At 27.2% G+C, this 59,557-nt stretch overlaps 4 protein-coding genes and 2 pseudogenes across 6 annotated transcripts; 2 read left to right on the top strand and 4 right to left on the bottom strand.

Annotated features, from left to right (window-relative positions):
- Positions 1–7,582: 7,582 nt before the first annotated feature.
- On the bottom strand, positions 7,583–15,864 carry LOC149054400 (WW domain-containing adapter protein with coiled-coil-like). Its single transcript, XM_089230392.1, has 12 exons — positions 15,627–15,864; positions 15,502–15,535; positions 13,416–13,629; positions 11,708–11,781; positions 11,552–11,647; positions 11,217–11,424; positions 10,905–11,147; positions 8,970–9,094; positions 8,710–8,893; positions 7,949–8,109; positions 7,748–7,875; positions 7,583–7,686 (listed from the first exon to the last, which is right to left on the bottom strand). The coding sequence occupies exons 1-12, from the start codon at positions 15,665–15,667 to the stop codon at positions 7,593–7,595; spliced, it is 1,602 nt and encodes a 533-aa protein (XP_089086518.1). The 5' UTR covers positions 15,668–15,864; the 3' UTR covers positions 7,583–7,592.
- Positions 15,865–16,197: 333 nt separating this feature from the next.
- Positions 16,198–25,586, top strand: LOC149054399 (uncharacterized). 2 transcript variants are annotated; one of them, XM_089230393.1, is made up of 10 exons: positions 16,198–16,488; positions 16,558–16,645; positions 17,190–17,249; positions 18,420–18,640; positions 18,700–18,879; positions 22,429–22,754; positions 22,821–22,971; positions 23,574–23,669; positions 24,831–24,914; positions 24,982–25,586. In XM_089230393.1, exons 1-10 carry the CDS (start codon positions 16,409–16,411, stop codon positions 25,160–25,162), a joined length of 1,467 nt encoding a protein of 488 aa, XP_089086519.1. In that variant the 5' UTR covers positions 16,198–16,408; the 3' UTR covers positions 25,163–25,586. The 2 variants fall into 2 exon arrangements, with proteins under 2 accessions (XP_089086519.1, XP_089086520.1); XM_089230394.1 differs by lacking the exons at positions 16,198–16,488; positions 16,558–16,645; positions 17,190–17,249 and adding an exon at positions 18,044–18,222.
- A 1,127-nt stretch (positions 25,587–26,713) lies between these two features.
- LOC149054398 (uncharacterized) lies at positions 26,714–36,763 on the bottom strand. The gene is made up of 8 exons (XM_089230391.1): positions 36,425–36,763; positions 30,581–34,727; positions 30,164–30,361; positions 29,153–29,328; positions 27,625–27,779; positions 27,300–27,546; positions 27,087–27,241; positions 26,714–26,859 (listed from the first exon to the last, which is right to left on the bottom strand). The coding sequence occupies exons 2-8, from the start codon at positions 34,595–34,597 to the stop codon at positions 26,732–26,734; spliced, it is 5,076 nt and encodes a 1,691-aa protein (XP_089086517.1). The 5' UTR covers positions 34,598–34,727; positions 36,425–36,763; the 3' UTR covers positions 26,714–26,731.
- A 1,070-nt stretch (positions 36,764–37,833) lies between these two features.
- LOC149054397 (uncharacterized) lies at positions 37,834–40,486 on the bottom strand (annotated as a pseudogene).
- Positions 40,487–46,285: 5,799 nt separating this feature from the next.
- Positions 46,286–47,550, bottom strand: LOC107168124 (prefoldin 6). 2 transcript variants are annotated; one of them, XM_015517427.2, is made up of 2 exons: positions 47,396–47,550; positions 46,286–47,324 (listed from the first exon to the last, which is right to left on the bottom strand). In XM_015517427.2, exon 2 carries the CDS (start codon positions 47,298–47,300, stop codon positions 46,929–46,931), a length of 372 nt encoding a protein of 123 aa, XP_015372913.1. In that variant the 5' UTR covers positions 47,301–47,324; positions 47,396–47,550; the 3' UTR covers positions 46,286–46,928. The 2 variants fall into 2 exon arrangements, with proteins under 2 accessions (XP_015372913.1, XP_015372915.1); XM_015517429.2 differs by having other exon boundaries at positions 46,286–47,309.
- A 4,064-nt stretch (positions 47,551–51,614) lies between these two features.
- Positions 51,615–57,728, top strand: LOC149054396 (uncharacterized; annotated as a pseudogene).
- The last annotated feature ends 1,829 nt before the right edge of the window (positions 57,729–59,557 follow it).

The raw sequence follows: 59,557 nt of genomic DNA, 5'->3' as shown, positions 1-59,557 counted from the left end.
TATAAAAGAAATATATTGGCACAATTTTTTTTTACAAGCATTCAAAGTTTTAATTTTAACAACATATGTAAAAATCTCGAAAATTCGCAAATTATTTTAAACTAGAAATTATTATTATTATTTTTTTTTTTTAATGCCCTGGGGCTTTTTTTATTTAAACGACCCAAAGGTCTTTATAAATATGTTTGACAATTACACATATTTTACATACTTGACATAAAATATATATGTATATTACACGTTGATGGAGTCACTTCCTATAAAGTGTCTCCTGCCTTAATCTAAAATCTTAAACTAAGTCGTATGGTTTCAGACGCTTAAGACGTCGGATATCCTTGGAGTTATCTAATAATTGAATGGCCAATGGATTGACATGGTGATCTAGCCTCGTCTCGTGTTTGCAAGCAAACCTATGGATTTCGTCTGCTATTGTAGGCAGCATCATATCACGGTGAATTGCATTGTTTCTTTCGAACCGGTAGGCTGCAGTGATGGTCCTAAGTGCAATATTTTGACAGCGTTGTATTACATCGATGTTAGACTTACTGGCACAACCCCACAATTGAATGCCATATATCCAGATCGGTTTTATAATTGCTACATACAGTAGACGTTTGTTTTCTATGGTTAACTCGGAGTGAGGTCCGACTAACCAATAAAGTTTTCGCATTTGTTCTTTAATCTGAATTTTTTTCTGACGGACGTGGTGTTTCCAGTTTAGATGAGAGTCAAGGTGCATTCCAAGATATTTTGCTGAATTTTTTTGTGGGATTGGTGATTGATTCAATATTATTTGGATGGTTTCGGTTTTGCGTAACGTATAGTTAACGTGCACCGATTTATCGCCATTAATCTTAATTTTCCAACGTCTTGTCCAGGCAAAGATATTGTCGATTGACCTCTGTAAGTTATTGGTTGCAGTAAGCTATTACGTGTTGACAAAATTGCTGTATCATCGGCAAACATAGCTAATGTTGTGTTATCATCGTTTGGTATATCAGCCGTATAGAGTAAATACAAGATAGGTCCTAAAACACTACCTTGCGGTACTCCAGCTGATATATCTTTCATTCGGTTATCGCTTCTTCGTGTATGACTCGAAATTGACGGTCAGACAAGTATGATTCAAGAAGTGCACACCAGGTATGTGGCAGCTGATCACGCAGTTTGATGAGGAGTCCTTTGTGCCAGACTTTGTCAAAAGCCTGAGCTACGTCAAGGAATACTCCACAGCAGTACTTTTTTTCTTCAAGAGCTTTACTAATCACATTAGTAACTCGATGTACTTGATCGATTGTTGAATGTTTGTTGCGAAATCCAAACTGATGTTCTGGTATAAGATTTTTTTCCTCTATAATCGGTTTTAGGCGTTTGAACAGAAGTTTCTCTAAAAGTTTAGATAAACTTGGAAGGAGTGATATCGGTCGGTATGATGTGAAATTTTCAGGTGGTTTTCCTGGTTTGAGCAACATAATAACTTATGCCCGTTTCCATTGTTCTGGAATGTATTCCAAGCGCAAAATAGCGTTGTATATGTGTGTAAGATGAATGATAGCCTTCTTTGGAAGTTCTTTCAGTTATTCAAATTATTAAAAAATTTTCTTTTTAAATCTATAATATATCCTATACAGATAAACCGTCTCCGCTCAGAATCGTTTTTCGTATACAATGATATAATATCATTGGATTCAAATTTAATTCCATCCATTACAGTAACCCACTTGTAACCTACTGTACAGCAGAGCGACATCCAAGACTTACCCGCCTTTTTTTAACTTACTTATGCATATGAACATCATCCTTACCAATGTTTCTATAGCTTTTAATAGAACATATATTTACCATTTTACCACTGTTTTACAAAATATTAACAACCAAAACTAATAAACTAATAAAACTTGAATTATTTATTTTTTAATAATCAAAAGTAAAAAATTCTTAATACTTTTCTAAATAATTGAGAAAAACAAACTAAAAATTAAGGGAAAAACGGGAAATTTTACGCACACTCATTTTTCAACAAAATTGATTTTGATTATTGATGTGTAACTTTAAAACGAATGACCATAGATACATGAAATTTTCACCGAATGTTTATATAAGTATATTCTATCCACCATGCAATTTTCAAAAATTTTCGACTTAAGTTGAACTATTATTAGGCATTTGAAATTTTCGATCATTATTAGTTTTTTTAAATTAATATCCAAAAAAAAATGTGTTTGTTGGGCAGAAAAGCTTGAAAATTTAATACAAGGCTCTTAACATATTGTTACAATAGCAGTTGAAAAATAAAATAAATTCATAGTCACAATTTTTTTTTATAAGCATTCAAATTTTGACAAAATACGTACAAATTACGAAAATACACAAATTATTTTAAGCTAGAAATTCATAAAAAGTTTTCTATTTAAATCTAAGATTTTAAAATTTAATACAAGATTCCTTACAAGTTTTTCAATCTTTATGACAAATAAAAATTCCACCGGAAATTTAAATTAAATTTTTATGAGCATTTGAAATTTAAATTTTTACAACATTGGATTTTCACTTTTAGCGATTTCCTTATTTTGGTGTAACTCTAAAATAAATGACCGCAGATACTTGAAATGTTGACTGAATGTTGATATAGGCGTTTTATATATTTGATAAAATTTTCAAAATATTTTGATTTGTTTTGAGCTGTTTACTGACATTTTAATTTTTCAACTTTTTTAGTTTTTTTTTCTATAAATATCGATAAAAATTTATTTGTTCGGTAGAAAAGCTTGAAAATTTAATACCAGGCTCCTAACATATTGTAACAATAGCAGTTGAAAAATATTAAAAATTCGTTGGTACGATTTTTTTTTATAAGCATTTAAAGTTGAAATTTTGACTAAATACGTAAAAATTACGGCAATGTTCAAATTAACTTAGATAGAAATTCATAAAACTTTTTCTTTTTAATTCTAAGATTTGAAAATTTAATACAAGGCTCCTAACATATTTTTACAATAGCAGTTGCAAAATAAAAGGAATACAAAGTCACAATTTTTATTTATAAGCATTCAAAGTTTGAATTTTGACAACATATTATGTAAAAATCACGAAAATTCACAAATTATTTTAAGCTAGAAATTCATAAAAAATTTTCTTTTTAAATCTAAGTTTTGAAAATTTAATACAAGGCTCATAATATATTTTTACAATAGTAATTGAAAAATAAAAGAAATATATAGTCACAATTTTTATTTATAAGCATTTAAAGTTCAAATTTTGACTAAATACGTAAAAATTACGGCAATGTTCAAATAATTTTATGCTAGAAATTCATAAAAATTTTCCTTTTATATCTAAGAATTTTAAATTTTATAAAAGGCTCCTAATATATTTTTACAATAGCAGGTGAAATATAAAAGAAATATATTGGCACAAATTTTTTTAAAAGCATTCAAAGTTTGAGTTTTGACAACATATTATGTAAAAATCACGAAAATTCATAAATTATTTTATGATAGAATTTCATAAAAAATCTTCTTTTTAAATCTAAGATTTGAAAATTTTTAATAATCTATAATATATCCTAGACAGATAAACCGTCTTAGCTCAGAATCGTTTTTCGTATACAATGATATAATATCATTGGATTCAAATTTAATTCCATCCATTACAGTAACCCATTTGTAACCTATTGTACAGCAGAGCGACATCCACGACTTACCCTCCTTTTTTAAATTGACGATGCACCACTTTCAAAATTTGAATTGGTAATTTTTCGGTTTTTAAAATGTTATATTAAGGATATAATGTCCTTAAACATTGATTTATAAATATATAAAATAGATGTCATATTGAATATAGTATTTATTATACTTGGACCATTTTTCAAATTATCATAGTCACAATGACTTCCAAACAAAATTTATAGCAATATAGGAATACTTATTTAGCTTGTTAGAATTATTTGATCACTGATAAAATGTAATGTTGTGTTCTATCATTGATTATAAGACCTATGGATAAATTATACTAGTGTTGCAAAACGCATTTAAATATTAAATTATTACTATAGATAATCTTAATTCTATTTACATGAAAAATATTTTATATTATATGTACAGCCATAATTTTAAATTTATAAAATTTAATCATTATTATAATATTAGGTCTAAAAATAATTCTAATATTAGATCTGTTTTATGTGGTATTACATTTGATTAACATAGCCCCATTAATATTGGTATTAAATTATGTAAATAAGTTTAATTCATTTAAACAGTTTAAAATGCATGTAAATTATTTTCATTTAATATAATATTGTCTTCTGCAGAATATAGTGTTCACAACAACAAATTTGTTAATCTCCCTATATAAATTGTTTAATTTATTGATTTAATTTGTTTATTTTATATTTTTACTTTTGTTCTCTTATTACTGGATTTATATCTTAATTTAACTATTTTATCTGTCAGTTCTTCATTTTATTGTATTGAACTGTCTCTCTTTAGAACAAGCCTAGCTTTTAAAGAGAGAATCAAAAACAAGATTTTTTATATTAAATTGTATAATGTTATTACTATTATTATTGTTGTTTTTAATATTAATAAATATTATTATTTATTATTATTGTAAGTAGATAACAGTTTTGGGAAGTCTTTATAGGATGTTGATGCAACCTGTCCCATATATATTATAAACCACACACTCTTGAATACCATTTTTGTATCAATATTTTATTAGTGAGATAGGTATAAAACTAACATAATACTGACACTGTTTTATGATTAAAAAAATGTAAAATATAATTTCTTTTTTAATATGAAACAAGAATGATATTTTATTTTTAATGTTATATAAGCATTTTACTTTAGAATTGGTATATTGGTATCACAAAGTTAACCCTACTACCCACTCTCAGTTTTAAATTTGAAAAATATGAATAATAACAATTGTAAATTATTGTTAAATAAATAACAAACTAAATTATTATATTATTAAAAAAATATGTACAATAGGAAAAGTTTGAGAAATTAAATGTACAAAAGGAAAAATACATTTAATACATACATTTTAGGTAAGTATACATAATTATTATCATTCTGGACATGATTTATAAGTCAGAACTTTGAACATTATAGAGATAATTTTTGGATTAATCTGGTCCACAAATTACGTAAGAAATAAGCAGATCTTGTGCTCAAAAAAATAGTGTATAGATAGATTAACACAAATTAAGTTTTTAAATAAAAACTGTAAATGTTGATAAATTAGTTAGTTTAAAACAATATTGTAAGTGAGTAATTATTATAAATCAACTAAAACCATAAGTAGTTAATATCTATACACATATTTTTTCTACATAATTACTTTCCTTATTTAATTAAAATATATAATGTGACAAAATACTGGACCTGTCAGACGTTCATTATTTATCTTATATTATTTCAATGAAAGTTAATTTCAGCAGTGCCAAAGTTAAATACAAATTCCTTAATGTAATATCTGCAAATTTTAATTTTAAAGTTGATAAATGTTTGAATAATATAGTACCTTCTACATTGACACGACTACTTAACTTTCAAGTTTAACAATTAGGATGATAATTACTCAAATAATGTATTTTAGTATATCTTGCGTTTGTTGAGATAGTTATACAACTATAATTAAAATAAATAACAGATATATTTTTATATAACAGAAATAAATACTATTGCTTTATTTTAATAAGTTATGATAGCATACTACCTTTACTATCTTGTTTCAATTAAATAAGTCAGACTTTATTGTAATAAGAAAATACCTGTTATTTATTTGGTTTAAATTGGTGTCTATTATTGTACTTATTATTAAATATTAATCATAATATTTAGGATATTGAATGAATAGAGAGGATGCACCCTTACATTGTAAAAATATCCAAATAACTCTGAACGTCAAAAGGTCAAAATAAAAATGCAATACTTAATAAAAAATAATTTAAATCTATACTGGGTCTTAATAGTAGTTTTACATAACATTAGTATAATAATTGTATTATAACTCGATACAGAGAACAATGTTTAATTATTTCCAAAATTAAAGTTTGGTAAAATTGATCTATAATAATAAATATTTGTCTAATTGTTTTTAGTTAAGAATTGAAGGCAACAAATTTAATTTAATTTTCATTGTCAATATCTATCAGTCTTAAGTTCTAGATTAATTATTACAAAATTGCTCATCTTCATTTTTATTTTAATGTAGAATTAATAATAATAACGCTGAGATCTGATAGAAAACTGCATTAGTAGTTGGGTCCTAAAATCTAAAATAGGGAGTGGTTAGTAACAAAATTTATATTGAAAAAAATATATAATATATAATTACAATGCAATCATTTTTAAAACCACAAATAATTTAAGCAAATTTTTACAAATGGAATATAATTGACCAAGGAAAAATAGTTTGTGTAGTTCATTTAAATTAAGCCCGTTAATTCAAATTACTAAAAATAAATTAATAATAATAAAAACAAAGTTTAACTAAAATAATTTGCAGATTATTAAACCTTAAATAATTAGTTTTCTAAGCAACACAGACTTTAATTCACCAATTAAAAAAATTAAATATAATACTTAGAAGAAAAATAAATTTATGTATAGAAAATTATGGCATAATTAATAACTATATTACAAAAATATGATATAAGAAACTTTATGCAATACTTTACAAAAATGAACTAGATTGTTTCATCATGTTCCGATATTTAATCTTAATGAAACAAAAAATAATTTTTAATATTTTGCTTTAACTATTAAAAAAAAAAAAAAAAAAAAAAAAAAAACAATACATTGTTAATAGTTGAATTGAAAATGTTGAGGTAGATAATATTATATTTATAGAATACAAGCCTGAAAGATGAAGAATCAAACATCACTTCTAAAATAATTATCCCAGGGTTAAAATTGTAGTACTAATATTAATCGAAACGTAAACCGAAATGCTTGTAAAAAAATATTTTGTTATTAATATTTTTATGATTTAAATGATAGTATTATATATCAATAAATTTTAAAATTTTATTTGTTTATTTATCGAAACAAAATTTACTTTTTATATTATGCTAAAACTTTAATTTTAATATCATCACTAAAATACCAGATTTGACAGAGAAAATGAGGATGAATTATTCAAAATATTTTTTTAAAATTTATATCTGATTATGCGCATCAACAGATACATGAAGTGTTTGTATTGAGAAGTATAGGTAATTGTTTTAATAACATTAAGATTTTCATGGGGATATATTTATTTTAAAATACTTCAAGAAATTAGATATATGAAGGGTGTAGTACTTTATGAAAGAACAAATTAGACTACAATATTAGTACTTAGGAAGTACCTGTATTTAAATTAATATAAAAAGTCGACAGCTATGATTAAAAAAATAACTTCAAAACCATAAATAAAAATTACCAAATACCTAACAATTGGAACATAGTTTTGGTCTTGAGACCCAGAAACAAAGTTATAAAAAGTTTGTAAAAAATCAACATAACAAAAAAAGTTTGCGGTCACTTGTGGTAAAATTGACAACTATTTAAATAACAAAAACACTTGCCATAGTATATTTAAGTCGTCCTTCCTTCATCTCCTTCACCCATAAACGAATTTTCAGATTTTAATTTTTCTAAAGTTTTAATTTGTTGCTGTAAAAATAACACCCTGGAAACAAAATTGAATAACTATTAGTTAAATGTAGGGTTTTTTATATTTAAATACTTACTTGTGTTCTAATAAGGATGCTTGCACTTCAGTCAAACGGACAATAGATCTTGCATATTTGAGTTCTGCAGATACTCGTGAACAGTGTACACTTCCTAATATATGGGCCTCTTCATTCAATTTTTGTGCCTGAAATGAAATACTCATCTATTAAAGCAATGAATTAATTTTTAAAATAAATTTATGCTTTTAATATTGTTACCTGTTTTGCTAAAATATCAGCTGGCCAGGATTTAACGTGTGATGTTAAATCATCACGTACAAAATTAGACATGACGGGAGATGTTGTTGTTCCAAGTTGTCTGTAACTCATTACATTGTTGACTTGGACAACCGTTTCCGCATGGCTTGTTACAGGACTTCCTGTTATTATGAATTATATTAATTTAATTCTAATACAGGGGAACACTTTAGTTTCTTTGTTTTAAAAAAACTATTCTAAGAACATTATATTTTAACATTATACAAAATTTTTTAAAATTATTTGTAATATAATTAAATGTTAGAAAGAGTAACAATAAGAGTAATATTAACAATTAAATCTTTTAATTGTTTGGTCAAAAACAAACAATGTCAATAAATATAAGTGATAAAAATAAAATAAATAAGTAATAATATGGTAAAAAAATAACAAATAATTGGTGTTTTATATTCTGCTCTAGTATTGTATTTTGATCTCATAAATGAAGTGACTGGGGCCAGGAGTGATGGGTTTGTTTTGTTATTAGTATAGATATATAAAAGGGTTGAATCCAGAAATATTTTTGAAATTAGTAGTAATAAGAATAACAAATAATATATAGGTTAGAGGAAATTTATTTTGGGTTTTCTTTCAGCTTAAAAAATATTACATTTTTAAGACTAGAAAATATAAAATTGGATTATTTAGAATATGTTAATTTAATTAATATTACTATTAAAAATGAAATGAGAGATGGATAAGTTATCAAATTAAATGATTACCTTTAACTTCTTGGGTGTTATTAGTTTCTGTGTTTGCTGGAGTGGGTGGACTTCGCTCAGTAACATTATTGGTTGTCGATGAATCAACTAAGTTCTGAGTTACATTTGATAATGGTGGTGTTGTTGATCCAACATCAACATTTGTTCTTTCACATAGTTCACTGTTAACTTCAGTTCCCTTTATCTTAATTTTAATAAATTCAATTAGGATAAATTAATTTCAAATTATTTATTAAAAAATGTATACGGAGAACAAATACTTGTGATTGAGGAGTAGAAGAACTGTGCCTTTGTGCAGGTACATTTGATAGTTGAATGGATTTTTCTGAAGTAGGAGTGCTGTCGCCACTACATAATTCCATATCTTGGGTTTGAGAAGAATCGCCTAATTAATATCATAATGAATTTATTATACCTATTTATATGATGGAGATGTTATGTTTGACTGCTAATTTAGACTGATTTTAATTAATAGTTTAGAAAGTATATTTTTATAATTATTAACAGTATTTAAACATAGGTAAAAAAGTAAAAAGTAAATAAATACGTACAAATAAATATGTGAATAATATACCTAAACATTTATCTTTAAAGTAGATTATGGTTTGCAATCAACATAGCTTGAAAACGTGTGGTACCTAGAGTGATTTACCAACAATGCTCATACCCTTTTTCTTCAATAAAATTATTCAAAATCTTAGTTTTCGAATTTTTGAATATAATTAAAAACTATATTTCTTAATTGTTATATTACTTAAGAAGTATTCTATTGCATTACACTTAATTTTATTAATAGGTACCCTTTTTTATCTGAATAATTTATCGGAAAATTTTGACATATTGGAATCAAAATTTTAACAGGTAGTTATCAAGTTAATTTATGATTTTATAACATATAATTACTTTGAGAGATATAAGCTCTATGGTTATTTTAATAAAAATGTAGTAATAAGTAATTAATATTAATTCATTAGCATTAATAATTTTAGAAATTATCATAGTAAGAACTTGATCCGAAACAATATCTATATTATATATTATGTGTAAAATCATTTTTAAAGATAATCTTTAATAAAATCATTTTAAGAGGACGCTGCTACACACTTATTTGCTGTTTCTGTTTTACAAGTGTGTAACATAACACATTTATGCTTAGCAGATCACGTTTAGCTCCATTAGTTTACAAATTAAAGTAAATCGACATATTATGAAACTTAATGGTAAGAAAATTATCTGTGTTTGTATGTAGGTTTATTCCAACAACTTAGATTTAAGTGAATTATGAGCATTTTTAATTTATGCTTATTTATACACACATAATTTGCTACAAAATTGATCTAACTGATACTAAATTGAAACACAGATAATGTTTTTACCATCAAGTTTCATAATAGGTCAATTTACTCTAATTTGTTAACTAATAGAGATAGACGTGATCTGCTAAGCGTAAATTTGCTATGTAACACACTTGTAAGACAAAGACAACAAATATGTGTGTAACGTCTTCTTAATAAATGATGATAAGCTATTTGCTCAAATTTTAATAAAAGTACATCAACATTCAACATTATAAAATAAAAATACACTAAAAAATGTTAATTAAGGAAATTGTCAAAAAAAAAATCTCTAGAATTTAAAAATATGGGTTTGTAAGTAAATAAAAAATTCTAAAAACTTTAATTTTAATAAATCCATTATTTAAGAAAATATAGGATCAAGTATGGTTAGTTTACCGCCTTGATTTGTTATTCAATTAAAAATAATACAATATTTATTGCAATAAGTAACAGCCAGTAGCCACTAATGGCTAACGAGTTACACTTATAACAGCAGATTAAGTATCTTAGTTTATTCATTTTTAAAACAATTATTTACTAATTAATATAATAAAATACCATCATTTTAAAATTTAAATAAATATATGAAAAAACTAATTTTAAGCTAGTAATATAAAGTATTCAAACAGGATATATTCAATAAATTATATTGTAAAATTAACTAAGAATGCTTGATAAATAAATGTACATACTATCTATAGTAACAAGTTTTTAGTTTAAATACATTATAAAAAACAAAAAGAAAGGAAATTAGGTTTTGGTAGGAAACATTGTTCAATATTGTTATTATAATGTTGTCTAGTTCATTTAGGAAAATACTATTAGCATCAATAACTGTATTATTTATTTTTAACTTACAGGAATTGATTATCGTAGGTCCATCTAGTTCAAGTCTATCTACATTACACTCGGAGACATGATGAGATTGCGAGACATTTATTGGAAGATTATTACTTCGAATTTGATTCCAATAAGGATCTTTTTGATGATGAGTTGGTCTACTTGTAGAATTAACTTGTTGTTGAGAGGACTGTTGTGAAACTTTGTTCACATGATTGCTCATTGATGATGATCTCATAATTGAGTTATTGGAATGTTTTTCTGTACAAAATTACATTAAAATTAAATAGAATATTAATATAATTAGTTATGTTTTAAATGACTACAGACCATGGTGGTATTGTGTTCGAGAAGGTTGAGATGCTGGATAAGCTTCTAACCATTCTCGTGGCTGATCCCATTGGGATACTTCGGTTTTACAATTATAATAGTATTTTTTGCCTGAAGAACTTGTATGTTCAGACCAATCACCCACTTTAGTGACAGTTGAACTTCCGCCAGACCTGGATTCCCGGTTATTACTACTACTGCTGCTACTCTATACATAAATAAATATAAAACTAAATACACTATATACACAAATAAATTGATAAACAAATGAAATTTGTTAAATTTAATTAACAAATCTACATATAGTATTTACAGATTATGAAAATAATATTTACCTGACAAGAGCTATGAACAACTTTCCGTTGACCAGATTCTCTTGAATCTCTAGAATCCCTAGAACTTGACCACTTCACAGAATGAACAACCATTTTCTATAAAATTAAATATCATTGTTATTAAAAATGTTATATGTATTAAAAATAATAAATTACTTCCGGACTAATCCGATCGTGGTTTGTTCTATATTCATCTCTACTTCGTCTATCTTTTGGTGACCTACTATAATCTGAAAATAAATACATTTTTTAGTTTCATGCTATATATATATATAAATATATACATGGTGTCTCGTGAGATTTACCCATTGTGATATCTCTCAAAATAATGGTGATATCGAAATTCTGGTTTTGTAATAAGACTAACAGGGATAAGAACTACAATTATTTCATTTTTAAATTAATTTTAATGTTTTGTAAAAAATTTAAAAAATATATTTTGATATTTAATTATTTCCAAAAAAATTAAAGATGGCCATTTATAGTTTATTTTTCTGAAAATATTGACGTTTCATATTTTATTTTCATAAATTTTCTGATTCATAATATTTTATTAAGTTTCGAGAAAAATTGCGAATTATTTAACACCATAATAATATCAAACATTTGGCGCAACGCGACGCGTGCATTCTCATACGGCAGGCCGAATACATTTTGTGTTCCTAATAGTTATAAATTTATAATCATATTTTGTTTCTTCAAAACTAGAAAAAGTATTAGAAGTCGGGAAATTAATGAAAATAAAATTTTGAAACGTCAATATTTTCAGAAAAATAAACTCTATAAAATGGTTATCATTAATTTTTTTGGAAATAATTAAATAAAAAAATATATTTTTTAAATTGTTTACAAAATATTAAAATTAATTTAAAAATGAAATAATTGTAATTCTTATCCCTGTGAATCTCATAATAAAATCAGAATTTTGAAATCCCCATTATTTATTTCGTGAGATATCGCAATGGGTTAATCCTTGCGGGACACTCTGTATATTGATTTGAAGGAAATATGTATAGTGAATAACTTATTAAATTTTACTATACTAAGTATTTACTAAACTATTACATATTTTCTGAGGTATCTCAGCCCTAAAATTTGAATAAAATTTCTATAAAATATCAATAAAAGACATAGATGTTGAAAATTTAAACATTTATAATACCTTTTAAATAACACAGATTTTTATAAAATGTAAAAAGGTTAGATCCTACAGTTAAAGTAGACAGGGCACTATTTTCTCTCAAGGATATCTCGCATTAAGCCAAAAAAATGGCAAGCACAAAAAACAATTAAAATTAAATAATAGCATAATGTGATTGAATAGATACAAAAGATGCATAGGGTATTTACTATTTTATATAGTTTATAAACTAGGAAATTTCTAACTTCAAATGATTATAAATTTTAAAACTTAGTTTTGCAATAGATAAAATCGTAATTGTAGTTTTAAAACCTATTTTAATCCATGCTAATTTAAATAATCATAGATAAAATAAAAATAAAAGTTCATTAAAATAATTTAATGATCCAAAAATGTTACTTTTATAATATTAATAGTTAATTCCAAATGAGAAAAAAAAACAGGATAATAGTTAATTTGCAACTGTCCTGAACTATTTTAATTACATTTTAAAGTAAAAATTCACGCCAAACACCATGGATTCACAGAATATGAATTTTAATCCAGTCTATATCAGAAGCTTACATTAACAGCTGCAGGAAAACTACACCTAAAGTTTAACTGAAGTTACTGATCAAAAGGACGAATTAGTATAACTGAGTCTTGACGGTAATGGAATCCTAAATCATTCACCAAAAAATTATGTATAATATTGTCTATATCTCAAAAACTAAAAACACTTACCAGAATATTTATCACTATTCCTAGATTTATAGTCTCGAGAATCTCTCTCCTTATCTCTGTGACTTTTTTGAGAATGATATGAACTTTTGCTAGAGTATGATCGATCTCGCGATGGACTTCCTCGGCTAGGACTTGGATACGAGGTACCATTTCCCCTACCGCTGCCATACTTTTGATCACTGCTAGAATTTTTTGAAACTAAATATTTAGAATTCTGAAAAAATTAAGTGCATCTTAATAAAATAATGATATGTACAAATTTATATGGTTTATTAATGAAACTCTAATAACTAACACTAAGTATAGAACAGGAGGTAGAAGTTTATATGGAACGAGCAATAAATTGTGAAACTCACATTACTGTACTGCTGAGCACCAATATTGACCAAATCAGTATATATATATTAATTCTATTTAAAGGTCGAGTAACTACCTCTACCACTTAAATCCAGTATCTTAAAATTTAACGCAAAGTTTTAATGGTATTTATAATATATCTAATTATAGTGGGGAACTAAACCCATTTGGCCCCCTTTGCGATTTGCACTTATGTTTATATCATAAATTTGAAAATGAGACAAGTATTCTCAACTAAGTGTTCATTTTAATAGATTACTAACTAATAAGCAACTCTTAAAAATTAAGTGCTTAAAAGTTAAAATACTAGAGTGAATAATTTTCTTTTATATGTTAGACATATTTAATACATTGTTTAGTGAGTAATTTTTTAATATTTTACAATTTCATTTGATTTGGGTTATAATTTCAAATGCTTTTTTATTATTAAAAATAGTGAATTTACAATCTATACAATGGTACAATAGGTAAGTGTAATGACAAAATAACATTAAATACAGAAAATAAAGGCTTCCAGCAGTATCATCTGACAGGAAATTAGGGTTTTAATTTTTTAGAATTTTCTCCTTAGTTATTTTTTTTATTTTTTATTAGGCATTGAGCAGATCTCTAGGCCATTGCCTTTTTAGCCTTCTAAGAATAATTGAGGTAGAGGATATACTTTTAATTATGGGATTAGGATGAGCTCAAAGCTTTGAGTGAAATGTTAAGTAGTAGGATTTGGCTAAGACGTTGAGGGTTGGTATGTTCAGGTCTTTATTGGTAACGTACCAAGGGGCAGTGGTTATTAGGTGTAGCCATATGGATTGGAATGCTTGCAAGGTTTTAATGTTAGATAGTTTAGCTGGCCCCCATAGTTGGATGCCGTAAAGACAAGCCGGACAAATTATTGATTTGTATATTGTTAGTTTGTTGCTAGTTTTGATTTTAATAGAGGTCTTAGGAGATGCAGTCTAGAGTTCACTGATTTACGTTTTTGTTTAAGATACAAGCTAATTTCAAATGCTAAAAAGTAAAATTATTAGATAAAAACATGATAGTTAATAAATAGTTAAGGGTGACTATATAATTAATTTTTTGAAAACATTTTAAGTTACCAGATGAACAATTTTTTTTTAATTGTATGTGTTTACAATAAAGCATACACAACCTAAAATTTAAAACTTAAAACCAATAACATTATAATATTAACTTTGTAGACATTCTTGTAGAAAATAACTGGTATAGCAAGTTGAATCAGGAGAATAATTTTCTGTATAAGTATTTTTTTACTTGAACCTTAAATTTTTTTGTAATTTACATTATTCTTTCTCAATGTATTAATTAGGTACCTGAGAATTGAGATATGTATTGACATTATAAAGTTTTTAATACACTATATTTACTTTAGACTTATAGGTTTAGGGCCGTTCTTACAATGTCCGGTTAAGTGTCGGTTAAGACTAACCGGTAGAATTCTATCGGTTAACTCATGATAAATTCTTCCGGTTAGTGTTATCAGGCACTAACCGAGCATTGTAAGAATGGCCCTTAATATATCAGATAAAATCATTATATGAATTATACAACAATGAAAATAATAGTAAAATGTTATTAATTTGTTTTATAATTATGGTAGATTTTTACTTAAAAAAAATAATATATTTATATGGTAGGAACCAATATTTTGAAGGACATTGTTGTGTACCTATCAATGCTATAAATTATCACAAGACTCAATAATATTTACCTGATACTGATGGGACGGGTTCTTGTCATAATACCTGAAATCAAAATATCCAAACATTAATATTACTATCGATGTATAATAATTTGGAATTACGTTATTCCCGTAATTTGGTAAATAGGCCTTACCCATCACTAATCCTTTGAAGTTTCCTCGCATGCATTACCATCAATGCCGATTATCTGTGGAAATTCACCACCCGGCTATGGAATTATATCGTCAACACTAAATGTAGGCGGACGTGTCAGTGGTTCTAGTGCTTAATTAGACGTAAGAATCTTTAATCGTAACCAGACGCTATGAAATAACCCAACGTTAAAATGCAATAAAATGGAGTGAAAAGGAAAAAAACTTTATAGACGGGGTGAAGATGCTGTCGGGAGAGTAGAGGGGGCTTGTCATCCATCGGGAAGGTACGCATTGCCATTGGTCAGATCAAAAATCAGCTGGCATTAATAAACAGTGCAAACAATGAATGGTGAAATATTTATAAATTTAATTAAAATTAAATTGATTTTGGGTTTCTAGTTAACGAAGGTACTACTTGAATAATTCAGCTATTAATACATTATGTTATTCCAAAAATTTCCACAAGCTAAACCGAAATTTGACCGAAATAGTATTTTGTTTATTTTTGTTCAGTTTGCAGCCGTGTTGTATTCGTAAAAATTTTGTTTATGCAAAATTCGTCCTTGAAATAAAGACACTTATTTGATTAGAAAAGTAAATAAAAATTATCTGAATAGTGAATTGTAAATCTACTGTTGATGAATTTAGTAAATTATCCATATCATTAATTGCTTTAGTTGTTATGTATTGACCTACGACACTAAAGTAACGATCTGTAGTCTACTAGTCTTTTTAGATATACGAGTAACATTAATACGAGTATCCCTTAACTATTGAAGTTATGGTAGATGTACCCGTTCAAGATATGAACAAAAATACATTTACTTGGCACAACAAGAATGGCTACAAATCTGCGAAAACGTAATTTTTATTATACTAAGTACAATAAAATCGAAGTACTTGACTTATAAATAATTTTTATTTTCTCAGATATAATTTATTTAATTATTTTACAAGCATTGAAGATTCACATTCAAAATATCTTCATTATCAAATGACCAAACCTTTGTCTATTAAAGTAAGAATAATACTCGACTTTTTTGTTAATGCTTTTATTTAATTAGTGGGTATGTTATCTAAAAAAAAAAATTAATTAGCAAATTTTATAATTTCATAACTAAGAACGTAGGTAAAATTGTAAATTTATTATTTTTAATGAAACAAAAAAAAAGTATCCTTTTAAATGATTATAATGAGGATCTAAACTAACTATATTTGATTCCTTTATCTCCTAAATTCTGATTTAATAATGATATTTTTATAAGTTAGTTTCAATTTAAAAAAATTTTTTCCTCAGTTACACAAGACAATTGATTTGTATTTTATTCGAGAATACTTGCTACTTTAAGCATCAATAAGCATATAGGACCTAGACTTCAAGTATATAGAACATTTCCATCTATAAATACAAGATACATCCATATAGATCAATCAAGATACTGCTCCATAAAATTTCATAATTTACCCATGGTACCTCTTCATCACTGACTAAATTAAAGCTAACTATAACAACATTATTTTAAATACAATTTTTAACTATTATTTATCTTAAAATATTTCAGACTCAACATGATTCTCCATGTAAAAGTGATTCTCCTCAACCATTTTATCATATTCATCAGGTAATTCACTTATTTAATTATTATTAAATTTCTTTTATTGTGTCATATTTGTTTTTATTTGTACAATCTATATTATATGTATAAAAAAAAAAAAAAATACAATAAGTACAATAAATATATAATATAATATAGGTCATCATGGTTGGCTTGGTGAAGAAACTATTCATTAATAGCAATTCATGACGGGATGGTGGACTAGTTAACTAGTCGACTACTAGTAGGTCACGGCACCAGCTATGCTTTAAATGTCAGCCAGGGTCACCCGGGATTGTTCTAGAAGAGAGGTTTTGAATGAGAGGGTTTCAGTGATTTGAAAGTTTAAGGTGGAAACGTTTATATAGGGTTTTGGCAACGTTTTTTTACTGTCGGAATGAGGAGGTCCCTGTGGAGGGTATCATTTGATACATAAAAGGGAAACAGTTATCTGTCTGAGGCATTTAGATTGAAATGTTTGGATTCGGTTTATATTGGAGTCTTTGGCTAATCCCCAGAGTTGAATTCCATAGGACCAGATAGGTTTAAGGAGTACTTTATACATAAGGATTTTATTGTGTAGTGAGAGATGTTTGGATGACAGTAGGAGGCAAAGATGTCTTTGACGATTATTTAGTATGAGTCATTTGTTACGTATGTGGGTAGCCCAAGTGAGTCGGCGATCGAGGTATAGACCTAGGTAACGGACATTTTGAGCGGTCGGGAGAGGTTGGTTGTTAAGAGTGATGGAGGGGCAGCTTATTGATCTGAGAGTGAATGTGCAGTGGATGGATTTGGATTCATTGAGTTTGAACCCCCAATCTTTGTACCATGTCGAGGTGGGTTTGGATTCCGCTGGATGCCCCGAGAGGGTCACGGTGGATAGCCAGGATGCTTTATCATCGGCAAAGTCACCAGTGATGGTGAGGTTGGTTGTGGGTTGGTCTGACGTGTACAGGTAGAATAAGAGAGGTGCAGAAGATGGAGTTGGAGAAGAAAGGTGTGTCATATTTAAAATTAATATTCTTTATGGTTAAATAAGTTATAAACATAATACATTGTTGTGTTTGACTTCAATTGAGCATTTTTCATTATTAAATTTTTGTAGTTCATAATATACTAGCAACTATCATCACATGAAAAATTATGTGTTTTTTGTACATTATAACTGAATTATTGGGGTATATTTTATCATAGGATTCAATTATTACACAAAAGTCAAGTCCAACACCAATTAGATTTAGTCCCCGTATGGGTTCTAACGCAATCAATTATGCACGCTCGAGTGCTACAAATCGGGTATCAATCACTCCCAATATGTCACCATTCAGCAGTTCTAATATAGATCAATCAATATCAAAAATTAGTGCAATGTTTCCTACTGCATCGGAATCCCACATACAATCGTTATTAAATAAGTAAGATAATATTTTAATTATATATATTTTTTTTTTAAATATAATGACAATTGTTTTAGATATCATAATAGAGAAGCTGTTGTTATTAGTGCTTTGCAAGTAGAAAAGCATCCAATTGCTACACCTGGACCATATACACCACCATCAATTAATCGTCATTATATGTTACAAGCAAATCCTTCACCCATGGCAAGTCCATTACCTAAACCTGCCCATTATTCTCCAAAAATGAAACTCAGGTAATTTTTTCAAATGTATTTAATTTCAAGGGACTACAATAGTAAAGTGATAGACCCTCATTAAAAAAATCAAATTGGAAGTGTTCAACATTAAATTAATCTTATTAGCTTAATTATTATTTTTTATAAAAAAGTCCAAATATTTTAACACTGATTATCTAGATATTTAACTTCTCAAAATTCTTAGGAAATTTTAGTTGATTTCAAATAAAATGTAATTAAGTATTTACCTCAGTTTGTAAGTATTTAACATTGTTTGATTTAAAAATAAAATATTTGGTCAGACTTATCCAAATAATTATTATGGGTAAAAACCAGATTTATATATTTTTTTACATATCCCTAATAAGTATATTATGTTGTCTTATGAAAGAAAAGATGTAGACAAGTCGTTCGATTGTGAGTTAGTAAAATATATTTTTTTCTTATTTGAAAATATTGCATGAGTTAAGGAACTTATAACGTGTTTTGTGAGATTAAGAAAAAAAATTAATTATTCTACTATTAATTTTAATATTTCGGTACCTGAAAAAATTATTTTTTTTTATCACTGACAAAAAGAAAACATGCAGTGGTATAGCATCTACCATAGTTTAAATATTTTGTTTTGCAATCACATATTTAATTGTGTTTATGTCATTTTTTAAGTTAGACAATTGCCTAGCAAAATAATAATAAAAAAAACTAGTTCATTTATAAAAGACAATTGTAGATTTATGTCTCATAAATTAATTGGTGGAAAATTGTAAAAAATTTTAAAATAATAGCAAGTAAGTCGTGGATATCGCTCTGCTGTACAGTAGGTTACTGTAATGGATGGGATTAAATTTGAATGCAATGATAGGTATCATTGTATACAAAAAACGATTCTGAACGGAGATGATTTGTCAGTCTAGGATATATTATATTTAAATATTGTCATATATTCTATTTTGAAACAAATAAATTATTTTTCATTTAGGACGCATTTTGAATAAGGCATGGTTAATCAATTTTTCCAAAAACATTGCATGTAGTTATCAAAATTCATAATACTTTATATTATCATAGATATACATATACCTGGTTTGAGGATAAATCATTATCATTACGCAATTTCATAAAAATTTAAAACTCAAACGCTCAAAACATTTTTCCTATAATGACGCTTCAAATTTTTTCTATAACTATTTGAAGAACAACTTATGGAAAACTTAATGTTAAATTTTATAACCTTAGGTATAAATACAAACAATATTATGAGTTTTGAACTACAAAATAATTTGCAAATATTCATGGTTTTGACGAATTTTTGTCAATATTTGAAATTCAAATGGTAATAAATATTTAATTTGAATTTCCAGTGGACATTTTTTTTGTGATAAAGATTAACAATTTTTTTAGGAATCTTGTATTATATTTTCAAATCTTAGATTTAAAAAGAAAATTTTTATGAATTTCTAGCTTAAAACAATTTGCTAATTTTTGTGATTATTACATATTATGTCAAAATTCAAAATTTGAATGCTTATAAAAAAAAATTGTGACTATAAATTTCTTTTATTTTTCAACTGCTATTGTAACAATATATTGAGAGCCTTGTATTAAATCTTCAATATTTTCTACCCAAAAAATAAATTTTTATCGATATTAATTTAAAAAAAAACTAATAATGATCGAAAATTGCATATACCTATGAATAGTACAACATAAGTCAAACATTTTTGAAAATTTCATGGCCGATAGAATATACTTATAAAAACATTCGGTGAAAATTTCATGTATCAATGGTCATTTGTTTTAAAGTTACATCAATAATCAAAATCAATTTTGTTGAAAAATGAGTGTGCATAAAATTTCCCGTTTTTCCCTTAATTTTTAGTTTGTTTATCCCGATTATTTAGAAAAATATATAAGAATTTTTTACTTTTGACCACCAAAGCAACTAGATTCACTTTCTGATCGAATAAGTTACTGAGTCAAAAATCGAAGCACTTTTACTGCCTCAAAACGAGATGACAGACACAAAAAAAAATATATTCATGGTTTTGACGAATTTTTGTCAATATTTGAACTTCAAATGCTAATAAAAGAAAATTGTGCCTATGTATTCTTATAATTTTTTAATCACTATAAGAATAACTTATGAGAAACTTTGTATTAAAATTTCAAGTATTTTTATAAGACCTAAAAAAATGTATCGACATTTCAAAAAAAAATTTTAGTAAAATTGAAAATTTTAGTTGTTTATAAATATCTCAAAAAAAGTCAAAATATTTTGAAAATTAAATCATGTAAAGAAAATGCCAATCTTAATAACTGGTAAAAATTTCTAAATTACTTGCAAATATTCGCGTTTTCGACAGATTTCGTAAAAATTTGAACTATAAACGCTTATAAAAAAAAATTGTGCCCATGTATTCTTACAATTTTTTAATCACTGTAAGACTAACTTATGACAAACTATGTATTAAATTTTCAAGTATTTTGATGGGGCCAAAAAAATTTTATGGACACTTCAAAAAAAAAAAAATTTCTGAAAAATTGAAAATTTCAGTTGTCTATAAATATCTCAAAAAAAGTCAAAATATTTTGAAAATTAAACTGTATATAGATATCACTAACATTAACATTTGGTGCAAATTTCAAGTATTTACAGTGATTAGTTTTTGAATTACAACCATATAAAAATATCGATTTGGTCGAAAACTGGTTTTGCGTAAAAATTCCCGTTTTTCTGTCATTTTTTTTTTTGGGTTTTTCTCAATTTTTTTGAAAACTATTGGAAAATGTTTACTTTTGACCTCTATAATGCACCAAGGATATTCACTTTTACATTGGAAACCACCCCCAAAGTTTGAAATTGAAGCATTATTTCGACTAGTTATGCTGTACACAGACACAAAAACAAACATAAAAAAAAAAATAACACACATCATTGTAAAATCAATACATTCATCACTTCGTTCAGAATCTAATACACATTTAAGTATTTATTAATGTTTATTGATTGTTTTTGAATATTGTTAATTTCTAAGAGAATATAAGTAATGGGAACATAAATCTGGTCTTTAACTATCTATTAGTATGTAATTATTACCTATTTTATTATCCTACAGTAGATATTGAAAACTACATTAAGAGTTTATCCCTTTAATTTATCTTTTTTAAATTTTTAAAACATTTTTCAACAACTGAATATTGTAGTTGATGGCTAAAGATACAAATATTAAGTGTATAATTGTATTTGTGAATGTTTTTGTGTGAGGCTTGAATTTAATTTGATTTGCCGCCATAATTTTTTTTTTCATTTACTTATTTTATTTTTATTTTTAGCATGAATTTTATTTTTGATGTTTCAGTATATGTAGTTAAATTGAATTGATAATTGTCTGATGTAATTAGACGATAGAAAATATTTTTTGTGGGCAAAATTTTACATTGATGGATTTATTTTAAAGCATGAGATGGTGAGTATTTTTTTAATATTTTTTTTTTTTGTTAAATTGATTATGCAAATTATGTTTTGTTTTCTTAAATTCCAATGTGTTTGTTTTATATTTCATATAGATATTTGAAAAGTGTATTTCCAGTTGTAGAAGAAACAGTACTTTTGGATACATTATGTAGTGCTGATAATAATGTTAATCAAGCGACAAAAACATTACTAACTATGGGATTCAACAAACGACATAACATTACAAACATTGTGCCTAAACTGCCTAGAGTTACATTAACCAACAGTGAAAATGATTTTGAAGAGGATGATATGTATTGGTTACGAAGAAAAGTGTGTGATAATTATGATAAAACTAAATCTACTTGTTCATCTTTGCCTGTTTCTTCTGTTGTATCAACACCAACCAAAAAAATGAATGTTGATGAACAGAGAAAAAGTAAAAATTAAAAACAAATTATAACCTTATGATTTAATATTTATTATTATTATTATTATTATTTAGTAAAACAAAGATTGCATGATAAATTTGATGATCAAGAAGAAAGAATTATAATTTTTGCTTTAGAAAGTACAGATTATAATGAATTATTAGCTGATCAAATTCTTAAAAATTATTTAGATAATGAATTCAAAACAAAGGATGAAAATGATGGGTAATATTATTAAAATAAAATTTACAGATTAAATATAGTGTTATAAAATGATCTTTTGAACTTGAATTCAATCTATTGCAATGTTCACTTATACAAATATAGTATATACAATTAAGAGGACGCCACACCCGCATGTGTTGTCTCCGTCGTACAAGTGCGTAGCATAGCAAATTTTACGCTCAGCATATCAAGTTTATCTCCGTTAATTTAAAATTTAGAGTGAATTGACCTATTATAAAAATTAAAGGCAAGATTATTACCGAGGGCATCTCATAGGCTTTTTATTATATTTTAATTTTAAACCGAGTTATGAGTATTTTTAGATATCAAAATAATTTACAATTTTAAAATAGTCATAACTCAGTTTAAAATTAAAATATAATAAAAAGCCTATGAGATGCCCTCGGTAATAGTCTTGCCTTTAATTTTTATAATAAGTCAATTCACTCTAAATTTTAAATTAATGAAGATAATCGTGATCTGCTGAGCGTAAGATTTGCTATGCTACACACTTGTACGACGGAGACAACACATGCCGGTGTGGCGTTCTCTTAATAATACATAATTTAAGAAGTTAATATTAATTTTATTTACTATTATAGTAAACTCAAAAAGGAAAATTCTAGTACCGACACAATTGGCAGTTTTGTTGTAATGAACATCAATAACTCTAAAACTGAAGCAAACAATTCTTTCTGGTAAGGAACTATTTGTGTTATATGTTTAGTAACAAGCGTTTAAAAATTATTGAATTACAAATGACCGAGAAAGGTTTGGCCGATTAGGTAATCAGTAATCTTCCCGACGGGCCTGTTTTTGTGAGGGCTGTTATAGGTACTTAGGTGTCCATGATAGGTATACCCATTAGTTATGGAGAAGGACTCGCTGCACGGATAAATACTAGGGAATGCCTAACACAAAACAACAAAATCTAAAAAATCTATGTTGAACATGTTCGAGTTGATTAATATCAGAAACAGTGTACGGATCCCAGACAACCGACCCGTACTCTAAAATAGGATGAACTAAAGCAAAATAATATAATGATTTTTATGATTTTGACAATTTAAAGTTTTTAGATAGATGCATAATGAACCCTAAAACTTTAAATGCTCTACTAGTGATCATTGCAATATTGACTTAAGACTTGGACTAAGGGTTTTAGCTATTTTAAAACCCAGGTCGGTGAGATTATCCAACGCCTTCAATTGTCAAACCAGAGATATTGCAGTCAAAAAGGATAGTAGAATGGGAACGAGTAAACGTCATGTCTGCATTTTGAAGCATATTAAAAAATTAATATGCATTAAGGTATTATTTAGGGGGAGAAGAAGTTACAATTGGGGTGTATGGGCACGTTAGGTTTGCTATTATTATTTTGTTATTATATTATATAGATTACATTGTGTAAGTGTCCACTTTACTGTATAAAAGTTTTATGCTTTTTGGTAATATCCTAAGAAGACTACAATAAATCGGCCTAGAAATCTACTTAAATTATTAATAATATTCCCTAATCTGGTTTATTTTTAATGGTTAACACTGGTTCCATATATTCTTATTTATTAATCATTCATTATAATATCTCATCTCACTTACTGGTCTTTCTTTTGTAAAAAATATAAATAAGTTTCATAAACAATTTCTTGGAAAAAAATTATAAATATATGTATTTAAGTCAAAATATACACAATTAAAAAAAAAAAATTATGTAAAAATACTACTTATTACCATTTAGTATAAATGGTATAATATATTATACTCAATTGTATTGCTTTTTTCATAGTTTTATTACTTTTAATTAAATTTATATTTCGATTTATAGTATAACTATTAAATATTGTTTTAACTGGGTTTAGTGAAATTCATTTTGAGAACCAGAAAGTAGCAGCAAAAGGTACACAAAAAAATTTGGCAAAAGGTCCCAATAAAGAATTATTGAGGTAAATACTATTTGTTACCAAACAATACTAAGTAATAACTTTACTAAGTAATATATTTTCTTTGCAGGAAAAATTCCTCATCTAAATGTGAGCATGATGAAAAAAATAGAGTGAAACCCAAAGGCCCGAATAAATCATTGTTGAGTAAAATTCATTCATTAGCAAAAGGACCAAATATGGAGTTAAAAAAAGGACCATCTAAAGGATTAGCCAAGGGTAGTATTTTCCATCGATTATTTAGGAAATAATTACTTATGCTATATGTATAACATTATTTATAATTAAGTACAGTGTTCTATTATATTTTCTTTGAAGGAATGTACTATGTAGGTAATTTAAAATTCTTTTTCTCTAGAATAATTTAATATTATTTTGTTACATAAGGTTGCTAATTGGTAGAACTATTTTATTGATTTGTTTTTTAAGTGATAGGTATCATATATTTTTTCATTTTCTCTAATAAGAACCAACTTTTTTACATATTTAAAACTCTATCTTTTGTAGGTAAATATTCAATATAATATAAGTATAAACAATAATTGTGTACTTCATGTTGAAAAAAATTGTATATTAGTGATTAAATAAAATCTTGGAATATGCTGTAAAATTAATTAATTATATTTAGCTTGTAAACTAATCATATTAGAATAAATTACTTGTTCAACCTTTTAATGTTTCTTTGTATTTGAACAGTTTAGTTGATTAAAATAGAATAAATCGCGTATTTACTCTTACGATTCACTTACCCAACCTTTATCAAAATCGTCTTCTGTTGCTTATGTGAAATTTAAGTTCCCCATTAGTATTACACAAATCACAATTATTTAATTAATTAAATAGTTTAAAATAATATATAAAAATTGTTTTTTGACTATTTAAACTATAATCCAGTTTCTTGATACATCTATAACTGTTGATACAAGGTGTAAAGAAAAGGCATAATAAATTAAACAGTTATTTCTAATTAAGAATTCAATTATAATATATATTATATATATTATTTAAAGACACTTGCTTAAAAAGCGAAGATCAATATTTTACTTTGTTAATACTGAAAAATAAAAATAAAATAAGTCGTGGAAGTCGCTCTGCTGTACAGTAGGTTACAAGTGGGTTACTGAAATTGATGGAATTAAATTTGAATCCAATGATATTCACAGATTTTTAAAATAACAATATTATTTTGGAGTAAATTGATTTAAATGTTAATAATTGTTTTCAAAATATATGATGTAGGTACTTGGAAATTTCCTAGTTATATTTCTTAAATTGTTAATTTTCTTTCTGTCATGGTATGTTCTCAACTAGTAATAGTATCAATATTTAAATTTGGTTTCTAATTTATTTCTGCTAGCCTTGTTGTTATATATATATAGCTGCTATATTATAGTGACAAAATGTTTTAGAGGGATGGAAACTTTTATAGAGCCTTTGATAATAAGTCCTTCTCTGATTTCTATCAATTATCAATTACGTCAAATATATTGATAAGTAAAATTTATCGTCACTGCTTTTAAAAATTGTTATGAATTAAATTTGCTTAACAAATTAAATGTTGTTACAGTTATGTCTATTATAAAATATGTGAACCACTAAATTTACTAATTACCCTATGCTGATCCTAGTCCACCACTAGGTATAGGGTCATAGTCATACTGTTTTAGTTATCTACACAAGTCTGACAGCCATGGAAACAAAATGTTAATTTGTTTTTTTTCATATATTAAAAAAAAAAAACATAAAAACGTGTGTTGTGACTGTTATTTTGTACTGCAAGTTTAGAAAAAAAAATATATATATATCAGTAAGTTATTTTTTTATTCATTATTATTAACTAATAAATCATAATGTTTAACTGTAAGCCTCGGAAATTCTCTTTCGCCTCTTTTATTGATTCTTTGTTGTAGTTTTTCCACTTCATATTTTCTTAAATAAATCAAAGTATCTATGAATAAAATAAAATAATAAGTCACAACTAAAATATTGTAAAATTATTTAAGATATATACCATATATTTATTATTATATAATTATATTTAACTAAAAATGTAACGCTAGTGGCCTGTGTTGTCAAAGGGGAAATTTATTAATGTAAATTTCAATAAAAAATAAATAAATTTATGACATCAGTGTTTGTAATATAAATTTTATTTTAAATTAAGTACTAATTTACCTCTAATGTTTTCTTTTATGTTTGATGGGACTTTTTTACTAACCCAAGAATGGAAAAAACCACAAATAACTTTACTGTTTGCACCTGGATATAATAAATTAGTTATTTCTATCCAATTCAAATCTGACCAATGCTTAGGATTTATTTTTTCTAATCTATAAAATGAAAATAATTTTTAATATTACTTTTAATATTTGGGGATCAGAAACTTACAAATCCATTATAATTAAGTTGAATGTTGACATTAAAATAGGTTTTTCACAAAATAACATGGTATATAAATATATCCAATGGTATCTAACTTTTTTATAAGTGAAATTTTCACCAAGTTCATTTGCAATTTCAATCCATTCATATTTTGTTATTGTCCGTTTTTTCAAATCTTTCCAGTGTTCTGTATTTGTTACTAATAGAATTTTTGTAAATAATTCTTGACGCATTTGATCGTCCCAAAAAAGTTCTAATGAAATGAAAAAATATTTTTAATTTACAAATTACCTTTAAATATACTTCTTAATATTAATATGATTTAACTCACTTTTACATTTGATATGTTGATCGTTTAAAACTTCAAGTCTTCTGTAAAGCTGTATTCTAGTTCTGTTTAAAATTAAACTTAGTACTGAAAATTTGTTTTTAATTGCATCACACTTGTCTACTTTCATAATTAATTGGTCTTCTTCTTCACTAAAACTACAGATGAAAGTAATACAGTAAAATTATAAATAAATAAATAACTAATATATAAAAAATTTGTGTTTACAAAATTCACATATTTTGTTATACCTTGTTAAAGCTTTTCTTCAATTTCATAAAAAATGATAATTTAAAACATGGTATTTATATAAAATATAATTACAAATTCTATACTGAATAACAACAATTTCAATCTAATACCACAAATTTGTATTTGTGAACATTTAAAGAAATTTAATTTGTTTTTCATATTCACTCATATTTAAATTAGTGTACAGTGGTTAAATGTAGCATAACAATAATTTATGTTTAAACCACAAATGAATTGTTATTAGTTTTATGAGCTACTTTGTTGTTCAGCATCTAAAAGAAGTATTTAAAAAATATCCTAAAAATGAATATTTTAATTTCTATAAAACTCGATTTGAAAAAAATTATTACAGGTTTAAAGTGGTCAACCCAGCATAAACAAATATATTTCTAATATTTTAGATTCTGAGCGATGAATGTATTGATTTTACCATAATGTGTTTTTTTTTTTATGGCTATCATCACATTTTGGGGCAGGAAAAGTGCTACGATTTTTGACTTCAGTACCTCGTTCGATCAGAAAGTGAAGAATCTAGTTACTACTTTGAGGGGGACAAAAGTAAAAAATACTTTTTCTAAATAATCTGGATAAACCTACAACAAATTAAGGCAAAATGGGAATTTTTACGCACAACCAGTTTTCGACCAAATCGATTTGGGTTTTTGATGTAACTCTAAAACAAATGACCGCAGATACTTGAAATTTTTACCGAATGTTTATATAGATATTTTCTATATTTGATACAATTTTCAAATTTGTTTTGAGCTGTTTACTGACATTTTAATTTTTCAACTTTTTTCTATAAATATCGATAACAATTTATTTGTTGGGTAGAAAAGCTTGAAAATGTAACATCAGGCTTCAAACACATTGCTACAATAGCAGTTGAAAAATATTAAAAATTCATAGACACGATTTTCTTTTTATAAACATTTATACTTCAAATTTTTACTAAATACGTAAAAATAACGGCAATGTTCAAATTATTTTAGATAGAAATTAATAAAAGTTTTTCTTTTAATATCTAAGATTTGAAAATTTTTAATAATCTATAATATATCATAGACATATAAACCATCTTCGCTCAGAATCGTTTTTCATATGCAATGATATAATATCATTAGATTCAAATTTATTTCCATCCATTACAGCAACCCACTTGTAACCTACTGTGCAGCAGAGCAACATCCACGACTCAACCGCTTTTTTTTTATAAATACTTATAAATATAAAACTCATTATTAAACTAACAAACTTATATGAGAAATAGAGAACTTACGGTGTTTTGTTTTGGTATTTGTTAAACAGCAAATTGAATCTATTATAAACAGAATATAATAATCGGTTAGGAAGTCCAGCTGATATATAACGGATAAATTGCATTCTTTCTATAGGACTCAAAGCCATTTCTAATCCATTGGATAAGAATGGTAGAATATTTGAAATATTGTATTCCTGAAAATGAATTATTAATATATAAATATATATAAAAATATAATACAAATATTACGAATAAATTATTCAATAAGGCATAAGTTAAATTTAATTATAACAAATAAAAAAAATTTAAACATTAACATTTTTTATTCTGATTTTATATTCAAATTACTTATCAATACTCTACTTTCTCTTCCAGTACCTTACCTCGTTATAAGAACCATATTTTTAGCCAAAAATGAATGTTAAGAGGACGCTACACCCGCTGTTTCACGCGGGATAGAACCGAGAAGGCTACAGTCATAACTAAGAAACAAAATTCTCACCATAGATAAAGGGGAATTTGACAGTGTAACATTGTTTTTATTTTATTGATATCAGAACTGAAAAAAGTTATTCGAGTTTGAAAAGTGCAAAAATAATGAATTTTGAAACAATAAGAACTTTTTTGTATTTGTGATATCAAAAAGTCGAAAACAATGTTGCACAGTAAATGTTCTCCTTATTATGTGGTAAAATTTTGTTTCTTAGTTATAACTGTATCTTTCTCGGTTCTTTCCTGCGCGAAACCGCGTTTGCAATGTTATGCACTTGTAAGACGGAGACAACACATGCGGGGAAAGCGTCCTCTTAATGGGAGATTTAAAACAGTAAAACTCATCTTTTTTTCCACATACCCCACACAATAGCAGTTTGAATGTTGACTGGTGCCACTATTGTCACAAGGTGTTAGAAATTTGAAAATGAGACTTCAGAATTTTAGCCCTAGTTGCACCACTGCACATTATACTAATAGAAGCTGTGATCATGTATCCTTTCTAGTTTTATCAAATAAATTATTTTAAAAACATACCTTTTGAAATTTTGACCAATATTCCTGAATCATATTATCTTCATCTTTATTAAATACTCCTAGTTTGATCAGAGGATTTTGCTTCTTTATAATATCCATTTTGTGTTTATTTGGTAATCTACATAACGTAGTCTCCAAAAAATGAATTTTATTTTTACAACATTCAGGTGGTAATCTTATTATTAAACCTTTTAAATCCTAGGTGAAATAAATAAAAAATATATAAAGTATGTATTATACTCTGTTTCATGAGAGAACAAGCCATTATGGTATATAATATGTATTGACATTAGAAAGTTACAGTGTGGTGATACACAGAAGCGATTAGTTTTGGTCAGCACATGACTCGTTCTCAGGTGAAATAGAGTATACATTATATAAAATTAAGAAAAATGTTAAGGCTATCAAGTGTTATACCTGTGCAGCATCAATTTTTTCAACAATTTTTTTCAAAATAATTTTCCCAACTGTTTTTAACAATAAAATATCCGATGCTCCCATTTTACATTCCTTATTTATAGCTTGCTTGATTTTTTTAGACAAATGCTCATTTATTTTTTTAAAATTAGGATGATTTTTTAGTGAAGGATCTTTATTGGTTAGATACTTCATTAAATTAAAACGTTTTAAATTACGGTCAGTTTTAATAATAGAAGATGATTTTTCAGAGTCAAGTAAGTCCAAAGAATTTAGCAGATTCTTTACTCTAAAACGGTCTTGGGAAATCATAGGCATTTTATTTTCACTATTACAGTTTGAAATTACAGTTTTTAGAATATTGTGCTTTTTACTCTTTTTAGATTCCTTATTTGCAAGATTTTCATTATCTAAGCTATAATTAATTTCTAATGAAGCAGATGATAATTTATTTTCCAACAAAATATCTGTCGGAGAGCTTCTGTAATTCACTTCATTATTGGTATTTTTTTCTATTGAGTTCAAACTTTTATTATGTTTTCTTTTCTTATTAGATTTTTTAGTTGCAATATTATCACTATCTACATAACATTTATTTTCCAACAAAATATCTGAGCTTAACTCAGACTGTATTCTTTGGTTTATATTTTCTCTGTAGTCAGGACTATTAATACTCTGATAATTAACTTTCTCATGTGTTTTTTCAAATATTTGTATTTCATTATCATGGTTTGTTTCTAATTCAATTGAATTTAAACTTTTACTATGATTTTTCTTCTTTTTAGTTTTTTTGGTTGGCAAAGCATTTATTTCAGACATAATTGTTTGGTTTATATTATCCACGGAATCTGAAACATTAATATTTTGTTCATTATCTTTTTCGTACATTCTGTAATTCACTTCATTATTGGGATTTATTTCTATTGAGTTCAAACTTTTATTATGTTTTCTTTTCTTATTAGATTTCTTAGTTGCAACATTATCACTATCTACACTACATTTATTTTTCAACAAAATATCTGTCTGAGAGCTTAACTCAGACTGTATTCTTTGGTTTATATCTTCTCTGTGGTCAGAGCTATTTATACTCTGATCATTGACTTCCTTATGTGTTTTTTCAAATATTTGTATTTCATTACCATGGTTTGTTTCTAATTCTATTGAATTTAAACTTTTACTATGATTTTTCTTCTTTTTAGTTTTTTTGGTTGGCAAAGCATTTATTTCAGACATAATTGTTTGGTTTATATTATCTACGGAATCTGAAACATTAATATTTTGTTCATTATCTCTTTCATACATTCTGTAATTCACTTCATTATTGGTATTTTTTTCTATTGAGTTCAAACTTTTATTATGTTTTCTTTTCTTATTAGATTTTTTAGTTGCAACATTATCACTATCTACATAACATTTATTTTCCAACAAAATAACTGAGCTTAACTCAGACTGTATTCTTTGGTTTATATCTTCTCTGTGGTCAAGGCTATTAATACTCTGATCGTTGACTTCCTCGTGTGTTTTTTCAAATATTTGTATTTCATTATCATGGTTTGTTTCTAATTCTATTGAATTTAATCTTTTACTATGATTTTTCTTCTTTTTAGTTTTTTTGGTTGGCAAAGCATTTATTTCAGACATAATTGTTTGGTTTATATTATCCACGGAATCTGAAACATTAATATTTTGTTCATTGTCTTTTTCGTACATTCTGTAATTCACTTCATTATTGGGATTTATTTCTATTGAGTTCAAACTTTTATTATGTTTTCTTTTCTTATTAGATTTCTTAGTTGCAACATTATCACTATCTACACTACATTTATTTTTCAACAAAATATCTGTCGGAGAGCTTAACTCAGACTGTATTCTTTGGTTTATATCTTCTCTGTGGTCAGAGCTATTTATACTCTGATCATTGACTTCCTTATGTGTTTTTTTAAATATTTGTATTTCATTATCATGGTTTGTTTCTAATTCTATTGAATTTAATCTTTTACTATGATTTTTCTTCTTTTTAGTTTTTTTGGTTGGCAAAGCATTTATTTCAGACATAATTGTTTGGTTTATATTATCTACGGAATCTGAAACATTAATATTTTGTTCATTATCTCTTTCGTACATTCTGTAATTCACTTCATTATTGGTATTTTTTTCTATTGAGTTCAAACTTTTATTATGTTTTCTTTTCTTATTAGATTTTTTAGTAGCAACATTATCATTATCTACATAACATTTATTTTCCAACAAAATATCTGAGCTTAACTCAGACTGGATTCTTTGGTTTATATCTTCTCTGTGGTCAGGGCTATTAATACTCTGATCATTGACTTCCTCGTGTGTTTTTTCAAATATTTGTATTTCATTATCATGGTTTGTTTCTAATTCAATTGAATTTAAACTTTTACTATGATTTTTCTTCTTTTTAGTTTTTTTGGTTGGCAAAGCATTTATTTCAGACATAATTGTTTGGTTTATATTATCCACGGAATCTGAAACATTAATATTTTGTTCATTATCTTTTTCGTACATTCTGTAATTCACTTCATTATTGGGATTTATTTCTATTGAGTTCAAACTTTTATTATGTTTTCTTTTCTTATTAGATTTCTTAGTTGCAACATTATCACTATCTACACTACATTTATTTTTCAACAAAATATCTGTCGGAGAGCTTAACTCAGACTGTATTCTTTGGTTTATATCTTCTCTGTGGTCAGAGCTATTTATACTCTGATCATTGACTTCCTTATGTGTTTTTTCAAATATTTGTATTTCATTATCATGGTTTGTTTCTAATTCTATTGAATTTAAACTTTTACTATGATTTTTCTTCTTTTTAGTTTTTTTGGTTGGCAAAGCATTTATTTCAGACATAATTGTTTGGTTTATATTATCTACGGAATCTGAAACATTAATATTTTGTTCATTATCTCTTTCGTACATTCTGTAATTCACTTCATTATTGGTATTTTTTTCTATTGAGTTCAAACTTTTATTATGTTTTCTTTTCTTATTAGATTTTTTAGTAGTAACATTATCATTATCTACATAACATTTATTTTCCAACAAAATATCTGAGCTTAACTCAGACTGTATTCTTTGGTTTATATCTTCTCTATGGTCAGGGCCATTAATACTCTGATCATTGACTTCCTCGTGTGTTTTTTCAAATATTTGTATTTCATTATCATGGTTTGTTTCTAATTCTATTGAATTTAATCTTTTACTATGATTTTTCTTCTTTTTAGTTTTTTTAGTTGGTAAAGCATTTATTTCAGACATAATTGTTTGACTTTTATTTTCAAAGACATCAGAATCATTAATAATTTGTTCATTATTTTGGTGATCCCCATCATTATTTGTGTTTAATTTTATAAAATTTAAACTTACATCATGTTTTTTCTTTTTCTTAGATTTCTTAATAGCAACACATTTATTTTCCAATGAAATATATAATTCATGCTGAATACTTTGGTTTACATTTTCTCTCGCGTTTTCTCTAAAATCAGAATCATTAACTTCTTCATACACTTTTTCAATTATTTGATTTTCTGTTTCATTAGTGTTTAATACTATTGAATTTAAACTTACATCATGATTTTTCTTTTTTCTTTTTTTTATAGGAATATTCTCATTAACATAGTTACAATTATCACCAAATGAAATACCTGCTAAAGTATTTTTTTCAGACTTTCTTTTCCGGTTTACATTCTTCTTAGAATAAGATCCAATTATATTTCGTTTATTAACTTTTTCGTAAGTACTTTCTAACAATTTCATTTCTACATCATTGGTTGTATTTAATTCCATTAAATTTAAACATTTGACAAAATTCTTTTTATTACTTAGTTTTTTATCATTTTCTGTTAAATCAGAACCATTAATATTTTGTTCATTAACTTCTACACAAGTTCTATCAACTAATTTGGTTTCTGCTTCATTAGCATTTAAACTTTTATGGTGCTTTTTCTTCTTTTTAGGTTTCTTAGTTGCTAAAGCATTTATTTCAGACATTTTCTTTTTTTTTCTTAAATTTACTGTGGAATCAGAATCATCAATTATATTCTTTATTTTTTTCTTGTAGTGTAATTTACTTGATTAATGGTATTGCAGAACTTCCAGTTTTTTTTTTTTTTGTTGTTTCCTGAAATTGTATGAATATATATAATAATTAAATTCTGAACTAGTAATTTGAGTCATAAGTATCTTAAGTTTGGATGAGCAGAGCAGAGTGCTACAGGTATAGCCATATATTTATCATACGAAATATATATATATATATATATATATATATATATATATATATATAGCCATATATTGGTTAGTTCACTAGTATGCTGACTGCTCTGTTCATCGATATATTAAATATCTACATATAAGGTTATAGATCAAAATGCTTAGTAAACTCTGCTTAGGAATATGAAATTAAAACTGTATGTTTCCATTCAAAAGATTAAACATTTTAAAAATTTATAGCAATTAAAAATAGTTAATTAAAACATATTTTTCCCAAACATTTTGTTCGTAACAATTTAAATTTATGTAAAAGAAATAGGCTGTCATGCATTATGCCAGCGTTTCTTAAACTTTTTTATCCGTGGAACCCCTAATTCTTTTTACCTTTTTAGTTTTTTTTAGGATTATTTGCAAATAAATTATAATATTAAGTAGAAGTATAGATTATTGAATATATAGAGCCCGATATAGAGTTAGCTGATAGATTATTCCATATGGCTTATACATTATTATTTAATATACAAGTATTATTTTCCATAATGGATATTTTAAAGTAATTTTCTTGAACATTTAAAAAAAATTACTTAAGCTTCGCGGAACCTTGAAGTGATCTACCCTAAGGTTCTGCGGAACACAGTTCAAGCAGTCTACCAGCAAACACGTTCGGTTAGGTCCTGGCCGGTTTTTATATAGACTTTATATATTTATATTATAAAGTTTATCTTTAATAGATACACTTTAATCTTTTTCTTCGGTCAATATTTTATGTTTAATGTCTTATACACAGATAACAATACTTCAACATTTTGTAAAAGTATGTGCTCAATGGCTCAATACGTCATTTATTGTGCGACACCACAACTTATATTTTATACACTTAATATGTTGGCAAAAGATTTTTATTTAATTATTAGTAGTGAAGAATCAACCACAAGTTTTTTAATTGGCAAAAATTTTGTGGCAAATAATGAAAATGCCCAATATCTAAGTGTGAAAGTGGTATGAATTTATACCTACGTAACGAGAGAGGTAAGAAAAGGAGATTTTTACGTTGCAAGAGAAAGGGATGTCAAACAATGCACAGCTGAATGTGAGAAAATTATATTCATATATTCATTTAGCTTATTTTTTCATAATTGTGTGTACTATTATAGGAAAGATAATGCTTTTTTTGATAAACACATTTTTTATAATTAATTTTTTACTAGGTATTACTACTACAATAATTATATTATAATATTATGATATAATTTTTAATTTATTTATTTGCGGTAGACTGCATACTATATTCGTAAATCACCGGTAGACCGCATACTATATGACAACCAAGAAATATTTTCAAAAACTTTAATTGTTTCTGAAATAATTAGTGTCTCTCATTAAATGGAACACCATGCTTACAACAGTGTTACCGAGATCTATTCGGGAGATTAATTTTAACGTTTTTTGAAAATACTTTAAATACTTAGTATAGGCAGTAACAAATAAAAATTATTTTTCAAAAACGTTAATAGTTTCAATTGTTAATTGATAAAAGAATCACTTACTATATATTATGTGTATAAAACTGAGTCAAAATAATACTTATAAATAAAAATCATTCACCTGTTATAAATGTACCTATGAAGTAGGTATTTTTATGTAAAAACTATGAATGCAATAACTAAAAACTAAATTAATAAGGTCAGACACTCGGACATCCTCGCACGTGCAGCATGGATTTAAACTTTAAAAAATAAAAACCGAATACGAATAATACGACATACGATACGAATACCCGAATACGAAAACCAAACACAACTGCCTTAAGTAAAGATAATATAATGCATCAAATACTCAAATGTAAGAATGTAACTGTCGAATGCCGATGGTTTATTTTGTCGAAATCCACAACACCGAAAACTGAATAGAACCAACTCTACATGATAACTGGAAACACAGACTTCTATAATAACAGGGGTACGACACTCTGTAGTCTGTGTATTGGCAAAATCGGGTGACTGTGGCCTTGAACACGGTCTCCTGGAGGGCGCGGCATACGTTATCAATTAAATATATCATATTCATATCAATATCACCGCTGAACATTGATTACCACAAAACGATATTTGTAGTTTGTATAGTACAGTACTTGGTAATTTTACCAAGTTTGAATGTTTTAGCATTAAAATGTAAAATAAATTATTTAATCAGGGCCGGCGTTAGGGGGAGGCAAAAACGGGGCATTTGTCCAGGACCTCGTGCTTAAATATATTTTGTATAAAAATCTTGCAATAAAATAAAACAAGAATATAAGTAATATTAAATTAAATATGTATAATATTTTGAAAAGCAACGTGGTGCGGTAAAATTACAAAACCTTTGTATACCTTAATATATATTTTGGAAGTTGTCTGTTTACTCGTATGATATGATATGTAAGTTGACGTATTACACATACGTTTAAAAGTAATTATTGAACAGTTGAAAATTGATAATCGCTATTTCCCTAAAGTATTTTTTAATACCATTAAACATCATAGATGTAACTAGGGTCAACATTTTGGAAGAGCTTAACTCTTTAATATATTAAATTTAATTATTAAAAAAATTGTTTTATTTGGGACATGTATTTTTGATAATTTTTCGTTTTTAATTACACCTATAGTCTATAAATTATAGATAACTATAGTTATTGCCTTATTGGTTAAATAAATTAAATACGTTTTGCACAGGCCCTCGCAAAAGGTAGCGCTGGCCCTGTATTTAATTAATAACTCTAATGAAAAAAATATTAAAATACTTTAATTAATGGCTTATGTAATAACAGGATATTGAATTTAGAATAGAATACTAGGTTTAAAGAACTAACACATTATAAATTTAGTTTGGGATAAGCTGATTTGGGATAATGGCCCATATTTGTTAGGGCATACCAGACACTTTACAACCATAATGAAAATTATTAATTACAAAAAAAAATGAATAATAAATTAATAAGTAATAATACTAATAACATATGAAAACGCTACAACTACGGATTACGGGATACAGAATATACAGCCATACGCCCATACAGGACAGGTGTGAGGTGGTTAATGCCGCCTGGCCATTGCGTTGTATCCGTTTTTAAAATTTCGTAACAAAGAGGGATACACGTTGCCAACATCCTATCAGATTACGGATACGGTACAATTTTTAGAGTCCAATACTTCATACCGTAGGGATACGTAAACCCGCACAGCTGATCGACTGTCTATTCTATATTGTTCTGTGATAATAAGTATAGAACCATCATTGAACTATATTCAATGAGAACCATAGACATAATAAGATATGGACTGCTACTCCTCCACACCCTGCCATAAGTTTATTGAAATAAGATTGTTAGAAAGAGATAGAGCATTTTAGGTAAGAGAAAATGTAATATCATGGAATAATAAACAAAAAAGGTGGCTCATTTGAAGTCATATACATATAAAATTCACTTAATGCATACAATATTTTATTTTTATTTTTATTATAGAACTTTCAATAATAACTACAATAGTTCGACAATTATTTAAGATTATAAGATGTAAAGGTTACATGATAAGATAAGATACACTAGTCCCGATGGACTGTCTGACTGTACAATACATACTTACAGATAATGATTACATATCCAATTAACGTACATACAATGTCTTAAATATAGGATTTAAAACTTTTTTAATATCTTCTTAGCTCTTTAAAATGTAGGCAGAGTACTTATAAAGAAATATAAAAATGAATCTAGGAAAAAAAGTGACACAAAATAATGACAAATAAAAATCATTAAATGTATTTTATTTAAAAATCACAAATATCAGTTTTAAGCAGAGACATAAAATTAACACAATATGAACATCAGATAATAAATCTTTCATATTTGGTCAAATATAAAATTATCAAATTAAAATATAAAAAAATGAAATAGCCAATAGGTAAATAATAATAATAATAATATGAAAATAATAAATCTGAAATCATAGGCGTAACTTGGGCTCTTTTCACGTGGGGGCAAAAACAATTTTTGCATACCTCTACACATTTTCATTTCAGAAGTTAAAAAAAAGTTGTAAAAACGTCTATCATAGTTCTATATATTCTATACAAATAACCGAACCGAACCTATGACATATTCCATACCACGGTTTAAGATATACAGGTTAGCTGTCGCTGGCCCGCCACTCGGTCAGATTGTGTTACCATTCAGTAGTTCATATTTTCACCACACGCTTAAGGCGCTGGTAGTAAGTAGGGTCATATTTTACTATTGGTAATTAATAATTATTAGTACATCGTAGTATCCGACATCCGTACATTCCTAGTTGTAATAGAATATTAGAGTTTATATGATCATAAATTTAATATAACTTATAAGTAAAAAATATATTTATTCTAATATTAATATGTCGATATATATTACTCAGGGATGGTACTAGAGAAAATTTTTTTAATTATAAGATCATTAACTGAGCTATCTGATAATTGATTTAGTCTTTCCTTAACTTCATTTAACTGATCTTGTAAATATTGTATTCTATGTTTTGCTCTTAACACTTGTTTTTGTAAAATATGCTTTTTATTGCGGTGCTCATCAAATATTATTTTTTTTTGTAGGTGATAATAATAACCTAGTCGATTTGCTAACAGACAACTTTGATTTTTTTTAACGAAATGCTCTTCTTAAGCCTTTACAAAATGAATATTTATTTTGAATAGATGATTTATCAATTAAATATGGACATTTTTTATGTTGCCAATGGTTTTTAAAAATTATATCTGCACATTCAACTGATATACTTTTAAATTCTTGAACTAAAGGCCCACCTGAACATATTTTTTTAGAACTTAAAATAATCATAATTGAAATCAAATCATCCAATGAAGAAATATTTGAATTTCCACACAAATCTTGAAGGTTTATATTCTTTTCATATATATTACATTTCAAAATCATGTCTGAATCTAAAAAAATCTGTTTTTCAATGCTAATTCCAGCTTCATTGTTTTTACATTTTATTGTATACAATATAATATATGGTTTATTTGCTCTATGTATCTCATATTTCCAATTATCTGGAAGTGTGATTGACTCAAGATCACAACATATTTTCTCAAACTTTTGTTCAGTGGACAAGACTGAAGATTCTTCAGAAAATTCTGGATCAATATCATTACTACAAGGATGTTCAGAAATTTTAGATTCAGCCTATAAAAAAAAAAAATATTTACAATATGTAATACATAATGTATACTAGGATATATCTTACCTATATAACAGAACTTTAAAATTAATTATAAAATTGATATACAACATTTAAATATGATACGAACAGTCAAATATTTTATACATAATATTTATGTATAATTATGTATTATTTATATATTGTACCTGATTAATTAATATTTTTAGTAAGATTGTAAAATTTACCTCTACTACTTTAATGTTTTTAGAAGAGATTAATGAACTATCTCGCTTTCTAGGAGACTTTCTTTTAGTTTGTGGATTCGATAAATATTTTGGGCAAATATTCTGGCATTTCTGCACATAGCATATCTAAATAAATATTGGAATTTTCAACAGGTTTTGAAGTGCTACTACTGACCCACAAAATCTTTGTCATATCCATCACCATTACAATTTGCTCCAGATGATGTCATTATTTCTGTATGAACCAATAGTCTTTTAAAAGAACTTTCAAACTGTCAAGCAGTGGGATTATTGTTAAAACCTCCTCTTGAACGGATAGCTGAGAAAAATATTTCAAGGTGATCTTGGCTCATTTTATATGTTAATAAAAAATCTAATTCTTTTGTCATAACTAGATCAATAAACATATTTTTGATGCTTTGTAATGAAATTATTAATCCAATTAACCCAATTTTTCTAGTGGATTTGATGACAGGAACTATTGTTTTACTACCATCTTTACCAATTTCACAGTATAATGATTGCAATTATTTAATGGAGTTTTCAATAAAATTAAATACGTCACTTTTGTTTTCTCTTTTTAAAGGTCTTTTGTACTGTGACTTACTTAAAAAGTTCCTTGTGCTTAAAAAGTCAAATATATTGTTTAGATTCTTACAAAATGTTATTGTCGCATTGCAATCTGCAAAACTATTTAAATTTAATGTTTTTGAACAATACTCTAGTGCGTTTGCTACACTTGAGCTGAAAGTTTGAGCAGCTAAACGCACTTTCATTTCTCTTTATGATACTTAATGTGTCTGGTACGGATTTTTGTTCCCATATGAAGACCAATTTCTTCCTGTATAGAAACCAAATCTTGAAAAAATGACCACTTTATTGGTTTCATGCTCTCATCATAATATAGAGTTTTCCAGTCACCCAATGTATTTCAACATAGTTTAAGCATGTGAGCAGCATCTAATAAAATATGTACTACTATTCCAGATTCATGCTTTAAAAAAGGTTTGGGATAAGGCATAGATAAATCAGCTCCTAAATACTTTGTCATTGAAAAATTAGATACCGTCCCATCAAATGTTAGTTTTAACTTGGACTTCAATTTTGTGCACTAATTCAAAACATGTATTTACTAAGTTACCATTTTCTGTTGACCATATCCCATTTATAAGAAAGTAACCAACTGGTACTTTCCAATTTGAGTTTATGGCTACAAGCATAAAAACAAGAGCTTGAGTAGCTTTGGGAAGTCCATCACAACCATCGGTGCCAGTTCCATAATTTACATACCCCATCAATCTATCTCCTTTGAACGTTACACTTTCTTTGATGTGCATTTCATCTATTATTAGTCCACATATAAGTTTTTTGCATTTACTTGCCATTTCTTTTAATTTAATTTCAACAGCATTCAGGGCTTCAGCCGTAAAACCTGGTTTACCATCAATACATGAATACCACTTTCGTAGGGTACTAAGAGCGGGTAAAGCATTTTGAAAAGTTTCACGTACAAAGTTATAGGCATTCGGTGAATAAAAATGTAAAGTTAAGGCAAATGTACGTAAATCAGGGGAGTATGCACCACCTTCATGGTTTAATTGTCTTTTTAGAAGAGCAGTTTCTGCAGTTGGTAGGCATTCCTAGATAAAGAGATTTATAAAAGTAAATTAAAATTAAAAAAGTAATTAATCTTATTATGTCTATGGTATAGAAGCACAGATATAGATAATATTATCTATATCTGTGTATAGAAGTCTGTGATTAGAACATAGAGCACGGCTATTTCTATTACATGATGCATAAAAATCTATTATTTTATTTTAAAGCCACTAGTATACAACTATGATAGGTAACTTGACAGCTACAAAACAATACAAATTAAGATTAACAATAGATTAATTCTAATATACTAATATATTATATTATAAAGCCAGCCTATAACAAAAATAATATTAATAAATAATAAATATTTCTATTGCATGATTATGAATTAAATATTTAAAATATTTAAATATCTTTTGTCTAGATAACATTAATATAATTGATCATTGATCATTTTTTAATATATTAATTTAAATAATAACTATCCAATTCATTACTTGATATAGTGTTACTTTTTATACAAATGTTAAAAAACATGTCATTAGTCATTATTATTTGTCATCTCCATCTTACAAATACATAAAATACCTGCAAATTGTATGTTCTTAATAATTCACTAAACTCTGTTATACATAATGTTATTCTATTTAAAAGTAAGATTATAATGTAATGGATGTCATATTTTAAAATTTTTATTTTAATGCGAGTTATAAGCATTACAATTTCAATGATCTCAGAATTCGTTTTAAATTAAAGTATAAAAAAAAAACTAAAAGATTCCTGAGATTATATATTCTTATTTTCTTCAATTATCTAATGATAACAATAATAATTTATTCGACAAAAAAAAATAGCATACATACTAAATAGATACAATATACATACATGATACATAGTAATAAATTAGATTAAATTAGAATCAAAAAAATAATGATAATAATAATAAATATTTTAAATATTTTATCCCGCCAAATGTAGAGCCAATGAGAAAGCTGTATTTTCATATGGGTTTTATTTCGTGTGCAGAATGGTAATATGCGTCCGGGTCTCTAGCCACAACGATAAATATTTTTACCATCAAAATATTATTATATATTTATATTGTACGTGTAGCGCAAGAATCTTTTAATAATAAACAAAAAAAAATATTTGTTAGAACAAAAGTTTTGCGTCCTTCCATATGTACATTAATGTGCCTAATTAAATTGAATTTTCGGTATAATTGCAGTTTAGCTACCACGCGATTTTTTCAAATTTTTTTTTCGAAACATATGTATTTCGACGAGTTAAGAACAATGATGCAAAAATAAATTTGCGCAAACCGTTATTTTGGAAGTTACAGCCTTCCAAAGTTTTCGATTTTAGTTTTAAACGCATGCGCACAACGACAGCGTGCTTGCTGCATTGCCGCGCGGAAGTCTTCGAGTTTATACTATACAAATATATTAGTAATATAAAATATAAATACTTATGTTAGGGTTAGGATGTTTATGACCTTAAAAACACTTATAAATATGCACAACCTATCAAAATATGCCCTTTAAAAAAATTAAACAAGTCATTTTAAAATTGTATTTCTAATCCAAAATGTATTTTAAATTATTTTACAACTTTTTTATAACTTTAAACTTAAATACAAATATATAAAAATATGATATTTTGAAATTAAAAACATATAGGTACTTACAGTGAATTCGACACACTATCGCAATCATCGGTCGTAAACTTGATTAATAACGTAGAGTCAAAGTTAAGATAACTATAAGTAATAAAGATAAGTTAATTATATATACTACGGGTTTCATATTTTCTCATTTTCGTTAAATGTGAAACCGACTGTGCCTATACCTATCGGTTTTTATTGAAGTTATTTTTTGGCGAAATATGCATTTATTCATAAAAATCCCTAAATATGCAAAATAAAATTTAATGCATCTGATTCTATGTCGCACAAAATGAATTTATAACTTGGTCTGCAATGTGCTCGACTAAAAGAAAAAATATGCAAAAGTCATAAATATCCTAACCCTAGTAATTACCCTGTGACCTACTCGAGGTAGTGCTGCATAGCAAGTCGAGGGATATTTTCGATTTGCGGAGCGGAGCGACGGCGCCGAGGAGCGCAGCGACGAGTGCCGCAAAACGTGTGATCACTGTTCATACTACGACATAACTTTGATTAGCTATAACTAGGTAAATCGACGTTTTAAAAATGATGGTGCCAAAAATATATATAAATATATTTGTGTAACAGATATTCCCAGTTACGGGATAACTAGGCGGATAACTTATTATTAAAAGAACATCAAAAGATATTAAGATAAAAATTGTAGGTCATAAACTCGTACCTATCTAATGTTTCGGTCGGGCTTGAAATCATCGTAATTGGCACTCGGCAGTATGCGGTATGCATTATTTGTGAAACATGTGTCTTAATCTTTTAAATATTTTTGAACTTTTCTCGTGCAAAACAAACGGGCCCGTTAGTATCGAAGTACTAGAAAAACTTCAAGAGTGGAATCTAATAAGTAAAAATAATACATTAAAAAGCATATTCTTCGTTTGTGTCCCTTGAATAGTGCTATCGATGGATTTGTATGGCGACGTCGAGAAAAAAAAAACAAAAGGTCTTCGAGCACCATCATTTTTAAAACGTCGATTTACCTAGGTTTCGAAAAAAAATTGAAGAAATCACATGGTAGCTAAACTGCAATTTAAGCATTTTATTTGTATACACTACACCACTACACGTCTACACCAGACATTAGTCATTTAAGTCTTTAAGATAACTAAAATAAGACTCTGTAAACACAGCTTTAGAGCCTGCCGTACAAGAATAAAATTGTAGTTTATCGGTACGTTTTTCACTTAACTTTTTTTCTTGGCGTGGAACTTTTTTTCTGATTACCGTTGTTTACCACTGTACCACCAAATGTTGCTTGAAAAACTGTAGTATGTACCAGCATATAATATTAGCGGTTCTCAAGTCTCTAGCTTTTTGACGTCCTGACCCATTATAATTTATGGTCATTAAAAAGTGTATGTTTTCAATATTTATGTCCATAGTCCATAAAATAATTGTTGACCAACCTAACTGACGACTCTAATTTGAAAATCGCTGCAGTATAATATACCATATTACCATATATATTATATCAGGTATACCATGTGAAACATAATATGTATGGATTGATTAAAATATTTATATGTAAAAATTGTACTTCTATGATATTAAACGGCCCTACACGCTACACAACTAAAAAAATAAACTAAAACGTCTATAACCAAATTTGTTAAGTGTTAAGTAGAAAATTAATTTGTGCTAATTTTTAAACATTTTACACAATTTAATAGTTTACATATCAGCTCCCACCACAAGAATCAGTGTAGCCGTGTAGGGCGTAGGCCGTAGCAGCAGACAGCAGTACAGTTATGTATGATAGATGACAGTCATCAACATTTTTGAATTATGACCCATAACATAGAGTACAATTGTTCAGTCTCAAACAGACTAGTCAGACTACGAAGAGTGGAATTCTCTCTAAACCTATAGAGATAATATACAGTTAGTCAGTATAAACTAATATTTGATAAATTCTACACAATTAATTAGTTCACTTCAGCTCTCATGCTCATTTACATAGTTGCTGTACAAACAAACATGGGTAGATACTAGATAGACTATTTTGGTCTACCAGAAATTTCCAAAAATAGACCCTAATATAAAATGTCAACTGATAAAAAAATTAAATACCAACTACCAAGTACAATTGCTTAAGGCTCTATCTAACAGACCGCCTTATAAGGTGCGTTAAAGCAGTAAATGGCTAGTTGGCCTGATATTTTCACGCGATGTGAAAATGACACTTTTTGTTTGACAGAGGCTTAGGTACAGTGGGGAGCCCACTGGAAAATTTCCAGCTTTTTGGTATGCCTATCCACCCATTGGCCATGACCCTAAATCTTGATACATTATCATTTCTTCTATGTGTTTTTTATTTTTCTTCTTGCCCCATTGTTGTACCGAATATTGAAAACATGGGGCATTCATGTTTTTCTTATGAAAAATCTATTTTATAATTTACTTGAACCAACTTGGGGCACTATTTTAAATTTAAAAAAAATACTATATAATTTTCTGAATTTAAAAAATATATATTGTACCTGTTGAGTGTATATTAACATAATATACAAAAAAATAAAAACATTCTTGTTCTTATAATTTTCACCAATTTTTCTTCGACATTCACCCATCCGTAGAAAGTTAAAAATATAACTGTAGACTAATTATTCAGACTAAATTGTATTAAGGTTAGTCTTGTTTAAATGGAATTAACTTGTTTAAATTTATCCTAATTATAAATTTGACCATGGATGAATAATAGTGGCCCAAGATGGACTAGAAATTAAAAAACAATTTACAGATATGTATGCAGGATTATAATAATTTATTATGTCGATTCGTAAATTTAATACACATCTGAACAAATTTTATATCATACATTTCTATGTAAAACGTCTCATTCAATGAGTATTAGTTAAGTTTTCGGACCTTTTCAAAACCATAGATATTAGTAAAAAAAGAATTAATAAAAATGAATACTTTAGTTGAAAATTTGATGCTGCGACACTAGCAAAATGGTTTTGAATATTTCTAAGATAACAACAGAATACTTGTCTCACATTAATTAATTGAGAATAGGCCGTTTTGGAGGTAAAACTAAAAGATAATATTTTTGTTCCTAAGTTGGCCCGGTTGACGGTAAGTATAATTTACACTTACATACTTTAACGTCCAACAACTTTGTATTATTACATTCTATTTTACTTAGTTACTTAACATAAAAAAAAAAGAATTATTATTGAACAAATAGTTATTATTATAATTAAATTAAATAAACCATTTTTTTTAGTTCATAGATATATTGAGTACAAGTTAATATATTATTAATGGTATTACATATGAAAACGTTTACAAATTATTAGAAATTCAATGAACTAGACACATTAAATAATTAGTAGAATAATTTTTCATAAGTTGATTTGTAAATCAAAATAATTGATAACAAATCACTTTTTTATTTGTTGAGCTTGATACTGTTGTTGTAATTTAGTAAGTGACTCCCTATATTTTTCTTGTGTTTCTTCTAATGTATGTACCCGGTCATCAATTCTTTGCAATTCATTTTTTATATAACTCATACGTTTGTCAATATTTTCTTTAGCTTCTGTATGATCTTGACGCAATAATATAGGGCCAACCATTTTATATACTTCACCTGAAGATTTTAAAAGAGCTAACTCTTCTTTGACAATTGAATTTTCATTTAGTTGACCATCCAACTGTTGACGATTTCCAACTAATTGATTAATTTCTTTTTGACATTGTTTTAAAGCATCCAATTCTGTTTGAAACTTTTTTTGTAATTCTTCAGCTGCCATTTTGTAATTCTGAAAATGGAATACCTTTTAAAACACAATTATAAAAGTTGATGTTAAGATAAGAATTATGGTTGAAATATTGAAGAGTTCTTTACTTCTTTATTAACGACTTCTATTTAGTAAATAATAAATATTAACTTAAGTGAATTGCACGTTTTTAAATTTGTATTACTATTTATCAGTAATTACTAATTAGTAAATTTATTATTATCAATGTATTTTACATATTATTGTTATCATGGATTTTAAGTACACTCTACACCATAGACCTTATACTCATAGCTATCACCTTAGCAGTGTTGTCATTTCTGATAACATAAAATATGTTTATTTATTTATATTATTAAGATATTAATGTTGTAAAATAATTATTAGGGCTCGGGATTATGCATTTGCAAATTTCAAATTTGCAAAACATTTGTCCAGAAACAAATAGAATAAATCTGATTCATTATAAATTTGTTTTGGGGTGTCTGGATTTGAAATTTAAAAGTTTTTTGCACATATTTAAGCATACCTACCTATTTCCAACTTTTTCCTATATATGCATATTTTTTAAAATTTATACTGCATATTTTATCTTTTTTTATAAATTGGAATTTTTTTAATTATTTACATAATAAATTCATTTTGTATATGTATAAAAATTATTAATACAATTATGAAATTCAATTTTCTGTATAAGTATTTGTTTTTAAGGACAGCATTTAAACTAATGAAACTTAAAGACAAAAATCATTATAAATATATTATACCTAACCAAAGTAAAAAAAGTTAACGGTGATAGATTTTTTGATATTTAAAGCATACTAGCATTTATGTCTCCTAAAAATTGTGAATAACTTACATTAACACACATTTTATGTTGTTGGATGCTTAAATAGGTACATATATTTGTGATTTTAAGCACATAGTCCCAAGTCCAAAGCCCTGCTAATTATTATGAAAAATAGTCTAGATTGAATATATATTTGTCTATGGTCTAACGCAAGTTATAATTTTAAGTGGTGTAGGTATAGTTATACTAAAATTTAATCCATGTATTATAGCTATATAGGTATTTGATTGTAAGAAATTTTAGTGTAATTCGATTTTGATATTTCAAAAATTCATATTTTTATTAAAAGTTAAAATGCTTATTTATAGAAAATTTAAATTCATACAATTTACATAAAGGTAGTCAACATAAAAATATATATATATATTCATTGAAAATATTTGGTTTCTGGTATATTTTGTGTTTTATTTTATTAAACATTTTGTGTTTAATATTTGGTAAAAAAAACATTAAAAGATCGAAAAGTTCTTTCTGCTTCATGACATATTTCTAGTATTGATAATACGATACGATAATAATAAGCGTTTTATGCACAACCTGGTTTGTCCTATGCACATGCGCAGAAGTATGAAACAACATGTGCAGCGCAGCCACCGATTACCGCGGGAACTACTAGCTTGCTCCGTCTATGAGTATAAGGTCTATGCTCTACACATTAAATCATAGACATTGTGGTGATAGTGTGATACTCCGACGTATCATCACATGCAACATTGTACCAACGTTACCGCCCGTCCTTTTTGCATTGTATAAATTTTAACACACTTGCGCTCACGAGTAATATTTATGCTCCTTGCACCGACCGACCGATTAACTCGCGTCTCGCCCCCTCTACGTCCCGCCGGCTCAACTCGCCGCTGGACGTACGACCGACCGTCGCGCTTCGCGCGCGCTGCGCAAGTGCGCAACGGAACGACCGAACGAGTGCCGGAACGACCGTTGCACCGTCGCGCCCGACACCAAATCAATCACTACGTTTTCTACGAGCTTAGAGCTACCGACCTCGTCTCGTCTTGCTCCGACCCCGTCCTTTCGACTTTATTCTGTTTGTCCGCAAAAAACGACTTTGTGTTATATCGACAAGCGGTTCGTCGTGTATTTTGTACCGAATATTATTTACGTTTCAACAAAATAAATCTTTTTCGACACACCAGTGTCCTACCAAAATAATTCAGTGTTCTAATTTCATTATCTCTTTTTACCTTCGACCGACCGGTCCAGCGACCGTGCGTCTAATCCTTTTCCTTCTGTAAGAGACAAATTTCGCGCATTGGTGATCAACATCATCACCAAAACATAATATAGATGGACTGCGCGTTTAGCCCTTATCAATTTATCATGTCAGCAATAATAAACTTAGGTAGAAGGCACGAATTAAGATATCTTAAATCGTGGTAGAAGGTAAATAATCATGGAAAAATGTTTATCTCAACATTTTTCATCCATGATACGGAATTAATAGTTACCACGAGAGTTGCCGCGTTTTTTTGTTTTACATTTTTCGATTTTTTGATTCCAGTTATAATAGTGTAATATTATCATAGACATAATATAGATCATAATCTATATTACATGTATGAATATTATTATCTGTTATAATATTATATCATAGAAAGTAAAAAATAAATCTTAAGCATAATATTTTATATTATTAAAAAATAAATAATTCAAGTTTTATTAGTTTATTAGTTTTGGTTGTTAATATTTTGTAAAACAGTGGTAAAATGGTAAATATATGTTCTATTAAAAGCTGTAGAAACATTGGTAAGGATGATGTTCATATGCATAAGTAAGTTAAAAAAAGGCGGGTAAGTCGTGGATGTCGCTCTGCTGTACAGTAGGTTACAAGTGGGTTACTGTAATGGATGGAATTAAATTTGAATCCAATGATATTATATCATTGTATACGAAAAACGATTCTGAGCGAAGACGGTTAATCTGTCTAGGATATATTATAGATTTAAAAAGAAAATTTTATAATAATTTCTAGTTTAAAATAATTTGCGAATTTTCGAGATTTTTACATATGTTGTTAAAATTAAAATTTGACTGCTTGTAAAAAAAAATTGTGCCAATATATTTCTTTTATATTTCACCTGCTATTGTAAAAATATGTTAGGGCCTTATATAAAAATTAAAATTCTTAGATATAAAAGGAAATTTTTTTATGAATTTCTAGCATAAAATAATTTGAACATTGTCGTAATTTTTACGTATTTAGTCAAAATTTGAACTTTAAATGCTTATAAAAATTTAATTTGAATTTCCGGTGGAATTTTTATTTGTAATAAAGATTGAAAAACTTGTAAGGAATCTTGTATTAAATTTTGAAATCTTAGATTTAAAAACAAAATTTTTTATGAATTTCTAGCTTAAAATAATTTGTGAATTTTCGTGATTTTTACGAATTTTGTCAAAATTCATATTTTGAATGCTTATAAAAAATAATTGTGACTATGAATTTCTTTTATTTTTCAACTGCTATTGTTACAATATGGCAAGAGCCTTGTATTAAATTTTCAAGCTTTTCTGCCTAACAAATATATTTTTATCAATATTAATTTTAAAAAAACTAATAATGATCGAAAATTTCAAATGCCTATGAATAGTTCAACTTGAGTCGATAATGTTTGAAAATTGCATGGTGGATAGAATATACATATATAAACATTCGGTGAAAATTTCATGTATCTATATGGTCATTTGTTTAACCTGTGTAAGAACCTTTTGGTTCACCAAAATCGATTTGTCGAAAAATGAGTGTGCGTAAAATTTCCCGTTTTTCCCTTAATTTTTAATTTGTTTTTCTCGATTATTTAGAAAAGTATTAAGAATTTTTTACTTTTGACCCACCAATGTACCAACTAGATTCACTTTCTGATCGAACGAAGTACTGAAGTCAAAAATCGAAGCATTTTTACTGCACCAAAACGTGATGACGAACACAAAAAAAAAAAAACACACATCATGGTAAAATCAATACATTCATTGCTCCGCTCAGAATCTAAAATTATAGAATTTTAGTAACTTTTATATTTTTAATACATTTAACTATTTTATATATTATGTTTTTAAGATTTCCGAGTAATGAACAAATTGCAGTGATATGGACTAATACAATTAAAAAAATACAACCATCATACATGCCTTTAATTTTTTTTTGATTCTTAAAAAATAAATAATTAAGGTATACATTTTTCATGTCTATTGTCTTATCAGTTATCACTTTTATTTACACAAAATAATACCTTGGAATAAAAATAGTAAAAATGTTGACGTGGGCCCGCGTAATAGCCGTTTGAATTCAAATGGCCTTTGCGCGGACACCCGTGCAATTACTTCTCTTTTCAACCACCAATCGACGACGGACGACACCGACACGCGATAAGCGCGCCTGGAACGGTCGATCCGCCGAGACTCCGAACCGGTCGACACTTCGACAATCGACAGTACACTCAGTACAGTGAGTTCTCTGGACTCTGACCGACACTGAACGACACACGCGTTTTAACTTTTAACTTTTAATACTTTAAACTTTTGAAATTTGACAAAATGATATTCCTTAAAAAATATACAAATGAAATTGTTGGAGAAATTGGGAATACTGTTAACATCAGATCAAACTTAACATGTATGGAAAATGGAAGATATTTAATAATTGGGTTTCTGAATTGGGGAGTTGAATTTTACTCATTGGAACTATCGCTCCAGTATACCGAATGGCCAACGAATTGTTTGCTCATAAGGTCTTTTACAGTTATTATAAATAACAAATATTATAATAAGTACCTATTAAAATGAATTAATGTTTTTATTTAGTAAAAAATTTGTATGTCAACATAGTAATTTCAAAAAACCTGATATTAATAAAAAAGGATTATCAAAAAATGCGAATTGCCCAGCTACAATTGATATTACAATAAAACTTAATACTACTGCAACTAAAAAAAAAGATCCATTTATAAAGGTAGTATAAGCAATATATATATATATTTGGCTGGTATATTGAATGTTTTTATTTATGTTTTAGGAATTTTATTGGAGTTGGTGATTTGTTGTGTTATTACATGTTTATAAAAATATAATGGCATAATTGCAGTTTAGCTCCCTCTCGCCATTTTGAATTTTTTTTATCGAAACTTATGTAACTCATCGAGATAAGAACGATGGTGCAATCAGAATTGGTCGCTCTCACTTAGTTTCGAAGTTATGGCCTTCCAAAGTTTTCAATTTACAAAAAAATAACAAAAATGGTCCTCCACGCGGCATTATAGTAGTGTTGCGCGCATGCCTATAAACGTAAAATTGAAAACTTTGGAAGGCCATAACTTCGAAACTAAGTGAAAGCGACCAATTCTGATTGCACCATCGTTCTTAACTCGATGAGTTACATAAGTTTCGATAAAAAAAATTCAAAATGGCGAGAGGGAGCTAAACTGCAATTGTTCCTTATGACCTGACTCCAAAGATACTGATCTCAAGATTGTGAGTGGTGTGACGACCAGCCTCTGAATGTCTCAAATATCCCTACTTTCTGTCTAGCTCTTGTCTCGGTTTTCCTTTTATATGATTGTCATAATGAGTGGGTGGCGATTCTGTTATATGAGGTGTCTTGAAAATGTGTTTATGTATTCTTGTTGATTCTTATAGATGAGACATTGAGTTTCAACATTTTTTTTAAATTATTATAAGAATATAATTATTATATTTTCAATATTTAAAATTACATTAAACATAAATTATTGTTTCTTATTGATAATTTAAAACTGTTAATGATTCTTACAGAAAGGTTTAACGGGTTGTATAAAAATTTATAACAACCATACACATAGCATCAATACAGCAGAAAGCCTCAGATATTTACCAGCTAATAATGATGTAAAAAACTTATTTTATGAGTATTTTGACAATGGTATGGGCATAGCTGAAGCTCAAAAATATCACGAACAGTTATTGAGTTGAAAGAAGATTTTAAACTAGAAACATTAGCTAATGGTTGCATAAATCCATGTTACCGTACTATTCGTCATTGGCATGATATTTGGAGAAATTTAAACTTGGGTCCACGTACTGGTGCTGGATTAATCGAGGTAAGTTATTTAAACATATAATAAATTGATAAATTTATCCAAGGCTGGGCAAGTTAACTATTTTTTTTTAACTCGTTAAGTTAAGTTAATATAGAAAAAAGTAAGTTAAGTTAAAAGTTACCTCTATTTTTTTTTAATTTGCAAAAGTTACAAGTTAATTAGAAAATAAAAGTAACTTAACTATGTTAAAAATAAGTTACTTTTTTTTTAGTATAAAATTAATAATTATACCTGCCTATCTTTTTTTAAGCTAACAAATAAAATAATAATTCAATAAATGTATGTAATAAAGACTAAAGTTATTTACTGTAGGTATAGGTACTTATATTTGTATATTATACTTTAATCAATGATGAAATCCAATAAAATAATAAAATAATTGTATTTGTTAACGTAAATGATCCACAACTATACTAAATATTTTCTGTGAATATACAATATGTCATATTATGATAATTATTTTTATAAATAATTTTCCAATAATTATTAATTAATATATTTTAAATTTCAGATTTTTTTTTTATAAAATTAATTTGTACAAAATTGAATTTATTTTAAATCTGTGGTTTAGGAAAAAAAATAACTTACCGTGTCAATAAAATTAATTAACTCGTTAAGTTAGAAGCTACTTGAATTTATCATCGGTAACTAATAATCAGTAGTGTTCCCATAGTGTATACTACATATACGCCATATACTCTCAAACATTTTCTAAATTATCATGATTACACTACGTATACTCTCAAGCAAACCATATTATATTACTATAACATAATATAATATTATTACCAACACTCGACAGAAAATGTAAAAATAATATATATTACAGAAAAATGAATTTCGCAATAATCGTTATCGCCTTATCGGTGGTATTTCTCTAAATCGCCTTGAACTATCAGTACATGATGTCATAAAAGATTGCGCTGGTGTATCTCGTTTTCAATGTTTAATGGATAAACTTTACTCTTATTATCACCAAAGTCCCAAAAATTCTAGGGCCTTAGATGAAGCTTGTGTGGAGGTTGGAATTGAAATGAAAAAAATTAGTCGTATCTTAAATGTGCGTTGGTCTGCAAGTAGTTTTCGTACGATAAAAGCCATTTGGGAAAACTATCCAGGGATACATAAGCACATGAGTCAAACTCAAGAAATTGGGCTAAAAAAAAAAATTAGAATTTTCTTCTTTCCTAGAGGAACTTGGACTCTTTTATGACGTCCTTTCCGAACTCGGGATGTTGTCTTGTATACTTCAATCAAGGAAAACAACATTAATGCGCGCTCAATCAGAAATGTGTAGAACGATTAGAATCCTAGAAAGCCTGAAGGCAGAACCTGGTGAAAAAGAAAAAGAAATCACAGAAGCTATACAAAACAAAATTCATAAAGGCGTAAATATTACTGTAACAAAGTCTGGAGGAATCAACAGATTGCAGTTCTTGCAAAATATAGTCGATAGAATGCGTGAACGCTTATTCAATGACCTTAACAATAGCACAATACTACAAGATCTGAAGGTAAGGAATATTGAAAAATATAATATAATTTTAAATTACTGTACACAAACATCTAAATTAAATTTTTTTTTTTTTTATCCTGTAGGTTATTGAAGAAGTATTTAAAATAGAAACTGATGACAATAGAGGAGAAGAAGAAGTTAAAAGAGTGTCACGCAGATTTGGGTTATCTGAATTTGAAAGTTTAGTAAACTTTTGTACACGAAATGCATCTTCTGATCTTATAAAAACACTAAACATACTTCCAACAAGTACTTCTGAATGTGAACGAGGATTTTCTGATATGAATCTCACCATTACTGATCTCAGAACTCGTTTAACGATTGAAAATGTGTCAGATTTAATGTTTATCTCCATCAATGGCCCCCCAGTTGAAGACTTCAATCCACAATCATATGTGAAAATTTGGCTGCGAGACCACAAATCAGCAAATTCAGCCCCACGCGGTAAAGAAAAGAAAAGAATCGTCGACGAAGAAAATGAGTTAAGAAAACAATTTTTTGTCAATTTATTTAAGTAATTAATTTTTTTAATCAAGTTTTTATATATTAAAAATGTAGAAGTATTTTTTTTTCAATATTGTAATTAAACCTCTCGCCTATATTTTAGCTTTCTTCAGTATAGTATACTCTCATAAAAAATGATGGGAACATCACTGCTAATAATATACATATATTTTTTTAGAAAATCAAAGAAAAACAGAAAGTATATGAAGAAAGTGGTGCCATAGTTCTATTTAAAGAAAACCCATTTGGTATAATTATAATTACACCAATCATGAAATCAGCTCACCAGTTAAATTTTGCAAAAGAAATTATATTTGTTGATAGCACCAGTGCATGTGATCCATTAATGATTAAATCATGCCATAACTTTTATAATGTGTCCAAGTGCAGCTGGGGCTATACCTTTGGCAATAATAGTTACCAAAGGTCAAACTTATGAATCTTATTGTCAAGGATTTTCATTATTAAAAGAAGCTCTTCCTGAAAGCTTTTGTGGACAGGGATTTCCTAATATTTTTATTACAGACCAAAGTTCAGCAGAAATTAATGCAATTAACTATATTTGGCCGAATAGTTGTACATTACTTTGTGTATTTCATGTTCTTCAGGCTGTTTGGCGTTGGTTATGAGATTTGAAACATAATATACCATTGGAAAAACGTAAAATACTTATGAAAGAGTTTCGAACTATCTTGTACTCTGAATCAATTGTTGATGCAGAACATGCATATTTAAAGTCAATTAGAGAAAATCTTGACTATCCAAATTGGATAAACTATGTACAAAATTATTGGAGTTATAGACAAAAATGGTGTTTATGTTTTAGAGCAGTGGTTCTCAACCTTTTTTGGTTCACGGCACACTATTATACATCACAAGTTTTCACGGCACACACGCACACGCACTTGACATCCACAACAACATCGGAAAGTTAGGCTTTTCGACACTAACAAACATAAAAAACAAAAAAACGGGAGAGGCTTCTTTCCGTTGATCAGAGAATGCGTGTCTGCTTGTCTTCAACTCGACCACGTATTGAACTTTTGTGTACGAAACGACAAGCTCAAGTTTCTCACTAATAATTAAAAATCTATTAACTTTATGATATAATATTCCGTTGTTTACTTTAAATAATTTAGTTCTTAAAATATTATTTTGTTGCTGTATTAAAAAAAAAAATGTCATATTTAATAACATTTCTCATGGCACACCTAGACAATCTCGCGGCACAGTAATGTGCCGCGGCACACCGGTTGAGAACCACTGTTTTAGATATCATACATCAAGAGGTCATGTTACAAATAATTATTGTGAGGTTGCTGTAAGACTGTTTAAAGATCATGTTTTATGCAGGGTAAAGGTTTATAATGTTTTAGCTCTAATTGATTTAACATGTACTGCCTTAGAAAGCTATTATAAACATAGATTAAGAGAATTTTCAGATAATAGAAATGCATCGTCCAGATTATTTCTACAAAAAATGATTAAAAAAACTACTTATTTAAAAAAAGAAATGATTATTCAAGAAAGTGAAGATGAGTTTTTAGTACCGAGTGAAGAAGAAAGTGGTTTAATGTATTATGTGGACAAGTAATGGACTTTGTTCTTGTTCAGCTGCGCTTACTGGAAAATTTTGTAAACATCAATGTGCTGTTTATAAATATTTTGGTGTTAAGTCTGAATATTGTCCGGTTATAACTCCCACAGATCGTTTCATTATAGCTAAAATTGACTATGGAGATAAAGTTGTAGATGAATCCTTTTATGAACCTTTCATAAAAGAAAATAACGGCCCAATTAATAATATTGAAATTAAAACTATTGAAAATAATGTGATATGTAATCAAAACGGTGATACTGAAGAAAATAAACCTAGCACATCTAGAATTGAAAATAATGATAATGAAGATAAAAGAATGATGTTTAAAAATATATTAAAGATTATGAATAATTGTCATCAAAATTTTGGTTCATCTTCAAGTGGTATTCTCAAATTAGAAGAACGTCTTAAAAAATTAAAACTGAAGGACAATGGGAAACTTTTTTGCAGTGTGTAGATTGGAATGAGATTGAGCACATGTACAGGGTTAAAAATAAATGAAAAAATAAGAAACGAGTCATGTGTATTATACTACACAGTGTATACCTCTTGGGTGACTTGGAAATTACACATTACAGAAATATAGTTTATAGGAAGTTATAAGAAAGTTATTACAATCATTAAAAACAGAATTTTAGGAACAAAAAATGTATTATTTATAGCCAATAGCCATAAGGCATTTTCTTTAACAATAACATATTATTATAAATTTTTATAATTTATAATAAAAATTAAAAATTAAACTTTTAGTGTGTATGTATATAAATTATACAAAACTAAGTTTAAGGCATTTAAATATCATATATAGGTGTTCAAACTCCAAAGTAACTTAATCTCAATTTCAATGATGAATGTGTACAGCCAATAAAATATTAATCATTGCCTGTGTTAATTCTTGCAATATTAATAAATGAGAATGCAAGAAAAATAGACAATTTATTTTTTAATTTTAATAAATACCATATGAGTGTTACTGTTAGGTAGCAGGAAGCTACTCTCCGTAAGACTTCAAGTCATGTATATATATAATATATATATAACATTTATTTGGAAAATATACAATCTGTAAGGTTAGTTTACAATAGGCATATATACGGTGTTTATGTGTTTTTACGTGAGTTTACTTGAGTTTAAGGAACTACCCAACAGAAGTACTTATGGTGTTAGGCCGTTAGGGTCATGTATATTTATTTTTGTTTTGTTCACGCTCATATGGTTATTGTAACCGTTACAGATTGAATATATACTAATAAATGTTAAAAAAAAATAATAATAATAATAATATTAAATATTATGATATTACACTCATCAAGTGACCACGAGGAAGACCGCACTAGCGCTGGTAAAGATTGACCTAAAAGGAACTGATCAAGCAATAGTAATTGAGAATGCCGCTGACAGAGATCATTGGAGAGTATTAGTAGAAGCTGCATACTTCATAGTTTAATATACTATAAACTCATTGGCATATAAAGATAAATTAATAATTATACTGATTCGGGTATGATAGCTTTGATTTAAATGAGATACATACAACTGCATGCGTTTTATGTATTACCATTCTGGCACAAATAACAAACCCTTCATTTCAGTCATACATTAAATTTCAGGTATCTATATGGATGGATTCTAAGTCACTCTCAAGTGTAATACATTGCTTTATTTTAGTAACTATTGTATAGGTACTAATTTTGTTAAAGAATTCAGTTTTAAAAAAAGATCCATATAACGATATAACCACCATAATTAATTTCCAAGAACACATAAGATACAACGCTGGGCGCCCAAAATTGACACTTATAACGATGCCAATACACTACAGGTACAAAAAGGTACAACTGATTGCGTTTATTGATATCTTGTAAAACATGTTACTTGACCTTAAGACATATCATTATTATATTATGTTAAGACACATTATGATGTAGGCGAATAATTCAACGCTCTAAAAAATTATTTACAGTATAATATACCTATATGAGCAGTTCAGCAGTTGTCATAAGAATGCACTTTTATTGTATTATAAATTATAAAATTATTGAGGTGTATAAAATACTGCTTCATTCGACAATTCAAAAAATCTAAATAGCGACTTACCTTGATCAATTGGAAAAATGATAAGTCAACGGTTGTTATATAAGTTGCTTTATTTTAGTAAGTGCCCTAGAAATGTTGTAATGCAACAAAACATACAGGATTCTTATCATTTTGTGCACATGTAGGTAATGATTTGCATATATGAAGAAATTACTGAACAGCGTTTTAAATGTTGTAACTGTTCTGGTTTTCGCAGTAGGCACTATAAATTTTCACGGAATTGCGGAAAAAAAATCCCCAGTAGTACCGTACTATTAGGTATGTTATAAATTATATAATATAAGTAAAATTAATATTGTATATTATTTTAAAAGTTGTCATTTTATAAAAAATTGGTAATATAAATAAATATTGTATATTAGGTACCTATACCATATAATATGATCGCTATAACATCAATTTATTGCAATCGAAAAAAGTTCATTATCTCTAATTGTGTACCTACCATAGGCGCACATAGGGGAGTGCTTGGGGGCGCTTAGCACTCCCAGGTTTAAAATTAGCACCGCATAAACTATTTAAAATATTTATTACATAGTCATATCTTTTGAAATATTATTATATAAATCTGTTTATGTATATCAGGATATTTTGAAAATATCAACGGTTAGT

Source organism: Diuraphis noxia, unplaced genomic scaffold (assembly GCF_037042655.1).
Source record: "Diuraphis noxia isolate RWA-SAM2 unplaced genomic scaffold, SU_Dnox_SAM2 contig0007, whole genome shotgun sequence".
Classification (NCBI taxonomy): Eukaryota; Metazoa; Arthropoda; class Insecta; order Hemiptera; family Aphididae; genus Diuraphis; species Diuraphis noxia.
This window is presented reverse-complemented; position numbering and strand designations above follow the sequence as displayed.

Bases quoted from the DNA above. Each gene is read 5' to 3' on its own strand.
- LOC149054400 (XM_089230392.1), bottom strand. From the start codon at position 15,667: ATGGTAATGCATGCGAGGAAACTTCAAAGGATTAGTGATGG. The intron at 11,148-11,216 runs GTCTGTAGTCAT...AATTTTGTACAG, and splicing joins TCGAACACAATACCACCATG to AAAAACATTCCAATAACTCA. The intron at 8,894-8,969 runs GTATTTGTTCTC...ATTAAAATTAAG, and splicing joins CTTCTACTCCTCAATCACAA to ATAAAGGGAACTGAAGTTAA.
- LOC149054399 (XM_089230393.1), top strand. From the start codon at position 16,409: ATGGTAGATGTACCCGTTCAAGATATGAACAAAAATACATTTACTTGG. The intron at 17,250-18,419 runs GTAATTCACTTA...ATTTTATCATAG, and splicing joins CATTTTATCATATTCATCAG to GATTCAATTATTACACAAAA. The intron at 23,670-24,830 runs GTAAGGAACTAT...AACTGGGTTTAG, and splicing joins GAAGCAAACAATTCTTTCTG to TGAAATTCATTTTGAGAACC.
- LOC107168124 (XM_015517427.2), bottom strand. From the start codon at position 47,300: ATGGCAGCTGAAGAATTACAAAAAAAGTTTCAAACAGAATTGGATGCT.
- LOC149054398 (XM_089230391.1), bottom strand. From the start codon at position 34,597: ATGTCTGAAATAAATGCTTTAGCAACTAAGAAACCTAAAAAGAAGAAA. The intron at 27,780-29,152 runs GTAAGTTCTCTA...TTTCATCTGTAG, and splicing joins AAATACCAAAACAAAACACC to TTTTAGTGAAGAAGAAGACC. The intron at 27,242-27,299 runs GTAAGTTTCTGA...TTCATTTTATAG, and splicing joins AACTTAATTATAATGGATTT to ATTAGAAAAAATAAATCCTA.